At 44.8% G+C, this 72,089-nt stretch overlaps 1 protein-coding gene across 1 annotated transcript; it reads right to left on the bottom strand.

Moving 5' to 3' along the window:
* Nucleotides 1–14,543: 14,543 nt before the first annotated feature.
* LOC137364935 (probable G-protein coupled receptor 139) lies at nucleotides 14,544–43,757 on the bottom strand. The gene is made up of 3 exons (XM_068027813.1): nucleotides 43,547–43,757; nucleotides 19,428–20,100; nucleotides 14,544–14,769 (listed from the first exon to the last, which is right to left on the bottom strand). The coding sequence occupies exons 1-3, from the start codon at nucleotides 43,755–43,757 to the stop codon at nucleotides 14,544–14,546; spliced, it is 1,110 nt and encodes a 369-aa protein (XP_067883914.1).
* Nucleotides 43,758–72,089: the final 28,332 nt, after the last annotated feature.

Genomic DNA, 72,089 nt, shown 5'->3' with positions numbered 1-72,089 from the left:
ACAGAGAGTGATAGCAGGATATTTGTTGCAGGACAGAGAAAGAGGAGGCTATTTTGATCCTCAATCCTGTTCCATCATTCAGTGAAATCATGGCTGATCTGTGATCTAAATCCATATACCCGTCTTTGCCCCATACCACTTAATAACTTTTGATATCAAAATCTATCAAACGCAGATTTAAACATTAACAAGTGGCTCAGCATCAATTGCTGTTTGTGGAAGTGAGTACCAAACTGACACCGCACCTGGTGTATCGAGCTGCTTCATCGTTTCACTCCTGAATGGTTTTAGACTACATTTAGATTTTTAGACTCTGCCCACAATGTCTAGAATCGGCAGCCAAGTGGGAATAGTATCTGTCTTTCTACCCTATCAGTTTCCCTTAAAATTCTGAAAACTTTGATCAAATCGCCGCTTAATCTTCTAAATTCCAGGGGTACAGAGTGAAGCTCCATCTGCACATTGTCTCCTTAAACACTCCCAAGCAAAGCACAGTGTTGGGTTAGACACAGAGTAAAATTTCCCTCTGCACTGTCCCATGAAACATTTGCAGGACAGGGGCAGCATGGGGTTAGATACAGAATAAAGACAGGGCCTACTGTATTATAAACAGCGAAATGGTCGTGTGCAGGACAAACTGAGGCCGGGTGAAACGCAGCAGAAGCAGAGTGAATCTCGCACTGCTCTGTCCGAAATCAATCACAGATTTAATAATTAGCAATTAAGCCATCATAACTTTCCGTTTGAAGAAGAGAGTTCCAAAATTGCAAAGAGATCCAAATGAATGATAGGACAGAATGCTATTGTTTTCTCTGGAACAAAGAATCCTGAGGGGAGATTGAGTTGAGGTGTGTAACATTATGAGCGGCCCAGATAGAGTTGTTGGGAGGAACCTGTTTCCCTTAGCACAGAGGTTCAAAAACGGGAACATAGATTTCAAAATGTCCAAAACCAATATCATGAGGGTGCAATGGCTGCCACATTGGAATAGCTTGCTGGATGGTTAAATTGGAGGACATTCCTTCTGGATCATAAAAAGTGGCCGCTTGGGCCTTAACTTCATCTACATATCTCCCTCTCTCCTGATGTTTCTCTTGCCATACCTATCTCTTATATGTTTGTGCACACAACGATGAAGGATTACATCGAATTAATATATCTTGCATTCTCATTTTTAATCCACCCCAACAATCACTCTCTCTCCAACCTTGTCCCTCTCTACAGCCCCCTTTTCAACTGCATATATAACCCTCTCTCCATCTGCCTCTCTCTCTCCTCGTGTCAGAGATAGCAGGAGGGAGAGACAGAGAGAGGAGGACAGAGAGAGAATGTTGAAGGAACATTACTCTGATCCTAAGCTGTGCTGAACCTGTTGTCGGAGTGTTTGATGGGCTACATTAATCGGCTGTGTACAGTTCTGTATCAGGCTGTGCAGAAGCAGAGCATGTTCAGAACACAACGAGTCAAAGGGAACGAGTCACTTGCATCTGCTACTGGGAAGAGATACTGACCTTTACATCAAGGCAGCATTTGACTGAGTGCAGCATCGAGGAGCCCAGGTAAAATTGAAGTCTGAGAGAATCAGGAGGCACCTCTCCGCTGGTTGGAGTCCTATCCAGCACAAAGGAAGACGTTTATGATTGCTGGAGGTCAGTCATCTCAGCAGCAGGACATCACTGGAGGATTTCCCCTGGGTAGAGTCCTCGGCCCAACCATCTTCAGCCGCTTCCTCAATGGCCTGCCCTACATCGTAATTTCAAAAGTGGGAATGTTTACTGTTGATTACACAGTGTTCAGGGCCATTCGCAATTCCTCAGATAATGAAATCCCAGCAGAACCTGGTGAAAATTCTGAGCAGGTCAGGCTGCATTTATGGAGACAGAATTTTGGAAACAAATTATTGGGAAAATTCTGATAAACAGTCGTAATTGTCATTTATAATGGTGCAGATTAATCAAGAACAGTCAGTATGGATTTGATAAGTGAAGATCATATCAGACTAGCTTGATTAATGTTTTGTGGGGGTAACTAGGAGGGTCGATGAGATAACGATTCATCACCACCTTGTCAAGGGAAATCAGTGATGGACAATAAATGCTGGTCTTGTCAGCAATGTCCAGTTCCTGTGAATGAATTTAATAGTGTAAACTCCCGTGCATGTACAGTGCACAATGGTAACAAGGGAATAATGCACACCTGTCTAGTACTCGGTATCTCAGTGCCTTCCGGTCGGTGTCTCTTTCACTTTTAAAGCACTAAACATAAATTAGTGAGGAGTCGTCAGTCTCTGAAATAAATGTTACCCCCCCCCCTCCAGTGCTGTGGTAACATAAAATGATCACCGTGAACAAACCTAAAATGGGTGACTGTTGTTTGTAAACTCATGTTAAGTGACTGAATGGCTAATGTTTTGCCTGCATTTTGTTACTGAGGTTCTCAGCGAGGATTTAGACAGAAGTTCAGAGAGAGAGAAATGGACGGAGAGAGTGACAAATAGTGGCAGACGGACCAAGCGAAGCAGTGACAGTTAGTGATGATTCAGAACAAATATGCTCAGAATAAAACAGCTGAAGCCCCAGCACTCATCCTTGCGGCATTCCATTAGTCGCAATCTGCCAAATTGAAAATGCCCTGTTTATCCCTACATTTTGCTTCATGTCCATTACCCAATCCTCAACTCTCTGAGTCCTATTCTTTCATTTTAATCTTATGTGTGGCACCTTTTCGAAATCCAAGTGTAAAATATCTACTGGTTCATCTTTAGCTACCCGAATAGTTGCATCCTCAAGAAACATTTCTCTTTCGTGAAATCGTGCTGGCTTTGTTTGATTGACAATGGCACATTTGTCATGAGTGTGCAGGTACAGAGGAAACCGAAGGTTCAAGAGCAGTGATCTTTGAAGTCGGCATGACAGCTTGAGAGAATAATTAGCAAATCATCTGGGATTTTGGGCTTCAGCAGAGAGAGAGGGAGATAGAGGGATGGAGAAACGAGCATGCAGAGGGAGAAGGAGACGGGGAGCAGGAGGGAGGCAGAGACGAACAGAAAGAGGGAGGGATAGGCGGACAGAACGAGGGAGGGAGAGATGGGGAGAAAGAGGGAGGGAGAGATGGGGGAAAGAGGGAGGGAGAGACGGGGAGAGACAGGAAGATTTTCGGAGAAATTTTGCATCGGAACACTTGCAAAGATCAGAATTGAAATTGTAACCGGACTGTGCATGGAAAAATCTGGCCGTGCGTCACAGCTCAAATCACACTCCATCCTGACTTGGAACTATATCGCCGTTCCTTCATTGTCACTAGGTCAAGGTCCTGCAACTCGCTTTAGAGCAGCACTGTGGGCGTATCTACACCACATGGATTGCAGTGGTTCAAGAATTTCTCGTCTTGTCAATGACACACAGGTACATAAATGAATAAAAAGCAATAACAATTTGGCACCGAGTTACATAAGGAGATATTAAGACGATACGACCAAAAACTTGGTCAAAGAGTTTGGATTTAGGGACTGTCTTCAAAGAGGAAGGAGTGTTAATGAGAAGGAGAGGTTTAGGAAAGGAATTTGAGAGTTAGCGCCATTCAGCTTGATGGCACGGCAACCAATGATGGAATGATTCAAATTGAGGATAACCAAGAGGCCAGAATTAGAGAATTACAGATTGTGTATGAATCTGGGGCTGCAGGAGATTGCAGAGATAGGGAGGGGTCATTTGTGGAAGACAATGCCAGAATTCAACCACTCTTTGTGTGCAGAAGTGTGAATACATTTCAACCTTGAAAAGGTTTTTGACTAAAATTAGATTTTTAGACTGCACCCCTCTTTCGAGATTCCCCCAACCAGCGAGAAGTGTTTTTATCTACCTACCCCATCAGTTTCCAGGATTATTTTATAATCTTTGATCAAATCACCCATTTCCCTTCGAAATTCCAGGGAAACAGCATAAAGCTCCGGCTAAACTTTCCCATAAAATGCTGACAAGCCAAGTTAGCTACAGAGCAGGTCGATCAAAGACTCCCAGGGCAGGTACAGTTTGGGGTTGGATACAGAGTAAAATTACCTCTATATATGCCTCTATTTCTCCTTCTTAGAATTTTGGAACATCATGCACAGAGAAGCTAATGCAATGTTTCGGATTAAAAATAATTTCCCACAAAAAAATAATAATGCTGCTGTTGTAAAATATATTTCATGTTGCATTATATTCCACGTGCCTGAAAGGAAACAATGAGAAAAACAACCAATGCTGTAACTCAGATTTATATGTCCTTAATACAAGAACAATGCATTGTGCTTATCGCTAAGCAACGCACTTTAGAAGGGTTACCAAAGCCTTCGAGAGGGTGCAAAGGCGATTTACTGGAATGGACTTGGAATGACGGAACGCAGTTGTGTGTAGAAAGCAGAATATTTGGGCTTGCTTTTCCTAAAGCTGGGAAGGTTTAGAAGAGAGTTGATCAATGTTTCTAAAGTCATGAATTGTATTGGCAAGCTGGATTTTGTGGTCAGCGGCAAGGTGGTGGTGGTGGCTGCTCAAAAAGTGTAGTGCCATACCTGAAACGAGATATTTAACTTCTTCCTGCAGCATGGCCTCCTAATAGGAGGAGCAGTGAGGCACTTCTTTGAAGAAAAACATTCTGGGTCTGCCGTGCCCCTCTGGAAACCTCCTGAGTTGAAAGCAGACCCATTCAGATTAGTATTCAGCTCAGAGGCAGGTAGGTGTTTTATAATAATTTATAAACCTTTTAAATACGCTTCAACTATTGTGAAAAGGTTTACAATTGTTTTCTGATCTTGGCATATCTTAATGTTCTGAAAAGAAATTTAACACTTCTAGAAAACTTACAATAAATGATAAAGTGCACTGGACAGTATATATACAAGTTGAACTGAGTAACATGAACTATTATTTGAAAAGGCAGATTGAAAATAAAGGTGCCATAAGTTTAGTGATGAAGATTATGCGCAGACTCATCTATGAGGTTTATTGGCATCAGTAAGTGTATGGCACCCAACAATGTTCGCAGAGCCTGTAGCTGCACTCAGAACAATTCCACAGACCACAGATCTTTGGGGGGTGCGGGGAGGGGGTGGGGAAATGACTGATTTAATGCAATCTGCAAAGGTTTGTGGTGGTCTTGGATTTTTTTGATTTCAATTGAGATTTAAAATATAAAATGTTATGTAATGAAGGTCTTGTTTGTGGGTAATGTTACGACCGAGGCAGGAGGAGTGCACTGCTCTAGTCCCCCTTCTTCACAGGTCAGAACATATTATTTTACATTTTTGCTCATCATACAGCGGACTTCACAGAGTCTTTTTTAGGAATTGCTGGAAAGCGAGCTGGGTTGTGTCTTTAGTCCTTACTTGACACCTCAGCAGCTGACATGACTATCCCATTCCACCACACTGACACACAGCCAGAAAGTTAGTGGGTTTTGTGCCCATGGCAGCTGCTGGACTTGTCCAATCACTCCACCCCTGGACCCAGGTTTCCATTTCTGTCTTCAACTTGAGTCATGTGACAACCAGTAACATTATTGCCAATCCGGTTCCCTCAATGCCTCAATGTCACTGTCCCTGATGACTCTCTTTAAAAAAAAAATCTGGCCTAATATTAATTCAGTTTAACTTTAAATTCGCTCAAAATATTTTGACAAAAAAAGAGTCACTTTCATAAAAACAGGTTGATGTGAAGTCAAACGGTCGGAGCAGAAAGGGCTGTTTGATGTGGTTGTAATTATCTCTTACCTGCACGCCATAGAGTGGAGGAGTGAAATTGTTTTCAGTGAATGAAAACTGTATCCAAATGTATCATGCACGCTAATGAGGAATGACAAACTAATATTTATTTGACACGTATTTTTATAGTAATTTGGCTCATAATGCCTTGGAACATTTATTGACCAGCGGTGTTGCAGCCTTTCTGAAGGATATTAACGAGTATGAAGAGAGGGCCATGCAGCGGGTGGGAATCAGCAATATTGTCTTTGGGTTGTCACCTGGTGGAGAGAGCGATGTTTTCCGAGTGAATAAATTGCATCAACACTGGAGCGAAATAATTCTACAGGGCTATGAGATTGGAGCAGGAAGATGTTACCGACTAGATTGTTCAATAGAGAGCCAGCATGGATTCGTTGGGTTGAATGGTTTCCTTTTGTGCTCTGATGACACAAAAGGAACAGCTGTATTGCAGGGCACCCCGTTAATTCCAATGGATGTGAAGGACTGATACCCGTAGAGAGAGTAAAATTGATATTCTCCGGGTAGCAGTAGGTAGCGGGAGAAGGCACTGGCATCTGGCTGGAAGAGGGGCCAATTCTAGCGGGTAGGGATTGGTGACTTCCTGTGCAGGAAGATGTTGATCCATGCAGAGTAATGTATCAATTTCTAAGAGGGTGAAGTGCTGATAGCTTCCAGGCAAAGACAGAATTCCTGGGGAGAGAAAGGTGAATTTCCCCGAGGCGCTGGAGGGGTGGAACTAATACTTAAATGGGTTGCAGCTCACATCCACGGTGAGTAAAGGGCACGTTTTGGGTGCGAGCAACACCCCACGGAGAAGGGCAGTGGCCAATTTCCATCTGGAAAGGGGCTAATTTATGCTGAGGGGAAAAATTAATTGTGGCAGGGAACGTGGATTATTCCGTATGGGGAGGCGTGGTGGGCGTGCTCGTGGAAGCAGAAAGTCTGCTGTGAACCCAGGTTGGATGGTGTTGTCGGAGCTTGAAGGGTTCAAGGAATGATACCTTAGAGAGGGGGGACAGCCATTCGCTATCCACGGGGCTGGGAGCTGTCAACTACATAGAAATGCTGTTAACCAAATAAGGATATGCTAACACCAGCAGGGTGGAGGTAAAATTCTGAGTGCCTAGGTTGGGACTGGAGTTAACATGTACTTTGTAGGAAGAGTTGCTGCGCTAATGAGGGCCTGATACCCGCGGGATCATAGGAGCTAATTCCCACAAGGGCCACACGCTAATTGGCGTGGAGGAGGAGCTAATACAGACGGGGAGAAGGGCTCACAAACGCAGTGATAAAGATGAGCAGATGCCCGTGGTTAATACAGGCTAAATACACGTGCTAGCGGCGTTGATACACGGGAGGGGTGGGGACGTGTTCAGGTGGGTGGAGGAACTGATAGGCAAGTGGTGCTGGGGGAGTGCTGTGTTGGAGTGATAAGTGATGATACCTCTGGATTGGGAGAGGAGTTGAAACAAGCGTGTGGAGCGTTGCAGATAGACAAGTCGATCTGATATCCTCGTTTGGTGTGTGCAACTCGAGGGTGTGGAGATTAGCTGGTTGGGACCTGCAGATCTAATCATGTAGCCACAATCCACGCATGGGGAGAGGCACTGATACACGCGGTGCTGGGGGGAGAAACATAAATCTGTGGGTTATGGAAGAGGATTTGATGCCCACGAGTGGGGAGAGGATTTTATGCCCATGGTGGGACGAAGAAGTGATGCCCTTGGGTGGGGCAAGTGCTGATACATGAGAGGGGCTGATGCCCACGTGGAATGAAACGTGATGATACCGAGGTTTTGTTTCATTATCGGCGGGACAAGAGGTTATTTGGTGAAAACCGGGTGGACATTACTAACACAAGGATATATTGGCCTTGGAAGAACAGCGACATCTTTCTACAGATCGATTCCTCATATAAAAATGTTTTTTGTGATATAAAATTAAGTAGTATGGGCCTGTACTCTCTGGAGCAGGGTTGTCGAACCTTTTTTGTATAGGAAGCCACCTTACAATTTATGTCTTACATAGTGGGCAATAATACAATTTCGGAAAGGTAAAAGCATAAAAATGCACCTGACTGTTAATCAAAACAAAGGCAAATGTGCTTTTTTGCGAAGAAGATTTAAATCATAGATTAACTTATTCACTTACTTTTCCTTCACGCTGTTGGCCACTGATTTAGTGCGATGCCTGTTTTTTTTTCTTTTCCTTGCACAACTAGCCAATGTCTGTTTGCACATTTGTTGTAGCAGTTTGGACTATTCTGGAGAGATGCCCATCTGTTACGAGTGGTCTTGATCACTATCTCTCCATCTCTGTCTCCCTCTCTCTCCGTGTCCCTGTGTCTCCCCTTCCAGTGTCCCTCCTCTCCGTGCCCCACTCTGTGTTCACCCCTCTCCGTGTTGTTGCCTGTCGTGTAGTCCTTGCTCTCTGTGACCCTCCTCTCTCTCTCATTCTCTTTCTCTGCATCCCTTCTCTGTCTCTGTCTGTCGCCTCGCCATCCTTCTATGTCCGCCTTTCTCTCCCTCTCTCTTACCCGACTCTCTCTCTGTCCATCTTTCTGTCCCTCTTACCCTCTCTCTGCCCCCCGTTCTCTCTCTCGACCCTCTCTCTGCCCCTCTCTCCTTGCCTCCCTCTCTCCCATCCCCTTTCCCATCCCCTCTCTCTACCCCCCCTCTCTCTCTCTCTCTCTCTCTCTCGCATTCCCCTCTCTCTCTGCCCCCTCTATCTGTGTCCTCCCCTATTCTCCTTCCCTCTCTCTCAGTGCCGCTGGTTCTCGCTCTGACAGATATAGAGAGCAAGAACGCTCAGCAGATGGTTGGTCAGTTTTTAAATTAACTCGCGCTGCCAGTTTTCACGGATGTCGGGTTTGAGAGCGGGAAAAGCCGTTTCTGAAGTTTGGACAATTTCGCGTATTCTCGCGGGCTTTTAAAAAATACCAACCCCGCCGGAATACCCCGAATCTGAAAAATGTTAGGGAAGTGTTGTTCCTGATCGAAACATCTGTCATCTATGAAAATGACTTGCAAACTTTTTATTAAAGCCAGTTTTCAAGAAGAAGCCATTGGGAATTGTTTTTATCCGTGAACTTACCAGTCACGGCGCCCTGGCGAGGATGAGGATTGGCCTTGTGCATTCTACATCTGCGGGCTTCATTCTGGATCACAGGCCTGCGCTAGAGTTTGGAAGAATGAGGGGTGATCACATTGAAAGGTGCAATATTGTTCAATGGCTTGACTCTTTAGATGCTGTAAGTGTGCTTCCACTGGCGAGAGATTCTAAGGCTCGGTGTTATTGTCTCACAATAAAGGATTTAAGCCAAAGGTGAGCAGAACGCTTTTCAGTCAGAGAATTGTGCATCTTTCGAATTTTCTGCCCCAGAAGTTTATGCATGTTCAATTGCTCTGTAAATTTAATACTGAGATTTTCATTATGAAGACTTTCAAGAGACATGGCGGTGAAGCGGGAAAGTGGTTTTGATGTTGAAGCTCAGCCATGATCTTATTAAATGGTGGAGAAGGTTGGAGGGTCTGTATGCCCTACTGTTATTTCTTGCTGTTTTATAAGAAGACACAGCAAAAACTCAACAATATGAATGGTGTGCTGGAACAGTGATACCAGGACAAGTAGAGGACGCTATTAAAGCACATAGGCTATTGTTCTTTGTGCTTTATGTTTAAGAGAGGCATGGAACACAAAAGTAAGGACATTATGAAAGCCTTTAGAATGCATTGCATAGGTCTCAGCTGGAGTACTGGGACCAATATTGGACAGAATAATTTACACACAGTGAAGGAAATGCACATCGTCCAAACAATCAACATAGCCGAGATCAATTTCCTTCTGGAATGACTGTTAGTGCTGGAAGGGAGGGTTTAATCCAACTTGGAACTTGGTGGGCCAATTGAATGCAATAGAAAGAAGAAACAAAAGCAAAGTTCACCAAAGGATTAAGAGAGACAGGTACCTTTGGAATAAGAAATAGTAATGTATCAGATTGGTTCAGAATAAGGTCTGAAATCAATTTACTGTGCATGCATGCTAACACACAGAAGGTGCTGAATAATGCTGGTGAACCTCAGGCGCAGGTAACGAAATGGAAGTGTGATGTCATGAAAATGGAAACCTAACTCGCAAATGGACAGGACTGGTTAGTAAATATTCTTGGACATAAGGTGTTCGTGAAAGATGGGAATGAAAGAGATGAGGAGTGGTTGCAATTTAGATTAAGGAGAATACTACAGAGATGGAGAGAAAGGATGTTTAAGAGGGGTCAAGAACAAAATCCATTGGGTTAGAGGAAATAATAGAGGTACAGTATGGCCAGTATTCCATAGGCCATCAAGTTATGGGAAAAATATTGAGCTCCAAATTTTCAAGGCAGTTGCAGAGATGTGTAAAACAATGTGGTAGCGAAGTTTGATCATTTTAATATGGATGTGGAAATAAATACAGTGAATATGGACAGAGAGGGGAATAGTTTTTGATGTGTGTTCAGCAACAGTTTATTGATCAGCACATTCCTGGTCCAACAGGAAGGAGGCATTGCTGTCCTTGCAATCTTTATTAACCTTACTCCCAACACTCCATATATGAGTTATCCAGAGACAAGATTTGTGTGGACACATTATCCAGTCTCCCTCTCTCCTTTTTTGTCAAGCATTTGGAGCCCAGAGCTGTGCACACACTCATCGGGCCTGAATCCCTCCATCCCTCCCTCTACATATCTAGTCGATGGACACCCCCTGCTCTGTGCATGCCTTATCTAGCCTTCAACCCTCTATATGTCTATTATATTCAGCTTAGCGTTTACACACTACACATACAGTCTCCTTGCTTCTATATGGCCTGTACCTGAAGCTCAGAGCTGTACGCGTTCCTTATTTACCCTCCCTCCATCTCTATGTATATCTAGTATCCTGAGCCAGGAGCTTTCCCACTCCATTTCCAGCATCCCTCCTCTAGTTATCTGGTGTCTGGAACATGGACCTGTGTGGACCCCTTACCCAGTCTCCATTCCTCTCTCCAGCGAGATATCTATTATTTGGAGTCCTGAGCTGTACTGACTCCTTATCCAGCTTTCTTCCACCTGCATAACTAGCATCTGGAGGCCAGTGCTCTGAACATTCCTTTTCCAGCCACCCTCACACTCTCCATAAAAATGGTATATATGCAGACTCCTTATCTGGTCTTTTCCCCATCATCGAAATATCTACCATCTGGAGAACAGGTTATTGTACGCTGCAAATCCAGCCTAGCACACTCACCTATGTCTATAGTATCTGGAGTCCAGAGATGTGCTTATTCCATACACAGCCTCCCTATCTACCTCCCTCAAAATATCTAGCATCGGGAGCTCAGAACTGTACACTTTCCGTACAGGAACGTAGGAACAAAGGAGCAGGAGGAGGCAATTCAGCCCATCGAGCCAGCTCCTCCATTCAGTACGATCATGTATGATCATCGACTACAATCCCTTTTCCCCAGAATATCCTCAAATCCCCTAATGTCACCTGGATTTAGAAATCTGCCGATGTCTGCTTTTAACATATTCAATGACTGAGCTTCTACAGCCCTCTTGGGTAGAGACTTCCAAAAGTTCACAACCCTCTGAGTGACGAACGTTCACCTCAACTCTCTCCTAAGTGGTTGCGTCCTTATTTTGAAACTGTGCCTCCTGGTTCTCGACTTCCCAAGCAGGAGAAGCATATTACCTGTATCTACCCTGTCTACCTGTTTCTGTATTTTGTAGGTATCCATGAGATCTTCGAAACTCCAGAGAATATGGACCCATTTCCCCCGTCCCTCTTCATAGGATAGTCCCGCCATCCCCGGAAGAAGTCTGGTGAACATTCGTTGCACTCCCTCTGTGGCAATAACATCCTTGCTAAAGTAAGGGGAACAAAACTATACACAGTATTCCAGGTGCAGTGTAACCAATGTTCTGCACAATTGAAGCAAGACTTCACGACTCCTGCACTCAATTCCTCTTGCAATAAAGGCTAACATAACATAGCCTTCTTAATTGCTTGCTGCACCTGCAGGTTAGCTTTCATAGAACATAGAACATAGAACATACAGCACAGAACAGGCCCTTCGGCCCACAATGTTGTGCCGATCCTTTGTCCTCTGTCAAGGACAATTTAATCTATACCCCATCATTCTCCTTTATCCATATACCTATCCAAAAGCCTTTTGAAAGTCCCTAAAGTTTCTGACTCAACAACTTCCCCGGGCAAGGCGTTCCATGCCTCGACCACTCTCTGGGTAAAGAACCTTCCCCTGACATCCCCCTTATATCTCCCACCCTTCACCTTAAATTTATGACCCCTTGTAACGCTTTGCTCCACCCGGGGAAAAAGTTTCTGACTGTCTACCCTATCTATTCTTGTTGACAAGAACACCCAGATCCCTTTGTACATCTACACTTTCTAATCTCTTATCATTTAAGGAATACTCTGCACATTCGATCCCCCTACCAAAGTGGGTAACCTCACATCTTTCCACATTATCTTCCATCGGCCATCTTCTTGCCCCCTCAATAAGTCTTTCCACATCACCTTGAAACTACTTTGCATCTTCCTCACAACACATATTCCCACCGAGTTTTCTGTCATCCGCGAACTTGGAAATAATACATTTGTCCCGCACATCCAAATCATTGATATATATCGTGAACAACTGGGACCCAAGCACTGATCCCTGCGGTACCCCCGACAGCCTGACAATGCAAGAATGACCCGTTTGTTCCGACTATCCGTTTTCTGTCTGTTACCCAATCCTTAATCCATACCAGTATATTACCTCCTATCCTATATACTTTAATTGTGGTAACCAACCTCCTATGGGCGACTTCACCAAAGGCCTATTGAAAATCTAATTATACTACTTCCACAAACTCCCTTTTTTCAATTCTATAGTAACAACCTCAGAAAACTCCAACAGGGTCGTCCAACATGATTTACTGTTCATAAATCCATATTGACTATGCCTAATAAGATGGTTATTATCCAGGTGTCCATTTATAACATCCTTCAGAATAGATTCTAGCATTTTCCCAACGACTGATGTAAGGCTAACAGGTCCGTAATTCCCTGTATTCCCTCTCCCTTTCTTCGTAAACAGTCGGGTGACATTTACGACCTTTACCTCTGCAGGAACCGCTCCAGAACGCATAGAATTTTAGAAGTTGATCAGCAATGCATCCGCTATCTCCATAGCTACCTCTTCCAGCGCTGTAGTATGTAAATGATCAGGTCCTGGGGACTTATTAACCTTCAGCCCTTTTAATTTCTCCAATACAACCCTCATACTAATAGTAATTTCCTTCAATTTCTAATTCTGGGAGATTTCTTGTATCTTCCTCAGTGAAGACAAAGACAAACTAAGCATTTAGCTCTCTGCCATTTCTCTATTCCAAATTATAAATTCTCTCGACTCTGCCTGTAATGGACCCACATTTCTCTTAGCCAAACGTTTCCTTTTCCATACCTGAGGACAGTTTTAACGCCCGTTTATATGTTTTTATTTTTGTTCGCTCACATACATATTCTATTCTCCTGTCTTTATCAGTTTCTTAGTCCTCCTTTTCTGTATTCTAAAATCCTCCCAATCCTCAGGTTTGTTGCTGTTTCTGGCAATTTTAAAGGCATTTTTAAAAATCCTATACAATTCTTAACCTCTTTTGTTATCCACGGTTCACTGCCTTTATTTTTGGGGTTCTTGTGCTTTCAAGGAATGTATAGTTGCTGTAAACTATGTAACATTGATTTAAAGACTTTCCATTGCATATGTACTGCCATACCTTTTAATACATTTTCCCAATCCAGTTCAGCCAATTCGCCCTTCATACCTTTATAATTTACTTTGTTTTAACTGAACACCTTGGCTTCAGATTGAACTATCCCACTTTGAAACATAATGTGAAATTCTATTGTATTATGGCCACTCATCCCTAAAACTTATTTTACAACATGATTGTTAATTAGCCCATTCTCATTGCATAATATTAGATCTAAAATAGCATGTTCTCTCATCAGCACCTCAACATAATGCTCTAGAAATCCATCCTGAACACATGCCAGAAACGCGTCCTCCAGCCTCTCTCCCTTCCTCTTTCTATATAGTTTAGATTGAGGCTGAAGCTTCTCACCATTTTCTTTCCTTCTATTATCTAATGTTCTTGTTGTTTTCTTTTGTTTATCCTTGTTGTTGATGGGGCTGCCTGTGTTACTTTTCCCTCCTGCTCTCTCTCAGCTCTCCGTGAATTGAGAGTGGTGAGGAGCATGCAGCCGATAGGCCCCGCCTCCTGTCTATTGTGTCATCACCATGGCGTCCAGGCTGTGCCCTCATCAAATCATGGTATCGTTAATGAGAGCAGGCCCCTTCCAATTAATCTCTTCCTGCCATCACCATGGAGGTCTGGAAGCGGCTCCAAAAATGTATCAAAATTGTGTGAAGCCCTGTTCCCTCAGCTCGCCCACAAACGTGCGTTGTTAGCTACTTGGCCGGGCTTGCATTCCACGTTGTTAACTACAAGACAGGCCCCAATATCACTGTGTTGCCATAGTGACAGACCCTACTGCTCTGCATGGCAGAGATCTAGATTACAGAAGCAAAATACTGGGATGCGGCAAATCTGAAATTACATCAGTGAATACTGGTTATATTACACAGGGACAGTTATTATGAAGTTTGACTCGACACCAGGAAGGATCTATATGATTGACACCTTCGGGAAGAGTTGGTTGAAATGAGGCTGGTTTCAGTTCTGATGCTGGTTAGTCTACAATTTTTCTGATCATTTAATTAATTTAACAATTCGAGTAAAGGGATACTTCACAACATTCTTGAACTGCTCGCGGAACTTCGCCTGTGTCACGCAATAAATACAAGTGTTTGTGCAACAACTCAGAAGCTGCAGCATGAAACCCATTTCTTCCACAAAATCAGGTAGCCATACAGACTGATACCCCAAACCCCACATTCTGGCCCATATATAATAGAGCATTAACATTGCCCATAGAGGGTGATGATGATGTTGGCATCGCGCATGTCCTGGGGTACTGCTCCCTCGTCCCAGCACAGGCATAGCAGTTCATGTAGTGCTGAGAGTATAGCAGGCTTGGCACTCTTGATTATTTCAGGGGTAATGCTGTCCTTCCCAGGGGCTTTTCCGCTGGCTAGGGAATCAATGGCATCACTGAGTTCCGATTTGGTTGGCTGTATGTCCAGCTCATCCATGACTGGTAGAGGCTGGGCTGCATTGAGGGCAGTCTCAGTGACAGCATTCTCCCTGGAGTACAGTTCTAGGTAGTGCTCAACCCAGCGGTCCATCTGTTTGCGTTGGTCAGTGATTATGTCCCCCGATTTAGATTTGAGGGGGGCGATCTTCTTGATGGTTGGCCCAAGAGCTCTCTTCATGCCATCATACATTCCTCTGATGTTTCCGGTGTCTGAGGCCAGCTGAATATGACTGCATAGGTGTTGCCAGTAGTCGTTTGCGCAACGCCTAGCTGTTCTTTGTGCAGTACTTCTGGCTGCTTTAAGTGCTGCGGATGTTAAATCGCTGGGGGCTTTCTTGTAGTTCAAAAGTGCAATGCGCTTAGCGGTTATGACAGGTTCCAGCTCTTCATTATGAGATTGAAACCAGTCTGCATTTCTCTTCGCACTTTTGCCGTAGGTGGTCAAAGCTGACTCATAGATGGCGTCTCTGATGTGGGCCCACTTGGTCTCAGCATCCCCTGTGGGAGTGTTTTGAAGGGCTGTTACAAGTGAATTTAGAAATTTTTGTAACAGCTGTGGGTGAGAAATTCTGCTCGTGTTGATGCGCGGGTGGCCCTTCTGCTTGGAATGATGCAACTTCTTTGGTCTGAGTCTAACCTTGCTGCACACCAGGGAGTGGTCGGTGTCGCAGTCCGCACTGTGGAAGCTGCGTGTGATTTGAACACTGTTTAAGGCGGCTCGCCTTGTGACAATGAGGTCTAGCTGGTGCCAACGACGTGATCTTGGGTGCCTCCATGAAACCTGGTGACAGGGTTTAGTGTGAAAGAACGAGTTGGTGATGCAGAGGTTATGATAGGTACACAACTCAAGCAGTCTCTGCCCGTTCTCATTCATCCTTCCAACGCCATAGCGCCCAAGGCAGGAGGGCCATGAGTCATGGTCGGCCCCAACCCTGGCATTAAAGTCCCCCAGCAGGAATAGGTGTTCGGTGTTGGGGATGCTGCTAATGATGTTATGGAGTTGTTCATAGAACTGGTCTTTAGCTTCAGGTGCGGAACAGAGTGTTGGAGCATAGATGCTGAGTAGGTGTACTGGACCAGAGGTGGTGAGCAGTCGGATGGACAGTATGCGTTCCGAGCCATTTGAGGGAGGCTCTATCATGCTGAGCAAGGAGTTTCTGATGGCGAAGCCCACTCCATGCTGTCTTGGTTCTTCAGGATCCCTGCCCTGCCAGAAGAAGGTGTAGTCTTGCTCTGCTAGAGAGCCACTCGCGGGGAGGCGAGTCTCCTGAAGTGCTGCAATGTCCACATTGAGTCTACTGAGCTCGTTGTTAATGATGGCGGTCTTCCGAGAATCGTTGATTTGTGTAAGGTCTTCCGACAGGCCAGGACACATAGTTCTGACGTTCCAGCTTGCAAAGCGAAGGGCTGGTACCTTCTTTCCTTTTTTCATGTTGTTTGGTGCGGTGTATCAGTCCACCTTTCGGGCAATGACCCTGAGCTCCAAGCACCCATTGAAGCAGGCAGACTGTGGCGGGACAGAACCTTATTGACCGGGGGCTGCCCGGTTTGAGGCGGGCGGTAGCTGTCCAGTGAGGTGCAATGACCTCTCCCACCGACAAAGGCAACCCGTGGCGCCCAGTTTCTACGCCAATTTATCTGGACTTATAACCCGTAACTGCTGCCTTCCGTGTTGTTTCAGTCGCTGTGAGGCAACTATGGAGTGACCTCTCCATGGCGCATGCCTGGGCAAATTTATGGAGGTTGAGAGTTGCCCAGTCGTCAAAACCCCCCTCTCGGCCTTTCTGGTGGGGTCCAAAGGAGTGCAGGACACGACGTTTGGCACCAGTATGGCTGCAGGAACTGCCGGAAACATGCCAAAGGTGACACATGACCGCCTACGGGGTTCCGCTCCGGATTTTCTGTTAGGGTTTACTCCCTTAGCCTTGGTCTCTCCCGAGACGCCCACAAGGCAGTGGGGTTGTTGGGGCCCCTACACAGGTGTAGGATGGTGCCGGTGGGAGGAGGGGATGCAAGGGGGAGGGGTAGAGGGGGGGTGCAGGGGAAGGGGGTGCGGGGTGAAGATGGTGCGAGGGGGGGCGGGCTGGGACGGGTTTGTGAGGGGGTGAGCTGAGAGGGTGGAGCAGGGAAGGGGACGGGGGTAAAGGGGGGGGGAGGGGGTGTGGAATCTGGTGCAGGTAATAAGCCATTTCCTCAGTGCCCACCATCGACGTCCGGAAAGCTCATCCACGTCCTTCGGGAGGTGAAGCATCATTTGGCAGACTTAGAGGTGATTACATTTGCTAAGGGGTTTTTTTTTGCAGTGGTTTAAATAAAGGCATGCAGCATTGCCGACAGTGCGCTGCAGATGCTCTCCGAGCCATCTCCCGCGGGCGCTTTGAAGTTGCGGCCGGGGGGGCCGCTCGTGGATGTTTTGGGTGTTCGGGGCACCTTTTCACAGGACTTCTCTCGGGTCCCGCAGCTCCTTCTTCACCTCAATGGACTTACCGCATGCCGTGGCTGCAGACACTCTGGACTGTGAAGACAGCAGGATCGGAGATTAAAGTATCGGCAGCTGTGCTCGTCAGTTTCATCCGGATCAATTTCATTGAGAAAACAAAGAGCAGGTGTGGCTGGGGGAGGGCAGTGGGCCCAGGAAACATAAACTAAACTAACTGTTAACTTTTAGATAGGGCTAAAATGAACTGATTTAAAGAGCCAGGGGAATTTAAACAGTTTAAGAGGGCAGATTGGGGGAGAAAACGTTAGGGATGGGAGCAGATGGCCATGGATAGAGTTGAACAGCAAGGGAGCTTCCTAGGGAGCTTCCAGCCCAGGAGCCATCTTGAAGTTGAAACAAAGGTGACCGCGGTGACTGCAACAACTACCGTGGAATCTCCCTGCTCAGCATAGTGGGGAAAGTCTTTGCTCGAGTCGCTCTGAACAGGCTCCAGAAGCTGGCCGAGCGCGTCTACCCTGAGGCACAGTGTGGCTTTCGTGCAGAGAGATCGACTATTGACATGCTGTTCTCCCTTCGTCAGATACAGGAGAAATGCCGTGAACAACAGATGCCCCTCTACATTGCTTTCATTGATCTCACCAAAGCCTTTGACCTCGTCAGCAGACGTGGTCTCTTCAGACTACTAGAAAAGATCGGATGTCCACCAAAGCTACTAAGTATCATCACCTCATTCCATGACAATATGAAAGGCACAATTCAACATGGTGGCTCCTCATCAGAGCCCTTTCCTATCCTGAGTGGTGTGAAACAGGGCTGTGTTCTCGCACCCACACTATTTGGGATTTTCTTCTCCCTGCTGCTTTCACATGCGTTCAAATCCTCTGAAGAAGGAATTTTCCTCCACACAAGATCAGGGGGCAGGTTGTTCAACCTTGCCCGTCTAAGAGCGAAGTCCAAAGTACGGAAAGTCCTCATCAGAGAACTCCTCTTTGCTGACGATGCTGCTTTAACATCTCACACTGAAGAATGCCTGCAGAGTCTCATCGACAGGTTTGCGTCTGCCTGCAATGAATTTGGCCTAACCATCAGCCTCAAGAAAACGAACATCATGGGGCAGGATGTCAGAAATGCTCCATCCATCAATATTGGCGACCACGCTCTGGAAGTGGTTCAAGAGTTCACCTACCTAGGCTCAACTATCACCAGTAACCTGTCTCTAGATGCAGAAATCAACAAGCGCATGGGTAAGGCTTCCACTGCTATGTTCAGACTGGCCAAGAGAGTGTGGGAAAATGGCGCACTGACACGGAACACAAAAGTCCGAGTGTATCAGGCCTGTGTCCTCAGTACCTTGCTCTACGGCAGCGAGGCCTGGACAACGTATGCCAGCCAAGAGCGACGTCTCAATTCATTCCATCTTCGCTGCCTTCGGAGAATACTTGGCATCAGGTGGCAGGACTATATCTCCAACACAGAAGTCCTTGAAGCGGCCAACATCCCCAGCTTATACACACTACTGAGTCAGCGGCGCTTGAGATGGCTTGGCCATGTGAGCCGCATGGAAGATGGCAGGATCCCCAAAGACACATTGTACAGCGAGCTCGCCACTGGTATCAGACCCACCGGCCGTCCATGTCTCCGTTATAAAGACGTCTGCAAACGCGACATGAAATCGTGTGACATTGATCACAAGTCGTGGGAGTCAGTTGCCAGCATTCGCCAGAGCTGGCGGGCAGCCATAAAGACAGGGCTAAATTGTGGCGAGTCGAAGAGACTTAGTAGTTGGCAGGAAAAAAGACAGAGGCGCAAGGGGAGAGCCAACTGTGCAACAGCCCCAACAAACAAATTTCTCTGCAGCACCTGTGGAAGAGCCTGTCACTCCAGAATTGGCCTTTATAGCCACTCCAGGTGCTGCTTCACAAACCACTGACCACCTCCAGGCGCGTATCCATTGTCTCTCGAGATAAGGAGGCCCAAAAGAAAGAACATTGCCCATAATAGTATGAAATTCCCCGAGATAACTACGAGTAGAATAATGGATTTCCTTCGGCTCTGCATCTCTGGGTCTCTGGGACTCTCCCCTCTGCTGTGACCTCGGAGTCTCCTGCGTACTTTGCTGCTCACTAAAATGTGGCTAACGGTGAATGCGTTGAACAGCAGAATCAGAAAAAATGGGACACAAGGGTTTAGAATGTGATGAAGGAACTCAATCGTTGTCCAGGCTGGAGAGAACCAAACATCAACTGTTACAAAACAAAACCAGGGCGTGTTCGCTAACCGATAGTGATCTGTTAACATGAAATACCAGAAAATGTTCTTTAAACAACTCAGCACAGTCACTGTTCCCAGGACCACAATCGCCGTTTTCTCGGTGCAATATTCACTTCTCAGCTTCTGGCGACAAATGGCCACAAATCGATCAAAGGTGAAAGTGACAGTGAACCAGACAGAACAATCTGTGGTTGCAAAGAGCAGGACAGCGTGGATATTACACCCACGGATGGACTCCAAGAAAATAAATTGTTCGTTATAGACAATTGGAATGTGCCTCAATATCAGGTCGAAGATAATGACCAGTAGATCTGCCGCTGCCATGGCCATCAGGTAGTGAGTGACACATTTGGAGAGACCACACTTTCCCCGAGACAGAATCACAATCGTTACTAAATTAACTGTAAGGAAGGGTAATACACAAGGAAAATACATATCAACCTGGGAAGACAGTTATCAGTTTCACTTATTACGTATTGAAATTTCCAAACGTGCTACCGTCTCCAGTAATGTATTGAAATGATTGTCCCTGAAAGAAGAAACGGAAGTTCTCTGATATGGTAGAAGGCAGAAGAGATCAATTGATGAAAGAATGAAAGAGAAATTATTGAACTCAATTTTGATCATAATCCCATCCTCCCTTCTTTCCCTGACTGCCTTATAAAACTGTTATATATTTAAATACTCCTAAATCTCATAAATATTACAATCTTGAAACATTAATTCTGTTTTTTCATCCACAGATACTGCCAGAATCAGAGAGTTTTTGCAGAGCTGAAGGAGGCCATTTGCCCCATCGTTTCTGCACTGATTCTCTGAAAGAGAAATTCCCTCAGTCCCATTCCCCTGCCTTCTCCCCATAACCATGCACATTCTCATTTTTTAAATTAACTGTCTTATTCCCTTTTGAATGCTTCAAGTGAACCTGCCTTCACCACGTTCTCAGACAGCACATTCCAGACCTTAACCACTCACTGCATGAAAAATATTTTCCTCATGTCACTTTTGCTTCTCTTTCCAAATAATTTAAATCTGTGCCCTCGTTCTCGATCATTTCATGAGTGGGAACAGTATCTCTCTATATACCTTGTCCAGAACCATCATGATTTTGAATACCTCCATCAAATCACCTCTCAGACTTCTCTTCTCCAAGGAGCATTGTACTAACTTCTCCAATCTATTTTCAGAACTGAAATTCCTCATTCCTGAAACCATTCTCGTGAATCTTTCCAACGTCCTCACGCTTTTCCTCAAGTGTGCCGACCAATGTTTGACACAATACTCCAGCTGAGGCTGAACTAGTGCCTTATACAAGTTTCACATACTGTATGCTTTATTAACTGCTTTCTCAACCACTTCTGCCACCTTCAATGAATTATGGACATATACACCAAGGTCCTTCTGCTCCTGCATCATCTCTAGAATTGTGCCCTTTATTGTATATTGTCTCTCCATGTTCTTCATGACCATAAAAATCACCTCAGATTTCTCTGCATTCAAGTCCATATGCCACCTAAGTGCCCATTCCACCAATTTGTCTATGTCCTATTGAAGCTCTACAATATACTCCTCACAGTTCACAATGCTTCCATGTTTCGTATCATCAGCAATATTTGAAATTGTGCCCTGTTCACCAAGATCTACGTCATTAATAGATATCAAGAAAATCAAGCGTCCCAACACTGATCCCTGGGGTACTTGACTACAAACCTTCCTCCAGCCTGTAAAACATCCATTAACCACTATTCTTTGTTTCCTGTTACGAAGCCAATTTCGTATCCATGTTGATACCGTCCCTTTTATTCGACGAGCTCAACTTTGCTCACAAGTTTGTTGTGTGGCACTGTATCAAACGCCTTTTGAAAGTCCATGTACACCACCTCAACATTATTGCCCTCAACAACCCTCTCTGCTACCCCCTCAAAAACTCCAGCAAGTTAGCTAAGCATGATTTTCCCTTCGGAAATCCATGCAGGCTTCCTTAACTAAGTCGCATTTGTCCACGTGAGTATTGATTTTGTCCCGAATTATTTTTTCTATAAGTTTTCCCACCACCCAAGTTAAACTGTCTGACCTGTAATTGACATGCTTATCTTTACATCCTTCTTTGTACAAGGGTTTAACTTTTTCAATTTTTCAGTCCTTTGGCACAACCCCTGAGTCTAAGGAAGACTGAAACATTATGGCCTGTGCCTCTGTGATTTCTACCCTCACTTCCCTCAGTATCCTTGGATGCATCTCATCCAGCCCTGATTCTTTATCCACAATTAGTTCATGCAGCCTATCTAATAATTCCTCTAATCAAATTTAAATCCCTCTAGTCTGACTTACCTCCTCTTTCAACATTGCTGCATTTTCTTCCTTGGTAAAGACAGGTGCAATGTATTAATTTAATATCTCATCCCTCTTCATCCATGTGTAAATCCCCTTTCTGGTCTGTAATCGGCCCAGTCCTCTTTTTAGCACCCCTTTACTATTTGTATTCTGTAAAATGGTATGGAATTTCTCTCTATGCTAGCTGCCAGTCTCTTTTCATGCTCTCCCTTTGCTTCTTTTATTTGCTTTTTGACTTCCCCTCTGGAACTTTTATATTCAGCCTGGTTTTCAATATTATTTTCTCCATGGCATCTGTCATAAGCACACTTTTTCTTCTTTATCTTAATCTCTACCTCTTTGGTCTTCCAGGGAGCTCTGGATTTGTTTGCTATACTTTTTCCCATTCGAGGGAATATACGTTGACCGTGCCCGAACTAAGTCTTATTTGAAGGTAGCCCATTATACATCTACCAATTTTCCTGCCAGCTTTCGACTCCAATTTTTTCGCCCAGCTACATTCGTACCCCATTAAAGTTGGCCTTCACCCAGTTAATTATTCCTACCCTGTATCTTTCTTTCTCCATTTCCATAGTTACCCGAAACCTTCTGATGCAATGATCACTATCCCCTACATGCTCCCCTACTGATCATTGATGCACTTGGCCCACATCATTCCCAAGAACCAGAACTAGCAGTCCCTCCTTTCTTGTTGGACTAGCAACACACTGGTGCAGAAAACTTTCCCAAACACACTCTCGGAATTCTTGACCTTGACTTCCATTTACAGTACTATTATCCCAGTCTATGTTTGGATATTTAAATACCCCCATTAAAGCTACACTATAATTCATGCCGTCTCTGTAATTTCCTTGAACATGTCTTCCTCCAAGTCCTTTCCACTAGCTGGTGGCCTAAGGACAACACCGAGAAATGTCACTGCACCTTTTTTGTTCCTTAGCCCCAGCCAAATGGATTCTGTCCTCGGCCCCTCTGGGGCGTCCTTTTTCTCCAGCTCCATAATGCTTCCCTTAATCAATACTGCCACCCTATCCCCTTTTTCCTTTTCTATCTTTACTGAACATCTTGTATCCAGGAATATTTAAACATAAGGAAGAATTCCAAGGGTGGGACCCACCATCTGTCATGAACTTAAACAGTTAATGGTGGTATTAACCTTAAAGAAAACGCCGGCAATTGCATAAAGAAGGAGGTTGGTCAGAAGATTGGACAGAATATTAAAAAAGCAAAGGATGACTTGAAAGATTGATAAGGAAGGTAAAATTAGAGTACGAGGGAAAGCTAGCTAGAAATACAAAGACGGAGAGTAAGAGTTTCTATAAATACTTAAAAAAAGAAAGGTGAATCAAGTTGGTTCTATAGAAAGTGAGTCTGAGCAATTAATAATGGATAATAAGGAGATGGCAAATGAATTGAACAGATATTTTACAACAGTCTGCACTATTGAGGATACAGGTAACATCACAAGTAACTGTCAGTCAGGAAATGGAAGGGAGGGAGGAACTCAAGAAAATTATAATCACCAAGGAAGTGGAACTGAACAAATTGTAGGAGCTGCGGGCTGACAAGAACCGGGTCCTGATGGATTTCATCCTAGGATGTTAAAAGAAGTGGCTACTGAGATAGTTGATGCGTTAGTTTCAATTTTCCAACATGCCCTAGATTCGGGAAGGCACCATTAGATTGGAAAATAGCGAATGCAACTCTTTTATTCAAAAAGGGAGAGAAACAGAAAGGAGGAAATTGCAGGCCAGTTAGCTTTCATCTGCCTTTGCGAAAATGTTGGAAGTCATTATTAAAGACGTTATAGCAGGGAATTTGGAAACAATCAAAGTAATAAGACAGTGTCAACATGGTTTTGTGAAAGTAAATCATGTTTAACCAATTTATTGGTGTTCTTTGAGGGAGGCATTGGTGACACCACATCTTTAGTACAGTTCTGGTTTTCTTATTTAAGGAAGGATGTAAATGCGTTAGAGGCAGTACGGAAAAGGTTCACTAGACTAATACCTGGAATGAATGGGCTGCCTGAGAAGGAATGATTGGACAGGCGAGGCATATATCCGTTGAAATTTAGAATAGTAAGAGGCAACTTGATTGACACATATTGGATCCTGAGGGGTCTTGACAGGGTGGATGTGCAAAGGTTGTTTCCCCTTGTGGGAGAATCTCGAACTAGGGGTCACTGTTTAAAAATAAGGGGTCGCAAATACAAGACAGAGATGAGGAGAAACCTTTTCTCTGAGAGAGTCGTGAGTCTTTGGAACTTTTTTCCTCAAAAGGGGGTGTAAACAGAGTCTTTAAATATTTTAAGGCAGCGGTAGTTATATTCTTGATAAATAAGGGGGTGGAGGTTATCGGGGGTAGTTGGGAATGTGGAGTAATCAGTTTAGCCATGAACTTATTGAATGGCGAAGCAGACTCGAGGGGACGATTCGCCTATCCCTGCTCCTAAATCGAATGTTCGTCTGAGTTACCTGTGTGGTTGATGAAGGAGAACCGGTGGATGTATTGTACTTAGTTTTCCAGATGACATTTGATAAGGTGCCGCATCAGAGGTTATTGCCGAAAATAAATCTCATGGAGCAGGGAATAACGTATTGGTATGGATCGAATAATGGCTAGCTAACAAGAAACAGAGAGAAGGCACAAATGGGAATTTTTCGGGTTGGCAAAGGGTAACGAGTGGTGTGTCACAGGGATCAATGCTGGGGTCTCAACTTTTACAGTGTATATAAATGACTTAGATGAAGGGACAAAAGGTATAGTTGCTAAATTTGCTGATGACACAAATATAGGTTAGAAAGTAACTTGTGAAGCGGATAAAAGGGAGTTACACAGGGATATAGAGTGGGTAAGTGAGTGGCAAAGACCTGAAAAATGGAGTATAATGTGGGAAAGTGGGGAATAGCCCTCTTTAGCAGGAAGAATATAAAAAGCATACTATCTAAATGGTGAGAGATTGCAGAGCTCTGAGCTGCAAAGGGATCTGTGCTCCTGGTGGATGAATCACAAAAAAGTCAGTACGAAGGTACAGCAGTAATTAGGAAAGCTATCCTTTGCAAAGTCATTCCCGACAGCTCAGCGGCCCGCTGACGTCATAAGCGCGCCAAGTTTCGCACATGCGCATAGCATCTTGGTAGGACTAAGTGGGCGTGGAAGATGTAACCGCGCAGCGCAAATGTCATCGCTTATCTGCACCTGGACCATCTTCCTGCCTGCACTATGCAGTATCATCGGGCATCCAGCCCCCGACTGGACTGGAACGAGTGGCTCAATGGGAGACTTTGAGGCTGGACCTTTTGCCCCTAGCTCCATGCCTCGATGCTTCGTCACCTCAGCTGCTCGCTCCAGACCTCGCTGCTCCCCTGCCCGATTGTTCTCTCCTCGGCACACGCTCTCCAGCCGCTCGCACCCAGCTGCTCCCCAAGACCCCGGCTAGCCTCTAACTCCAGGTCTCGTCGCTCCCCTCTTCTGAGCCACGCGCTGCTACGTGTCACGTCACCTCTTGTTTCTTCGATCGGCACGTGGAGACAATCAAACTTGGAAGCGATTGGCCAAGAGGAGGGAACCGGTGCAGCCTGGAGTGAGCGGCTACAGGAGGAAGCGGCTGTGGGGGCAGAAAGCGATTTGCCGAGTGGTATTTGCGGCCAGTGGGGCAGGAGCTAGTAGCTGCGTTCGGGTGAAGTCAGTCATTCTCAGTCAGATAATCGAATCACTATAACGAATTGGCAGCACATTTCATACGCTGCCTGATTTCCTTGTCCAACTATCGAGGTGCCAATTCATTGTCTTCCAAGAGAAATGCAATCATAAAATTACTTTTGTATTTAATAGAATTGCTGGAATATTAAATATATCTGAAGATTACAGTTTGTATCCTATAACTACGTAGTAACATGTTACTGGGCGTCCATGCAACTTAATGTAAGGTTAGTTTGCTGGAACGATATAGCAATAAGAATTTCCTGTGACAAATTGAACAGCGCCATCTTCAATAAAAGCAAAATACTGCAGATGCTGGAAATCTAAAATAAAAACAAAAAATGCTGGAAATCCTCCGTAGGTCTGGCAGCATCTGTGGAGAGAGAAGGAGGGAGAGCGTTTCAGGTCAATGACCCTTCATCAGAACTGACAAATATTAGAAATGTAAAAGATTTTAGGCAAGTAAAGCGGGGGGGAGGGGCAAGAGATAACAAAACAGAAGGTGATGACAGGACAAGGTCACAGAATAGCTGACCAGAAGCTCACGGGGCAAAGGCAAACAATATGTTAATAGCGTGCTGAAAGGCAAAGAATCAGTACACATAGTGTGAGAATAGACTATGAAGCACAAAGCACTCCAAGCACAAACATTCATAGAAAACAAAAACGGTGGGTAGGCACAGTGGAAACTAACCAAACACCCTAAAAAAGCTGAAATAAAATCACAAAATAAAAAAAGAAAAAAGGCAAAAATAAAGAAAAATTACTCAACAGTAAAAGGCTCATGCTCTGAAATTATTGAACACAATTTTCAGTCCGGCAGGCTGTCACAGGCCGAATTGGTAAATGAGAAGCTGTTTCCCGAGCTGGCAGTGATGTTCGCTGGAACACTGCAGCAATCCAAGGACAGAGATGTAAGCATGAGAGTGGGGTGGGGGGGGGGGGGGTGGGGTTGGCGGGGGAGGTGGTGTTGAAATGGCCAGCAACCGGAAGCTTGGGGTCTTGCTTACGGACTGAGCAGAAGTGTTCTGCAAAGCGGTCACCCAATCTCCGTTTGGTCTCCTCAATCTACTGGAGACCACATTGTGAGCATCGAATACAGTATACTAAATTTAAAGAAGTACATGTAAATCGCTGTTTCACCTGAAAGGAGCACCGAATTCCTGGAATCGGTGGGCTGTCATGCGAGGAAAGACTTGACAGGCCAGGTTTGTATCTGCTGGAATTTAGAAGTGTAAGACGTGACTTGATTGAAACACATAAGAATCTGATGGGTCTTAACAGGGTGGATGTGGAAAAGATGCTTTCCCCGAGGAGAATCGAGAACTAGGGGTCACTCTTTATAAATAAATTGTTGTCCATTTCAGAAAGAGATGGGGACATATTCTTTCTCTCAGAGGGTCGTGGGTCTTTGGTTTTCTCTTCCTCAAAAGTTGGTGGAAGAAGAGTCATTGAATATGTTTAAGGGAGAGGTAGATAGATTCTTGATAAGCAAAGGGCTGGAAGTTTATTGGAGGGAGGTGGAAATGTGGAGTAATCAGTTCAGCCATGAACTTATTGAATGGAGGAGGAGGCACAATGGGCCGAATGGCCAACACCTACTCCTAATTTGTATGCTCGTATATTTAACACTCAGTCATGCACTTCTTTGAGCCAGGTCTCAGTTTTAGCCACATCATCATATTTGAACAAGGATATCTGCACCTATACCTCACCAGTCTTATTAACCACACTCCATGCATTCACATGCATGCACATAAACCTGATTCAGACTTTATTACATTTTTTCCCTTACTCTGACCCCACCTACTAACGTCCTATTCCTAACTCTCGTGCCATCTGTCTCCCCAAGTATTCTGTTTCCTTTTTGTATTCCTCTCCAGTACTTGCTCATTTTTCCCATACCCCTGGCAAGTTATCCACTTTGCTGCCTTCCAATCTGAGTTCCCTCTCAGGATCCTATCACCTACAAGTCCCACCTGCCCCAGAACTGGTCACAATGTCTTACAAATCTGATGCCCTCTCTCCTGCACCATTGCTCCAGCCGCGTGTTCAATCACTCAATTTTGGTGACTGCAGCCTGACAGTAGCGAAGGTGCGAGAGCGAGCTTACAGCTGGGAAGTCAATTTCAGTTTAAGTTTAAAAGTTAATTCCCTTTTGTTTTCAGAGGACCAGGGACTGCTGGGTAAGTAAAAACTATATATTTGGCTGGTTTATAATTTCTTTCTTTTCATTTTGGTGACTGCAGCTTGACAGCAGCAAAGGTGCGAGAGCGAGCTTACAGCTGGGAAGTCAATTTCAGTGCAAGTTAAAAAGTTAATTCCCTTTTGTTTTCGGAGGACCAGGGACTGCTGGGTAAGTAAAAGCTATATATTTGGGTGGTTTATAATCTCTTTCTTTTAGTTTTGGTGACTGCAGCTTGACAGTAGCGAAGGTGCGAGAGCGAGCTTACAGCTGGGAAGTCAATTTCAGTGCAAGTTTAAAAGTTAATTCCCTTTTGTTTTCGGAGGACCAGGGACTGCTGGGTAAGTAAAAACTATATATTTGGGTGGTTTATAATCTCTTTCTTTTAGTTTTGGTAACTGCAGCTTGACAGTAGCGAAGGTGCGAGAGCGAGCTTACAGCTGGGAAGTCAATTTCAGTGTAAGTTTAAAAGTTAATTCACTTTTGTTTTCGGAGGACCAGGGACTGCTGGGTAAGTAAAAACTAGATATTTGGGTGGTGGCTGTACCCGGGACACTACACGTGTAGTGTCTCCCACCCACCCTCCTCCTCTAACCAAAAAAAAGGACTCTGTTGTGTTGATAAGGTAAGCTTTTTATTTAAGAAGTTCTGTCCGTTGGATTGCTAACCTAACAAGTTCTGACTTTTTTGGGGGGTTTTCACTAGATCTGTTGGGAATTTAGAATAGAGGGAATGGAAGTTAAGGCAGTTGTATGTTCCTCCTGCAGAATGTGGGAGGTAAGGGTCGCCAAGAGTGTCCCTGCTGACTATATCTGCGGGAAGTGCACCCAACTCCAGCTCCTTGAGAACCGCGTTAGGGAACTGGAGCTGGAGCTGGATGAACTTCGGATCATTCGGGAGGCGGAGGGGGTTATTGAGAGGAGTTATGGGGAGGTAGTCACACCTCAGGTAAAATAAGTAGGTAGATGGGTTACCATCAGGGGAAGGAGAGGGAACAAGCAGGCAGTGCAGGGATCCCCTGTGGCCGTTTCCCTCAACAACAGGTATACCGTTTTGGATACTGTTGCGGGGGACGACTTACCAGGGGTAAGCAATGGGGTGCAGGTCTCTGGCACAGAGTCTGTCCCTGTTGCTCAGAAGGGAAGGGGGAAGAGGAGCAGAGCATTAGTCATTGGGGACTGCATAGTTAGGGGAAAAGATAGGAGGTTCTGTGGGAACGAGAGAGACTCACGGTTTGTATGTTGCCTCCCAGGTGCCAGGGTTCGTGATGTCTCGGATCGTGTTTTTGGGATCCTCAAGGGGGAGGGGGAGCAGCCCCAAGTCGTGGTCCACATAGGCACCAACGACATTGGTAGGAAGAGAGATGGGGATTTAAGACAGAAATTCAGGGAGCCAGGGTGGAAGCTTAGAGCGAGAACAAACAGAGTTGTTATCTCTGGGTTGTTGCCCGTGCCAAGTGATAGCGAAGCGAGGAATCGGGAGAGAGAGAGAGAAGTTGAATACGTGGCTCCAGGGATGGTGCAGGAGGGAGGGTTTTGGTTTCCTGGATAATTGGGGCTCTTTCTGTGGCCGGTGGGACCTCTGCAAACAAAATGGTCTTCACCTGAACCAGAGGGGTACCAATATCCTGGGGGGGGGGGGGGGGGGGGAGATTTGCTAATGCTCTGCGGGGGGTTTAAACGAATTCAGCAGGGGAATGGGAACCTAAATTGTCGTGCCAGTGCACAGGATGTTGAGAGTAGTGAGGTCAGGGATAAGGTTACAAGGGCGCAAGAGGGCACTGGCAAGCAAGAACCTGGTTTAAAGCGTGTCTACTTCAACGCCAGGAGCATCCGGAATAAGGTGGGTGAGCTTGCAGCATGGGTTGGTACCTGCGATCTCGATGTTGTGGCCATTTCGGAGACATGGGTAGAGCAGGGGCAGGAATGGATGTTGCAGGTTCCGGGATTTAGATGTTTCAGTAAGAACAGAGAAGATGGTAAAAGACGGGGAGGGGGTGGGGGCGGTGTGGCATTGTTAATCAAGGAGAGTATTACAGCGACAGAAAGGACATTTGAGGACTCGTCTACTGAGGCAGTATGGGCCGAGGCTAGAAACAGTAGAGGTGAGGTCACCCTGTTGGGAGTCTTTTTCGACCTCCAAATAGTTCCAGAGATGTAGAGGAAAGGATAGCGAAGATGATTCTCGACAGGGGCGTGAGTAACAGGGTAGTTGTTATGGGCGACTTTAACTTTCGAAATATCGACTGGAAATACTATAGTTCGAGTACTTTAGATGGGTCAGTTTTTGTCCAGTGTGTGCAGGAGGGTTTTCTCACACAGTATGTAGACAGGCCAACCAGGGGCGATGCCACATTGGATTTGTTACTGGGAAATGAACCCGGCCAGGTGTTAGCTTTAGATGTCGGTGAGCACTTTGGTGATAGTGACCACAATTCGGTTAGGTTTACCTTAGCGATGGGCAGGGACAGGTATATACCGCAGGGCAAAAATTATAGCTGGGGGAAAGGAAATTATGATGCGATTAGGCAAGATTTAGGATGCGTAGGGTGGGGAAGAAAACTTCAGGGGATGGGAACAATCGAAATGTGGAGCTTATTCAAGGAGCAGCTACTGCGTGTCCTTGATAAGTATGTACCTGTGAGGCAGGGAGGAAGTTGTCGAGCGAGGGAGCCGTGGTTTACTGAAGAAGTTGAAGCGCTTGTCAAGAGGAAGAAGAAGGCTTGTGTTAGGATGCGACATGAAGGCTCAGTTAGGGTGCTTGAGAGTTACAAGCTAACTAGGAAGGATCTAAAGGGAGAGCTAAGAAGAGCAGGGAGAGGACACGAGAAGTCATTGGCGGATAGGATCAGGGAAAACCCTACGGCTTTCTATAGGTATATCAGGAATAACAGAATGACACGAGTTAGATTAGGGCCAATCAAGGATAGTAGTGGGAAGTTTTGTGTGGAATCAGAGGAGGTCGGGGAAGTGTTCAATGAATATTTTGCGTCAGTATTTACAGTAGAGAAAGAAAATGTTGTCGAGGAGAATACTGAGATTCAGACTACTAGGCCAAATGGGATTCAGCTTCACAAGGAGGAGGTGTTATCAATTTTGGAAAGTGTGAAAATAGTTAAGTCCCCTGGGCCAAATGGGATTTATCCTCGGATTCTCTGGGATGCTAGGGAGGAGATTGCAGAGCCTTTGTCCTTGATCTTTATGTCGTCATTGTCGACAGGAATAGTGCCGGAAGTCTGGAGGATAGCAAATGTTGTCCCCTTGTTCAAGAAGGGGAGTAGAGACAGCCCTGGTAATTATAGACCTGTGAGCCTTACTTCGGTTGTGGGTAAATGTTGGAAAAGGTTATAAGAGACAGGATTTATAATCATCTTGAAAAGAATAAGTTCATTAGCGATAGTCAGCACGGTTTGTGATGGCTAGGTCGTGCCTCACAAACCGTATTGAGTTTTTCGAGAAGGTGACGAAACAGGTGGATGAGGGTAAAGCAGTGGATGTGGTGTATATGGATTTCAGCATGGCGTTTGATAAGGTTCCCCATGGTAGGCTATTGCAGAAAATACGGAAGTATGGGGTTGAAGGTGATTTGTAGCTTTGGATCAGAAATTGGCTCGCTGAAAGAAGACAGAGGGTGGTGCTTGATGGCAAATGTTCATCCTGGAGTTTAGTTACGAGTGGTGTACCGCAAGGATCTGTTTTGGGGCCACTGCTGTTTGTCATTTTTATAAATGACCTGGAAGAGGGTGTAGAAGGGTGGGTTAGTAAATTTGCGGATGATACTAAGGTCGGTGGTGTTGTGGATAATGCCGAAGGATGTTGCAGGGTACAGTCTTTTTCCTCGGATGGTGATGGCAAACACGAGGGGACATAGCTTTATGTTGAGGGGTGATAGATATAGGACAGATGTCAGAGGTAGTTTCTTTACTCAGAGAGTAGTAGGGGCGTGGAACGCCCTGCCTGCAGCAGTAGTAGACTCGCCAACTTTAAGGGCATTTCCGTGGTCATTGGATATACATATGGATGATAATGGAATAGTGTAGGTCAGATGGTTTCACAGGTCGGCGCAACATCGAGGGCCGAAGGGCCTGTACTGCGCTGTAATGTTCTGATTCTAATTCTAATTCTAATTCTAATTCTCTTATTCCGATGCTCACTCACACGTGGAACTGGGAGTAATCCTCAGATTGCTGATTTTGAAGATCTGCTTTCTACTCTCCTTCCTAGCTCCCTAAAAGCTGCGTTCAGGACCTCATCCCCCTTCTTACCTATGTCATTTGTACCAATATAGACCACGACCTCTGACTGTTTACCCTCCCCCAGAAGAATGTCCTGTAGCCTCTCAGTGACATCATTGACCCTGGCACCAGGGAGGGAACACACCCTCCTGGAGTCACGTTTTATGTCGCAGAAACGCCTGTCCATTTCTCTGACTAATGCATCCCCTGTCATTGCGGCTCTTCCTCTACTTTTCCTCCCCTGCGATGCAGCTGAGGCACCTGTAGCGCCAGAAACCTGGCTTTGACTGCATTTCTCTGAGGAACCATCTCACTCAACAGTATCCGAAATGGAAAACAGATTAGCGAGTGAGATCATATCAGGGGGCTCCTGCACTACCTACCTGGTTCTGTTAGACTGTCTGGTGGTCATCCATTCCCAATCTGCCTGCATTCTCCTAATCTGTGGTGTGATCATCTCCCTAAACGTGCAATCCACCTAATCCTCCACCATGCAGATGCACAGCAGTTATTCCAGTCACTGCTCGAGTTCCGAAACCCAGAGTTCAATCTTCTGCAGCCGTGACCGCTTCCTGCATATGACTTTGTCTGGGACACATGGTGCGTCCATTATTTCCCACATGCCACAGGCGGTACATTCCACTCGGCAGAGCAGACCTGCCATACCTTAACTTTATTATGAGTAGAAAAGCTTGCCGGGTACTCACAAAACAGCTCCATCCACTGCACCGAAGTAAGAAGCAAATACTGAAGGGTTTAAAAGTTGAAATAAAGAAAAATAGAGCACCTGCGCCACCTTCACGGAACACTCACCAAACTCGCATCTTAACACTCAGTTTGCAATCTGCACACTGTGAATCTAATGAACCTAAAATGATAATAAAGCTTTGCCAATATTAATAAGCCTTACGATCAGTAAACCTTAGAAATTCTGATAAACCCTAATACTACTTAATGCAGCTTATGTATTCAGTTGTCCTAATTTGAACTAATGCACTGTCTGCTGCTCTCTCTCTCAGACTGCGTTTTGTAATTGATAAAATTCGCTTTAGTTTTTAGTTTATATCCTAATATATCGATCAGGTCTTACAATATATTTGATCTTAATTATATTAAAATTAAAAGCTTACCTGTGCACTCAACATGTGACTATTCAATACTCTGTGTCCCTGCTCGCTCTGTTGATTGTGATCTCAGTCTGATGTCACTTTTCAATTTTGCCCCTACTCCTCTTCTGGTCTCTCTGTCTCCGGCCTCTGATTCATTCCCTTTTGCTGCCCTTTTTAATCCTCCGCTCCCATTGATCTCTCTCTCTCTCTCTCTCTCTCTCTCTCTCTCTCTCGGTCTGTCTCCAGCCTCCGACTCTGTCCCTTTTGGAGTACTTTTAAAACCACCGCTCCCGCCGTGCTTTTTTCTCTCACTTGGCCTGTCTGAATATTTTCAGCATTTTCATATTTGAAGCTCCCACAGTACTTGGGTCCTGTACAGTAATTTAATGCTTGATGGACTAAACGATTTTCTCAACTGTGACAGGTCGCATGGCATTAAATTATGTTCAAACAATGATTGGAAATTATGACATTAAAAAGTCTGTGGAACAAATAATCACGGCCGTCACTAACATATCTGTAAACACGGGGGATTATCAGTGAAAATATACATCCTATTGGGAGAACAGAACAGCAGTTGAAAGGAGTTCAGGTGGCAGTTGTACATTTGTAACCACATTCAGTGAAAGATCTAATGATCATAACTGTGACAAGGCTTCCAGGTGGAGACAGGGCTTTAATTAAATTATTATGTTTGGACATGGAAACAGAGGAATTATAAAACAAAAAACGGAGATGTCAGCTACATTCCGATGCTGATTGAGAAGCAAATAAAATAAAATAATTAAATTAAACTTGAGTAATAGCAGATTTGTAATAAACCAGAACCCCTGTATATATTGATGGGGCTGGTAACTGACGTCACGGTGCCTTTAATCGCCATTGCGGTGATTCTTTTCGGACTGCAGGGATGTCCTTAGTGTTCTCCAGGATTCCGTACTCGGCTCGCTGCTGTTTCTGATGTACATTAATGAATTAGGCGTAGGGGTAGAGGGCATAATGTGGAAATGTGAGTAAGACATGCAGATTGTAAATATAGTGAAGAGTGTGGAAGATAGTAATGACCTTCAAGAGGACTAATGCAGGCTGTTGGAATCGGCAGGAAGCCAACAACAACCACAACATGTAGTTGAACAGCGGCTTTAAGGTTAAAGAAAAAGTCCCAAGGCGCCCCATGAGAGCTTTATAAAACAAAATATGACAGCAATCCACAGAAGGAGAGATCCGATCAGATGGATAAAAGCTAGGTCAAAGAGTTGTTTTAAGGAGGAAAGCTAGGTATAAAGATGGAGGGAAATCCTGAATTTTGGGCTTAGGCAACCGAAGGCACGGTCACTAATGGTGGAGCAATTGAAATCAGTGATGTTAAAGAGTGCAATTATCTCACAGAGTTACAAGATGGAGGATATTACAGCGAGAGGGATGAGCAAGGTCATGGAGGGGTTTGGAATCAAGGATGTGAATTTTAGTCTCAGGAAGCGGCTTGAATGGGAACCAATGTAGGCCAATGAGCATAGCGGTGATGGGGAACAGAACTTGATGGAGTTCGGACACGAGCAGCAGAGTTCTTAATCATCTCAATTGTACAGAGTGTAGAATGTGTGACTCCAGCCAGGTGTGTGTGGGAATAGTTAAGTTTGCAAGGAACAAAGACACAAATGATGCTTTTGGGAGCAGGTGGGCTTTGACAGGGAGGACGTCAGGTAATATTATGGAATGTTAAATAGGCACTCTTGGTGCTGGCGTGATTATGTGATCAGAAGCTCATCTCGAGGTCACATATAGCACCAGGATTGTGATAAGTATGTATAATATCAGACTGTGCCAGGGAGAGGGATGAAATATGTCGCCAGGGAAGGGATTTTGAATTGGGGACAGAAAACAATGGCTCCAGTCTTCCCAATGTTTAATTGGTATGACTGAAGTAGGGGGAAGTACATTTTGGTATGGATGAAAGAGGAGAGACAAAACAAACCAATTATTCAACTTTAAAGAAGGTTGAAGAACAGAGAGTCCTTGGGGTGTTCGTATGCTACTCGTTGAAGGGCGCAGGACTTGATAAGAAAGCTAGTTAATAAAGCAGATTGTAACGTCGATTTTACAGATAGAGGCAGAGAGTACATAAGCCAGGATGTTATGCTAAACTTAAATACAAGTACACATATTTTCGCCCCGGGCTGCCTGAAGTATTGCTTCCAATGCTGCGGAACAAGAGTTTGACCAGCATAGTTCTTGGGATCATGGTTGCAGTTATGTGATTAGACTGGAGAAGCTGAGATTGTTCTCCTTTGAGTAGAGACGTTTAAGAACAGATTTGGTAGAGGTGCTTCGCATTTGAAGGGGTTTGATTGATCAGAGTAAGAGGAACGGCTTACAATGTCTGAAGAGTCGATCACCAGAGGACATAGATGTAAGGTGAATGGAAAACGAAAAATAAGGACAAAGGAGCAGGAATAGGCCATTCCACTCATCGAGCCTGCTCGACCATTCAATATGATCATGACGGATCATCCACTTCAATGCCTTTTGCGCACACTATCATCATATTCCTTTATGTCATTGCTTTAGATGGCTATGAATCTCTGCCTTGAAGATACTCAATGACTGAGCTTCCACAGCCCTCTGGCGCAGAGAATTCCAAAGATTCACAACCCTGTCAGTGAAGATATTTCTCCTCATCTCAGTCCTAAGTGGCCGCTTATTTTGAAATTATTTCCCCTCTTTCGGCAATCCCCAACCATGGGAAACATCACAGCTGCATCTACCTGTCTATCCCTTCAAGTACTTCGTAAGTTTCAATGAGATTACCTCCCATTCTTCGAAACTCTAGGTAATACATGCCCAGTTTCTCCCACCTCTCTTCACTGGACAGATCCGCCATCCTGGGAACCTTTGTTGCGCTCCCTCTGTAGCAGTAATACCTTTCCGAAGGTAAGGGGACCAAAACTGCACACAGTACTCCAGGTGCGGTCAAACAAAGGTTCTATGCAATTGAAGCAAGACATAGATATTCCTGTACTGAACTCCTCTTGTGATAAAGGCTAAAATACCATTAGACTTCCTAATTTCTTGCTGCACCTGCATATTAGCTTTCAGTGACTCATTGATGAGGACACCCAGGTCACTTTGTACATCTACAGTTTCTAATCTCAGACGGGACATGAGAAAAATCTATTTATGCAACGAGTGGTTAGGATTTAGAATGCGCTGCCTGATATTAATATAGAAACATAGAAAAATAGGAGCAGGAATAGGTCATTCGGCCCTTCGAGCCAGCTCCGCCACTCAATACGATCCTGGCTCGTCATCCAAACTCAGGACCCTGTTCCCGCTTTCTTCCCATAATCCATTGATCCAATTCGCTGAAATGACTAGAACTAACACTTTCTTGAATATATTTAGTGATTTGGCCTCAACTGTTTTCTGTGGTTGAGAATTACACAGGTTCACCACTCTCTGGGTGAAGACATCCCTCCTCATCTCAGTCCTCAATGGCTTACCCCTTATCCTTCGACTGTGAACCCTGGTCTGGCACTCACCTACAATTGAGAACATCCTTCCTGCATCTAGTCTATCCAGTCCTGTCAGAATGTTTAGTGTTTCTATGACATCCCTTCTCATTCTACTAAACTCCAACGAATAGAAGCATAATCGACCCAAACTCTCTTCATATGTCAGTTCTGCCATCCCAGAAATCATCCTGGTGAACCTTCGCTGCACTCCCTCCATAGCACGAACAACCTTCCACCGAAAAGGAAACAATACTCCAGATGTTGTCCCAGCAAGGCTTGTATCATTGCTGCAAAACACCCTTGTTTCTGTACTGGAATCCTCTCGCTATGAAGGCCAGCACACCATTTGCCTTCTCAACTGCCTGTTGCATCTGCATACTTACTTTCAGCGACTGGTGCAGAAGGACACTCAGGTCACGCTGTACCTCCCCCTTTCCTAATCTGTTACAGTTCTGCCTCTGTTTTCATCACCAAAGTAGATGACCTCACATGTATCCACATTATACTGCATCTGCCATGTATTTGCCCACTCACTCAACCTGTCCAAATCACACTTGCACTTCTCTGCATCCTGCTCACAGCTTGCACTCCCACCCAGCTTTGTGTCGTCAGCAAACTTGGATATATTACATTTAATTCCCTCATCTATATCATTAATATATATTGTGAATAACAGGGGTCTTTGCACTGATCCTTACGGTACCCTAGTAGTCACTGCTTGGCACTCGGAAAAAGACTGATTTATTCCTACTCTTTGTTTTCTGAATGCCAACCAGTTCTCTATCCATGTCAGTACTTTACCCCCAATCCCATGTGCTTTCGGTTTCCACATTGTAATGTGAGAACTTATTGAAAGCCTTCTGAAAGTCCAAATACACCACATCCACTGGTGCTCCCTTATCAATTCTAACACGTTGGTGGATACAGATTAACCAGTAGCTTCCAAAGGGGATTTGGATAAATATTTTCAGGAGGCAAATAATCACGGATAGTGGGAGAGAGCCGGACAGTGGGATGCACTGGAATTAAAAGTCGTTTGATGAAGCAACAAACAATAGTCTTGTTGTCAAAATTGAAACATATCGGATTAAAGGGCCAATGGTAGTATGGCTCGGAAAATCGATGAGCGACAGATAGCAGTAGTGAACTGTTGCTTATCAGACCGGCGGGGAGCATTGGTCAGGGACAGTATTGCATCAACTGTTCTTTTAATGCATGTTAATGCCACGGACTTGCACACACAGTGGATAATTCTTAAGTTTTCAGCTGGCATGAAACTTGGAACTGTTAATAAACTATCAGAGGATACCAACCGACTTCAGGAGGATAGAGAGCGACTGGTGATATGGGCAGGCACCTGGCAGAAGCAACTTAATGCAGACATATTTTGGTAGAAATATGAGGGAAGGCAATGTAAAATAAAAGGTACAATTTCAAAGCGGGTACAGGAACAGAGAGACCTGGGTTGTATGCACATGGATCTTTGAAGGTGGTCAGACAAGTTAAGAAGTCTGCTAAAAATGCACATAGTTTCCTAGCTGGACAAAACGAGACAAAAAGCAATGACAGTCAGGAAGAAATGTTTATCTTTTATACATCATTGGTTAGACCAAAACTGGAGAATTGTGTCCAATTCTGAATACTAACATTTTGGAAGGATGTCCAGAATAAAAGCACAATACTGTGGATACTGGAAATCAGAAATAGAAACAGAAAATGTTAGAAATACATAGCAGGTCTGGCAGAATTTGTAGAGGGAGAAACAAAGATAACGTTTCAGGTCGATGCCTTTTCATCAGAAATTGGCAGAACTTCGTGAAGATGCAGACTGGTTTACCAGAATGGTTCCAGCGATCTGGAACTTCAGTTAGTTGGAGAGATTAGAGAAGCTGTGGTTGTTCTATTTCGAGCAGCGAAAGGTAAGGGAAGATTTCATACACACAGAAGTTAAAAGTCATGAAGGGTATTGACAAAGAAGTTAATGCGAAAATGTTACCATTGCCAGAAAGTTTGGTATTAAGAAGGCAAAGAGTGAAAGTAAATGGCAGAGGACCAGAGGTGAAAGGAGGAGATTTCTCTTCCAGAGCGAGTAGCTGGGATCTGGAATTCACTGCCCGAAAATATAGAGTCATAAAGACATCGCAATAAGCCATTCGGCCATCAATCCATTCAGGCTCTCCGCAGAGAAATCTGGTCAGTCCCATTTCTTTGCTTTACTCCCGTTGCGATGTAAATATATTTCCATCAAGCATCCATTAAAATTCCTTTTGAAATCATGTATTGTCCCCACTTCTAGCACCCTCATCAACAGCAAGTTCCAGTTTACTACCACTTGCTGCATTAAAAAAAACATCCTTGCAACTTCGGCTGAAACCTTAAATCGGTCTCCCCTGGCCCTGGTACCATCAGATAATGGGAACAGCTTTGCCGTGTCTGGCTTATCATAATCTTGTGCGCCTCGATCGAATCACCCCTCAACCTTCTTTGTTTCAAGGAGAACAACACCAGCTTTTACACCCTCGCCTTGTAGGTAAAATCACTGAGCCTTGGAACCATTTTGGTAAATCTTCTCTGCACCTTCTCAAAGACCCGCACGTCCATTTCAATGTGTGGCGAACACAACTGGACACAATACTTTAGTGGGGACCTAACCAGTGTTTTATGCAAGGTCAGCATAATTTCTTTCATTTTCTACTCAATGCCACATTTTGATGAAGGCCAAGGTCACATATGCTTTCCTAACTATTGTCACAATATGCAACGTCCTCTTCAAATATAGATGCAAAGGAAACCTCCAGTTGCCTCTATCCCTGTACACTGCTGAGAACTGTGCAATGTCGTCTCTATTCCTTCTTGTTAACCCTTAAGCCAAAATGCATCACCTCACAATTCTGTCTATTAAATTGCATATCTCACTTGCCTGCTTGTTTTGCTAGGTTATCCACGTAATGTTGTCATCTATTGGCACCATCTTCACTTTCTTCCACATTCCAAGATTCATTCTTTCTTTCTTCCGTTCTTTCTTTCTTTCTTTCTTTCTTTCTTTCTTTCTTTCTTTCTTTCTTTCTTTCTTTCTTTCTTTCTTTCTTTCTTTCTTTCTTTCTTTCTTTCTTTCTTTCTTTCTTTCTTTCTTCCTATCTATCTATCTATTATTCATCTGTCTATATATATCTATCTATCCATCCATCTAGCTATCTTTCAATCTATCTATCCATCAGCACATTGTTATGGTCAGGGAAGGAGGCTCAAAGGGCTTCCCTTTTTTCCATCTCCCTGTTTGAACACAACAGGTCTATTACTTTTTATTAAAGTAGATGTACTGGCCAATTCAGTAGTTATTTGATTACTTGCATGCAATCATCATAACATGAACAAATCGGGAAGGTTGTCTTGAATTTAACAAAGACAGCGGTTAACTTTGTTGTACTAAACAGAACTAATGAAAATAATAAATAACGCACCAACTTTCACACACACACACACACACACACACAAAACACACACACACACAAACACACACACAAGAGGATTACAGACAGACCCATAGCATACAGTGTGGCGAAAGGTAGATTGGTTGAGTTAGAGTCCTTAGAAAATAGGTCTGTTGGGTTTGGTGATTTGGCTGTCTTCGAGGTGACTTTGGTGATCTGATGCTTTTAGTTTTGAGAGGTAGATGATTGGGTTGGTTGGTCTCTTGGAGACACCGATGCGGGAGATTTCCTCCAACAGGGTTTCTGACTGCAGCTGGAGGATGCAAAGGTGGTCGGTCAACAGGCAGACTTCGATGCTTGTAAGCCAAAATGAAGAGAGAGAGAGAAAGGCCTTTCAGAGTCTAGAAGCTTCGCATTGCTGCTATAGATATGGTAGTATTGTTTCCAATCTTGCTAAAAACGACACATAGTTCTCTTAAACATCCTCCGGCTTGATCGGATGAGCAGGCATTTCATCTCGACCTCACAGGCCTTGCAATGTAGTATACTATAGGATAGAGTGTTGCATGTTAGGTGGCCATCTTAAGCTGTCAGCAAAATCATCCTTCACCTGTTCTCTTTCAAAATTCTTCACAAAATAACAATTCTAATCTCCAGTCAGAGGATTAAAGAAATTGAGCAAAGCAAGTTGGTGTGACTATCTCTCTCTCTCTCTCTCCTTGAGCTTCAATTCTGACAACCATCTTTTATAAGTGACACTTCGTCAAACTCTTTCTTAAAATCCATATGGTCAGCACCATCGCATTCTCTTCATCAACGGTCACTGTTACACAGACAAAAAAAAATCCATGATATTTGTCAAGCACACTCTGGCTTTTACAAATCCGTGCTCGCTATCTTAAATCAGCTGTGCCAGCTAATTTTATCCTTGGTTACTCTTCGGAACACCTTAACCAACACTGATGTTAAAATGGCTAGGTGCTAGATATGTCCTTGCACCCTCTCTTGAATAAGTGCCACGTTGTCCAATCCCCAGTCCTCTAGCCTCTTCCCCCACATCTAGAGAAGATTGGAAGATTGTGGAGAGCCCTTCCACTATCTCCACCCCGACTTCTTTGGCAACCTGTGGTGCAAGCTACCCGGACCAGTTGTCATATCCACTTTAACCATTGTCAGCCTTTCCATTACAACGTTCCTATCAATTTTCACTCCATCCATTACCTTTCCCGTCTCTGCTTCGACCTATTATCTGTCCGCAACAACTTCTTTCATAATCCCCGATGTAAAAGTACTCAGTTAGTGATCTAGCCTTGCCCTGTTCTCTAAGCCTATATCACCCTATTTTTCCCTACTAAGCTACACAGCGCCTCCTGCGACCCAATTACTATGCATATGCAAAATAAGATTTTTGGCTTCCCTTTCATGTTGACTGCCATTTTATCCTCATTTTCTCTCTTTGCCAGTCTTATTTTCCCCTTCACTTCCTCTCTCAACTTGTTATATTTGACTTGGTTCTGAATTGAAGACTTCACCTGATATGCATCACGCACCCTTTTTTGTTTCATCGTATTCTCCATCTCCCCTGTCAGCCAAGAAGCCCTGGCTTTGATTTCACTCCAGTTCGCCCTTTTTGGAATGTACCTAGCCTTTACCTGCAGCATCTGCTCCGTAAAGTTCACTCATTGTTCCATTACATTTTGTTCCTGTCAGTCTTTGGTCACATTTTATAATTTAAAAATAGATCCTTTCACATCACAATGAATTAGACCTCTTACAACCTGGAATTGCCTAAGATTGTCCCTTGCTCTTCCCTATTACGAGTCTAAAACTCATAATGAGTTAACCACTCTTGGACAAGAGCTCCACATGGAGACCAGCTTCACATAGCCACATCATTCCCCAGCTCCAGATCCTAGTTGGGCCGAGAACATACAGGTCAAGGACGTTTTCCTGAACACATTTCAAAAAATCCTCCCCTTTCTTTCCATTTACTCTAACACGATCCCAAACGATATTGCCGGTACTTTACACCCCCAATATTACTCCATATTCCAATTGCATCTCTGTGACTTCCCTGAAGATTTGCTCCTCACTATTTGAACGCCGATAAAATAGCCCCAGGATTGTGATCATATGCGTTTTCCTTCTTAACGCTAACCAAGTGAATTCTGTACTTGCTCCCTCAAGGGCATCCTGTTTTTTTCCAACAATAAGATGCCTTCCATAGTCACTGCTGCCACCACACCTCCATTTTCTCCTTTCCTATCATTTCTGAACACTTTGTATCCTGAAATAATAAGCACCATGGCCTCATCATTTTATACCACGTTTCTTTTAGTGCTGCTGCACCACATTCCACATGCTCATTTGTGCTTTTCGCTCACTAATCTTATACGCCACACTTAGACTTTTACATACATTCCTTGTGAGCTTCTCTTTTTATTCCTCAGAGTCCTTCTAAGTCCATTCCTAAATAACAGACTACTGCTCTCTTCTCTACTACTATGCAACACTTTCACTTTATGACCTTCATTCACATACTGTTATGCACACTCTGATTGAAGCTTTAAATTTCCCACCTGCTAGTTTATGATAATGTTCCAGTTTCGGAGAAATACTCCCCAACCAATCACTTAGCTGCTTTCCTGTCACGTCACACTGTGTTTATTTTTTTGTCAACAAAGTCAGCTTGCTCTGAACCAGCACCCAGACCTTTCATCTTCCCACCGTTCTCTCTGTGTTCTCACTCTCAATGCTGCTCTGTCACCAGGATGTTGTCATCCCCACCAGGCTTGCTATGATATTGCTCTTGGTGCTGCACTGCCACTACTCTTTTAACCATTCTGCCGGCCTCAAAATGTGTGGTGCAGCATGAGAGGATATCCTTTTTGGAAGGAAATGCCATGAGTTGATGAATTCGCTAATATTGACACACACATGAGCCCATTACACCTCTTATGGCATTGCCTGCAGGTCTTCGGCGCTGGACCTCTTGCATTGACCTCCCTGGACACCTGCTCCCATTGGCATTGGCAGCTGTTCCTTGAGGGTCTCCAACCACTACACCCCCAAAGAAATCATTGCCTCTCACCTCCTTTCAACCTCCATGACTTAGCTCTCCAGTACCAAATCAGTGAACCGCGAACGTCTACCGTATTCCAAATGCCTTGTCTCCATTGCATTGTTCACAGTCAGCAGCAGCAGCCTGCTGTGATTCAGAGGATGTAAAGATTTAATGAGGGGAAATATCAGCAGCAAGGATGAAAAAGTAAATTGCAAGAACAGTAATACAGTTAAACATGGTTTCTAGAGTTAATAACTGGATAGAAAGACTTACCAGGAACGCCAACAATAGCAAGGAACGGATAGTAAATGCAGCAAATAATTTCAAGTGCGAATTTAATCCGATATTCTAATGGTAGCCAATCATAATACGTGGAAATATAGTGAAGATCCGAGGATAAACCCCTGTCCATTCTTGTAATATTCCAATCCATTGTTCTCAGTTTCTGATCTATCCACTTCCTGTTTCTGAAGCCGCTGATCATTGTTCGTGCTGAAGCTGCTGGTCCTACTAATATTATGGGATAACAACATTGAAAGGAGTCCCTTATGAATGGAAGAGGGAAACTCTCCAGTGACACAATTAGGATCCATGGAGACTGATTTTAATCACATTCACTGAACAAATAGGTTCAGTTAACCCATTCCAATGTAATACCATTTGTGAAACAACAAAATTGAACGTTTGTAAGTTCTGGATGGGATGGTGGAGGATTGTTGTAAGAACAAATGGTGGAAATAAGAGAGACACTGGCCTCTTTCAATCCTCCTTGGATCTATCAGTGGTACCAGATCATTGGAGGACTACAAATGTTCGACCCTGTTCATAAAAGGCACGAGAGATGATCCCTGTAACTACCGATCGGTCAGCTTAACATCGTTGAAACAGTGGGAAAAGTTTTAGAGTTTATAATCTGGGACAAAATAATTTGTGCTTTGGAAAAAAAAAACATGAGTTTACAAATGACAAGCAGCACAGAAATGGTAATACAAACTCGTGTGCGGCAAATATGAACGAGTCCTTTAATAATGTAATGGAGAAGGTTGATGAGGGTAGCATGGTTGATGTAATATACATTGGCTTTCTAAATGCGTTTGATCAAGTGCCATTTAATAGACCACTTAGAAAAACTGAAACCCAGAATTAAATGGGCACTCTGGGTATGACACTGACTAAGGGGATAAAGAAGGTTTGAGTGGTTGTTGTCAAGACAGAAGGGGATTATTTTATTTATTTTATTTAGAGATACAGAACTGAAACAGGCCCTTCGGACCATCGAGTCTGTGCTGACCATCAACCACCCAGTTATACTAATTCTACACTAATCCTATAATCCTTCCACATCCCCATCTGTTCCTATATTCCCCAACCGCTTACCTATACTAGGGGCACTTTATAATGGCAATTTACTTATCAACCTGCAAGTCTTTGGTGTTGGGAGGAAACCGGAGTACCCGGCGAAAACCCACGCAGACACAGGGAGAACTTGCAAACTCCACACAGGCAGTACCCAGAATTGAACCTGGGTGGCTGGAGCTGTGAGATTGTTCGCGGGAAGGAATCTAGAAGAATCACTCGACACTCAGATCTGCTCCAATGTCAAACTGTTTATTGAGTTACGCCAGCGGGGAGCAGTTCACTGGGCTGTCCAGATGCATCTCCATTGATCAAAGGAAAATCATCCATACTTATACATTTTTCAAACAGTTACTTAGCCCATCCTGGCTGGACATGATCCAATCATAACCGTTATTGATTACATACATTACACATATTACCAATTAGATTACTCATTAGGCATCATGTGGCTACGTGATCAGCTCATAACAAGCCCACGATCATCTTGTGATGTTTCCCAGACCCCCTTATCAACTATCCTTGAGTCTTCACAATGAATCCTTCTACCTTTATCAAGCTTGCATTCCTGATTGCTTCGTGCAGTCTGCAGTTACACAAAGCAGCTGTCTTATACACTGATGTTAGCGCCCTCCTTGGTCAGGCTAATTGCCTGTGCAAAGCAGTACCATGCTCGAGGCTGCAAGCTAACTAACTTGTCCCACAGTGCCTTGGGTAAATACTCCATTTTGTAACAATATGTGGCTATACGTTCAACTTGTATATGAGTATATATGTGACTCGCCACATTTTAGCCCTATCTTTATGGCTGCCCGCCAGCTCTGGCGAACGCTGGCAACTGACTCCCACGACCTGTGACCAATGTCACAGGATGTCATGCCGCGCTTGCAGACGACTTTAAAGCGGAGACATGGACGGCCGGTGGGTCTGATACCAGTGGTGAGCTCGCTGTACGATGTGTCTTTGGGGATCCTGCCATCTTCCATGCAGCTCACATGGCCAAGCCATCTCAAGCGCCGTTGACTCAGTAGTGTGTACAAGCTGGGGATGTTGGCCACCTCAAGGACTTCTGTGTTGGAGATACGTTCCTGCCACCTGATGCCAAGTATTCTCTGGAGGCAGCGAAGATGGAATGAATTGAGATGTCGCTCTTGCCGTAGAGCAAGGTACTGAGGACACAGGCCTGATACACTCGAACTTTTGTGTTCCGTGTCAGTGCGCCATTTTCCCACACTCTCTTGGTCAGTCTGGACATAGCAGTGGAAGCCTTACCCATGCGCTTGTTGATTTCTGCATCTGGAGTCAGGTTACTGGTGATAGTTGAGCCTAGGTAGGTGAACTCTTGAACCACTTCCAGAGCGTGGTCGCCAATATTGATGGATGGAGCATTTCTGACATCCTGCCCCATGATGTTCGTTTTCTTGAGGCTGATGGTTAGGCCAAATTCATTGCAGGCAGCCGCAAACCTGTCGATGAGACTCTGCAGGCACTCTTCAGTGTGAGATGTTAAAGCAGCATCGTCAGCAAAGAGGAGTTCCCTGATGAGGACTTTCCGTTCTTTGCACTTCGCTCTTCGACGGGCAAGGTTGAACAACCTGCCCCCTGATCTTGTGTGGAGGAAAATTCATTCTTCTGAAGACTTGAACGCATGTGAGAGCAGCAGGGAGAAGAAAATCCCAAAAAGTGTGGGTGCGAGAACACAGCCCTGTTTCACGCCACTCAGTATAGGAAAGGGCTCTGATGAGGAGGCACCATGTTGAATTGTGCCTTTCATATTGTCATGGAATGAGGTGATGATACTTAGTAGCTTTCGATGGCATCCAATCTTTTCTAGTGGTCTGAAGCGACCATGTCTGCTGCCGAGGTCAAAGGCTTTGGTGAGATCAATGAAAGCAATGTAGAGGGGCATCTGTTGTTCACAGCATTTCTCCTCCATCTGATGAAGGGAGAACCGCGTGTCAACGGTCGATCTCTCTCCACGAAAGCCACACCGTGCCTCAGGGGAGACGTGCTCGGCCAGCTTCTGCAGCCTGTTCAGAGGGGCTCGAGCAAAGACTTTCCCCACGATGTTGAGCAGGGAGATTCCACGGTAGTTGTTGCAGTCACCGCGGTCACCTTTGTTTTGACAGAGGGTGATGACATTGGCATCGCGCATGTCCTGGGGTACTGCTCCCTCGTCCCAGCACAGACAAAGCAGATAGATATTCACTAGGATTATACGAATCTACTTACTCAAATAACATTTAAACATTATAATCTTTGCTGCAGATGCCTCTGCGCTTGGGAGTGTCCTTCAACAGGCTGTTAGGTGCGAACCACTGCGCACTGTGCCGAGTATTTGCTGGTGTTCCCCAGGCATCTGAAGTGGGGCAACTGCTCTTTTTGACACATATAAATGGCATGAACGACATAGACATATATGTGTATATATACATACATACATACATATTATATAAAACGCTTAATTTCAACGTTTGAAGATGAAAGGAACTCGGAAGTGCAAACCATGAAGAGGATAGTAGCAGGTTTGAAGAGGCCATAGACATATTAGTAAAAGAGGAATTCGCACGGCAAATGAAATATAATGCAGAAGAGTATCAAGGACATAATCTGGAGTGCGAATGAGAAGAGGCAACATAAACTACATGGTACTATTTTGAAGGGAGTGCCGGTGCAGAGTGGGTACACACACGCACTTCATTCTCACTGGAAGGAAGCATTCATAGTATTGTAAAAACTACATCCAGGATGTTAGGCCTTGTAAGTAAAGACATGGGGGAAAGGTCATGTGGCTTGCAAGGCTGGATTCATGCCGAGCAGGTTGCCTTAATTAGGTGGGAGGTGATATTTTGATCTGCGATGAGGGGTTCAAATGTGGAGATGAAGTCAGTGGCTTGTTTGTGGCGGGTCGTGCCTCACACCATCCTATGGCGTGTGTCAATATTTAATACATTTACATGTCAGGAACACCTTACAATTAACTGAAATTGGTTGCGACCTGCCGGATTCAGTCAGTGCCGCATAGGAATCTCATGGCACTCGGTTCACGTTCATTGAAAGTTGTCTTTTGTTCTGTGGTTCTTTCTTGAACTCTTTGACACAATGAAAGGTAGCATTAAGGCGAATTGTTGTTGGGGTGGGGCGTGGCCGTGTTGCGAAGATGGTGTTTGGGTCCCTGGAGGTGCAGAGGACGGAAGGGCCTAGTATTCTGAGTGTAGTGTTGGTGTTGTTTGGAGTGTGGGGTTACAACAGTTAATGCAGATGAGCTGCATGATAGCCCATGAAGGGAGCGGTCAACATTTTCAAAGTTGGGCTGCTGTGTGGAGAACACAGGGTGCTGGCCGGTGGAGTGAACGGTCACAGTCATCGGGAGTGGTATGATGAGATTGGGGCAGATCCATGTCATAGTCAGGCTGGTGCCTCAAAAATATCTGGGAGCTGTGAGTCTCGTGAAATATATTCATCACAGTTCCCTGGAAAACGAGCACCGAAATGCATGCTTTTTCACCGGTGGTATTTGTTTTTCCGAATGTAAGCAGGCAGGTGAAACATGTGATAAAAAAGACAAATGGTAGGTTGGCCTTCATCGCGAGAGGATTCGAGTACATGAGCAGAGATGTGTTGCTGCAATTATATCGGTCATTGGCGAGGCCACACCTGGAATATTGTGTGCACTTTTGGTCTCCTTATCTGAGGAAGGAAGTTCTTGCAACAGAGGGAATGCAGCGAAGGTTTACCAGACTGATTCCTGGGATAGCGGTACTGACGTAGGAGGAGAGATTGAGTCCGTTAGAATTATATTTACCGGAGTTCAGTAGAGTGAGGGGAGATCTCAGAGAAACCTACAAAATTGTAACAGGACTTGATAGGGTAGATGCAGGAAGGATGTTCCCGATGGTGGGGGAGTCCAGAACATAGTCTAAGAATACGGGGTAAACCTGTTAGGAATGAGATGAGGAGAAATTACTTCAATAAGAGAGTGGTGAGCCTGTAGAAATCTCTTCACCCAGTGAGTGGTGAGCCTGTGGAATTCGTTACCACAGAAAGCAGTTGAGGCCAAAACATTGTATGTTTTCAAGAAAGAGTTAGATATAGCTCTTGGGGCGAAAGGGATCAAAGGAAATGGGGTAATACGGGAACAGGTTACTGAATTGTATGATTAGCCATGATCATAATGAATGGCGAAGCAGGGTCGACAGGCCGAATGACCTACTCCTGCTCTTATTTTCTATGTTTCCATGGTCACAAACCAGTTGAACGTTCAAAGAGTAATAGTGTTTAAGATTCACAAAGGCAGCAAGCTTGTCCCAGGCAGCTCCAATGGCCGCATGAGTGCAGTCAATGACCAACGCCCCCTCCCCCTCCCCCCCAGTACTCTATGGAAACGAGCAAAACGAGCAATGACTCCGAAGGTCGCTACAGCTGGCAGCGGGGTGACAAGTTATACCCCCTGGGATCATGATTGATGACGCCAATGAGGCAACCCAAAGCATAGTTAAAGAGCGGTATAATGCAGTCCACGCCTCAACGAGATCCATCAATGAACGCTTCCACTGCCTTGACCTGTCTGCAGGGATTCTGCATTACGCATCAGCAAGGGCCTCAGGAATAGTCATAGTCTTCTCTGCATTGCCGAATCTGCTAATGCAACACGGACATCTTTTGCAGCAGGACGAGCAGGAGATGACCAATTTGCATCAGATTAGGATGAGCATGAGAAGGAAGCTATGAATGTGAATGACGCTTTAATGGATGCCAGGGCCATGGAAATACGTTTTTCTTATTCATTGATGGGCTGTGGGCGTCGCTGGTCACGCCATCATTAATTGCCCATCCCTAATTGCCCTTGAGAAGTGATGGTGAGCTGCCTTCTTGAACCGCTGCAGTCCATTTGGAGTAGGTATACCCACAGTGCTGTTAGGAAGAGAGTTCCAGGATTTTGACCCAGCGACAGTGAAAGAACGGCGATATAGTTCCAAATCAGGATGGTGTGTGATTTGGATGGGAACTTGCAAGTGGTGATGTTCACATGTATTTTCTGCCCTGCCCTTTTTGTTGGTACAGGTCGCGGGTTTGGAAGATGTGTCTCAGGAGCCTTGGTGCATTGCTGCAGTGCATCTTGTAGATGGTACACACTGCTGCCACTGTGCGGCGGTGGTGGAAGGAGTGAATGTTTGTAGATGGGGTGCCAATCAAGCGGTCTGCTTTGTCCTGGATGGTGTCGAGCTTCTTGAGTGTTGTTGGAGCTGCACCCATCCAGGCAAGTGGAGCGTATTCCAACATACTCCTGACTTGTGCCTTGTAGATGGTGGAAAGGCTTTGGGGAGTCAGGAGGTGAGTTACTCGCCTCAGGATTCCTAGCCTCTGGCCTGCTCTTGTAGTTACAGTCTTTATATGGCTACTCCAGTTCAGTTTCTGGTCAATGGTAGCCCCGAGGATGTTGATAGTGGGGGATTCAGCAATGGTAATGCAGTTGAATGTCAAGGGGAGATGGTTACATTCTCTCTTGTTGGAGATGGTCATTGCCTGGCACTTGTGTGGCGCGAAAGTTACTTGCCACCTCTCTGCCCAAGCCTGGATATTGTCCAGGTCGTGCTGCATTTCTGCACGGACTGCTTCAGTATCTGAGGAGTCACGAATGGTGCTGAACATTGTGCAATCATCAGCGAACATCCTGACTGCTGAACTTATGATTGAAGGAAGGTCATTGATGAAGCAGCTGAAGATGGTTGGGCCTAGGACACCACGCTGAGGAACTCCTGTCCTCGAGCTCAGATGATTGACCTCCAAAACCACAACCATCTTCCTTTGCGCTAGGTATGACTCCAGCCAGCGGAGGGTTTTGCCCCTGATTCCCATTGACCTCAGTGTTGCTAAGGCTCCTTGATGCCATACTCGGTCAAATGCTGCCTTGATGTCAAGGGCAGTCACTCTCACATCACCTCTTGAGATCAGCTCTTTTGTCTGTGTTTGAACCAAGGCTGTAATGGGTTCAGGAGCTGAGTGGTCCTGGCGGAACCCAAACTGAGCATCACTGAGCAGGTTATTGCGAATCAAGTTATGCTTGATGGCACTGTCAATGACCCCTTCCATCACTTTACTGATGATTGAAAGTAGGCTGATGGGGCGGTAATTGGTCGTGTTGGACTTGTCCTGCTTTATTGTCTACAGGACATACCTGGGCAAATTTCAGCATTGCAGGGTAGATGCCAGTGTTATAGCTGTACTGGAACAGCTTGGCTAGGGGCACGCCAAGTTCTGGAACCCAGGTCTTCAGTACTATTGCCAGAATATTTTCAGGCCCCATAGCCTTTGCAGTATCCAGTGCCTTCAGTCGTTTGTTGATATCACAAGGAGTGAATCGAATTGGCTGAAGTCTGGCATCTGTGATGCAGGGGACTTCAGGAGGAGGCCGAGATGGATGATCAACTCGGCACTTCTGGCTGAATATTATTGCAAATGCTTCAGCCTTAACTTTTGCACTGATGTGCTCGGCTCCCCCATCATTGAGGATGGGGATATTTGTGGAGCCACCTCCTCCAGTTAGTTGTTTAATTGTCCACCACCATTCATGGCTGGATGTGGCACGACTGCAGAGCTTCGATCTGATCCATTGGTTACAGGATCGCTGAGCTCTGTCTATCGCATGCTGCTTATGCATTTTGGCACGCAGATAGTCCTGGGTTGTCGCTTCACCAGGTTGACACCTCATTTTGAGGTATGCCTGGTGCTGCCCCTGGAATGCCCTCCTGCACTCTTCATTGAACCATGGTTGGTCTCCTGGCTTGACGGTAATGGTAGAGTGGGGGATTTGCCAGGCCATGAGATAACAGATTGCGGTTGAGTACAGTTCTGCAGCTGCTGGTGGGCAACAGCGCCTCATGGATGCCCAGTTTTGCATTGCGAGATCTGTTCAAATTCTATCCCTTTTATCACGGTGATAGTGCCATACAACACGTTGGACGGTATCCTCAATGTGAAGGCAGGACATCGTCTCCACCAGGACTATGCGTTGGTCACTCCTACAAATAAAGTCATGGACAGAAGCATCTGCAACAGGCAGATTGGTGAGGACGAGGTCAAGTATGTTTTTCCCTCGTGGTGGTTCCCCCACCACCTGCTACTGACCCAGTCTTGCAGCTATGTCCTTTAGGGCTTGGCCAGCTCGGACAGTCGTGTTGCTACCGAGCCACTCTTGGTGATGGACATTGAAGTTCCCCACCCAGATTACATTTTGTGCCCTTGCCACCTTCTGTGTTTTCTCCAAGTGGTGTTCAACATGGAAGAGCACTGAATCATCAGCTGAGGGAGGGCGGTAGGTGTTAATCAGTAGGAGGTTACCTTGCCCATGTTTGACCTGATGCCATGAGACTTCATGTGGGTCCGGAGTCGATGTTGAGGACTCCGAGGGCAACTCCCACCCCACTGTATAACACTGTGCCACCACCTCTGCTGGGTCTGTCCTGCCTGTGGGACAAGACATGCCTGGGGATGGTGATGGCAGCGTCTGGCACATTGTCTGTAAGTTAGGATTCTGTGAGTATGACTCTGTCAGGCTGTTGCTTAACTTGTCTGTGGGACAGTTCGCCCAGCTTTGGCACGAGCCCCCAGATGGTAGGAAGGAAAACTTTGCAGGGTCGACAGGGCTGGGTTTGCCGTTGTAATTTCCGGTGCCTAGGTCGATGCTGGGTGGTCGTCCAGTTTCATTCCTTTTTATTGACTTCGGATCTGTTAGGTACAACTCAGTGGCTTGCTAGGCATTTCAGAAGTCATGTAAGAGTTAACCGCATTCCTGTGGGTCCGATGTGACATGTAGGCCAGACCAGGTAAGGACAGCAGATTTCCTTCCCTAAAGGACATTAGTCGACCAGATGGGTTTATCTAACAATCGGCAATGGTTTCATGGCCATCATTAGACCAGTTTTTTTAAATTCCAGATTTATTAATTAAATTCAAATTCCAACTTCTGCTGTGGTGAGATTGGAACCCATGTCCCCAGAGAAATACTCTGGGTCTCTGGGTTACTAGTCCACTGATAATGCCACCACACCACCGCCTACCCAATGGGATTGCAGGGACAACCTTATATTCGCATGTTCTGGCCAGGATTGGGTCATCTTTATGATTAGTTTTCAATTGCCAGAACTCCATTGACTTCATTGGATGTTGCCCTACCCCTAACAACTTCCTTCGCCGTCCAAACTCAAAATGGACGCCCTGTGCCAATTTAAAGTTGCACGGGAAGTGGAGATTTGATAAGCACATTCGCTAGAGTATACTGAATCTGAGAAAATCTGTTCCGCACTTGAACATATATCTATCATCCAACGATGAAAACTCAATCAAAGCCAGAATCTTACTAACAGTACTTTCTGGACACCTGTTCCATCTAATGTAGAAGCTCGGGACAGCTGAAACTGCATATAGAAACATAGAACAATATAGGATCAGAAGTAGGCCATTCTGCCTTCGAGCCTGCACCGCCATTCAATATGATCATGGCTGATCATACAAACTCAGTACCCTGTTCCCGCTTTCTCCCCGTATCCCTTGGCCCCTTTAGCCCTTAGAACTATCTATAACTCTTTCTTGAATATATTTAGTGACTTAGCCTCAACTGCTTTCTGTAGTTGAGAACTCTACAGGTTCTCCATTCTCTTGGTGAAGAAACCCCTCCTCATCTCAGTCCTAAACGGCTTACCCCTTATCCATAGACTGTGACCCCTGGTCCTGGACGGCGCCGGTATCGAGAACACCCTTCCTGCATCTCGGCTGCCCAATCCTGTTAGAACGTTGTAGGTTTCTATGAGATTCCCACTCATTCTTCTAAATTCTAACAAATACAAGCCTAATCCATCCAATCTCTCTTCATCCATCAGTCCTACCACCCCAGCAATCAATCTGGTAAACCTTCGTTGCACTCCCCCCATAGCAAGAACATCATTCCTCAGATAAGGAGACCAAAACTGCACACAATACTCCAGATGAGGTCTCACCAAGGCCTTGCAAAATTGCATCAAGACATCCTTGCTCCTGTACTTTAATCCTCTTGCTATGAAAGCGAACATACTATTTGCCTTCTTAACTGCCTGCTGCACCTTCATGCTTTCTTTCAGCGAATGGGGCACAAGGTCACCCAGGTCTCGCTGCACCTCCCCCTTTTCCAATCTATTGTCGTTCAGATAATAATCCACCTTTCTGTTTTTGCCACCAAAGTAGAGAACCTCACATTTATCTACATTATACTGCATTGCCATGCATTTGCCCACTCACTCAACTTGCACAAATCACACTGGAGCTTCTCTGCATCCTCCTCACCACGTACATTCCCACCCAGCTTTGTGTCGTCTGCAAACTTGGATATATTACATTTAATTTACTCATCCATATCTTTGATACATATTGTGAATATATGGAGTCCTAGCATTGATCCCTGCGGTACCCAACTAGTCACTGCCTGTCACTCGGAAAAAGACCCATTTATTCCCTCTCTTAGTTTCCTGTCTACCAACCAGTTCTTTATCCATGTCAGCACATTACCCCCAATCCCATGTGCATTAAATTTGTCTGCTAGTCTCTTACATGGGACCTTATCCAAAGCCTTCTGAAAGTCCAAATATGCCGCATCCATTGGTTCTCCCTTATCTATTCTACTAGTTACATCCTCAAAAAAAGTCCAGAAGATTTGTCAAGCATGATATCCCTTCGATAAATCCATGTTTACTTTGTCTGATCCTGTCATATTTTGCCAAGTGCTCTGCTATTACGCCTTTTCTGATGGACCCTAACATTTCCCCACTACTGATGTCAAACTAACCAGTTTATAATTCCCCTTTTTCTGTCTATCTCATTTTTAGATAACGGGGTTACATTAGCTACCCTCCAATCCGTTGAAACTGTTCCAGAGTCTATCGATTTTATTTTAAATGACCAGAAATGCATCTACTATTTCTAGGGCCACTAATAAGCCATGTCCCACAGACTGTCGAGTACACACATTAAAATCATTGAAGAATGAAGGCAAAAGCAAAACATCTTCCACAATATAGGCCATGCCCGTTACTCCTCTCTATACTTGAAAGCGTGCCTGCCATCAGGCATGTCACTACATTCAGCTGTTAACTGGGCAAGTCTCGAGAAATGGAACGTGTAGAAATTAATAAAGCAGAAGAAATAAACTGTGCAGTATTTACATGTGTGAGCTTGAAAACCCGTGCCATCATCGTGCTCAGAATTATTTAAGTTTATGCTTCTTCACTCTACGTCTTGGTGCGACTCCAACATCAGCAGCTGAGGTAGAGGCAGTCTGCTCATTGTGTTGCCACGTTGTTGTGGATGGCCGTTTTGGCCTTCCTCCCGAGCTTTGGGACCTTGGGTGTTCCATCCTACAGCTGGTCTGCTGTACTGGTGAAGGTGAATCCCCTTGACTTCACTGGCAGGAGGTAAGGCGGTCAACGTGAGAAGATGCGACTGACATTAGGGGTGTCCTGAGAGGAAGCCCCTGGACCAGCTAACACGCATCCTTCCTCCATCTGGGGGCTGTCTCCCTGGAGGAACTGTGCACCCAAAGGGAGCTCCAGGCGCCTCGTCTTAGCTGCTGCACTGAGTTCATCGCTACAGTGATGCAATGCAAGCCAGAGTACATATAGATCGAGTGCGAGACCTGGCCATCCATAACATTCGCCATGTCCTCCACGGAGGAAGCCATGCATTCACATGCCTGGGACATGGCAGACGTCAAAGCTTGCGAGGACTTCTCCATCACCCGCACAAAGCTACACATGACCTCTGGCATTTCCAACTCATATTCCCCAATTGTTCACTGCATTTGCTGCACTTTCCTTGTGCCCCCGACTCAGCATGGGACTCAGCTGGGGCCTAGTCCCCAGAAGTTCTCTGAATATCAAGGGGCTTGTCTGCAATATTCCCCCTCGACGGCTGGGTCATAACTGTGCCATCCTCGCGAGGTTTTGACCCTAATTCTACATGCAACCGCAGCTGCCCCCGGATCCTGTGTGTGGGACTGCACTGGCGGAGGATGGTGTAGAGGTAGGTGACACTAATCTCTGGAGCATTGGTATCATATTCCCCAGTAATGGAGTGCACGGAAGTCGGGTTTCTCATCGTTCTTGCAGTGCACTTGTGGGCACCTGCTGTGGAGAACAAACAGAGCAACGTTGATAATAATCACAGCATGATCACATCACCTTTATAGTGTAGTCCCCTTGTGTGCCCATATGCCAGTGACAGTAAGTTTGGCTCTTCATCTTGACCCCTAGATGATCTTTACTCCCCATCTCTAGTGGCATGTCCCCCCCACCTCTCCTGCTGTCCCGACAGCCTGCTCCTCTGCAAACGTCAGAAGACTTCCACCTGGCACTTCTCCTGCGTCTTGGTGCACAGCCGATGACTGTGGTTCTGCTTGTCCTGCACGAAAATGTGCTGAGTTAATTCCATGTCAAGTGACACCTAACATCCCCATCTCTGCATGCATACCCATCACACGTACTAGCCTGTTTGTCGCACGTTACATCCCGTGTTAACTTATGCCAGACTTCCATATACTCTGGCCACAATGTTCATGTGGCGCCAAGGTTAATGACACATGCAACGCCCTGGCATTGATGGCCACTGACAGATACGTTTTGATGAGGTCACGCGAGACCATTTGTTACGATTCTGCCGCATCATTTGCCCATGCAGATCTGAGCAGGATATTGATCCATTTCCAGGACTGCACCCAGGTTATAGGTTGAACCTCGTGACTCCACACCTCTCCTGCCACCTCTGTCAAGGCGGCCTTGGTCAGGTATCATCGGTCTTCTGATGCCATCTGCAGAAAGAGGGCCACTTGCCTTTCTCTAATGTTCCAGAGGAGCACCTGCAGGGAAAAATCATTGAACCATGGGACATGGCTCTGCTTGCTAGCAAACTTGTTGGTGTTGGTGATGAACTGAACCGCATAACTACAGAGCGGGGTGGTGATGTTTTTGAGAGGTGTGAAGACGGGTGTGGGTGGGTCGAAGGTTATATTAAGTTAAGGGAAATAAACTTAGAATATTCGCCTTAAAGCCAAACGGTCGCCTGATTAACTTCCCTAATTATCCTGAAGGACTATTTATAACCACGTAGTAAATGATGTTTCACTGACTGAGGGCAGGTTACAACAACAGAAAGTGGTCCACGCCGCATGATCACGTGGCCACTGGCAACCCTCTGATTTTCAATTTTAAATCACGTGGGAGCCGGCAAAAAGGGAGGGAGCATAAGCACCGCCCACTTCCAGTTCCGTCGCCTGAAAGGGCACAACATGGATACATTCTAGACAGCAGAGTCAAATAGTGACAGGGACAGGAACTGAGGCTGAAACAACTGGCACTCACACGCATCACAGTGTCCCACAGTGGCAGGGACAGTACATGACACAGAATAAATCCCATACTCAAACATTGCACATCGTGAGACAGTGAAAGGGACAGTAAGTAAAACTGAAGAAATCCCACTTTCACACATTTCAGTCTCAGTGTTAGGGTCTGTAACGTAACTTGGAGCCGTTTTGACTCAACGAATACCGAATAAATTACGCACATGTATACAGTACAGTGCCAAGTTGTGAAAGTTACAGTGACTGACATTGAATACATCCCACACTCGAACACTGTATAGAGTCATACGGTGCCATATACAATAACAGAGGCATTGCGAATGACACATTCGCCCTCAGTACAGTGTCAGACAGTGACAGAGATAGTAAATAGCATTGAATAAACTCCACACACTGTACAGAGACAGACACTGTGTAAGTCTCACACTCACGTCGAGTACAGTGTCAGACAATGAGCCTGGCAGTAGTCCTGTTTCCTCGGGTAGCTCCCTAGGCCCAACCATCTTCAGCCATTCATCAATAACCTTCCCTTCATCATAGGATCAGCAGTGGGGATGTTCAGTGATGATTGCACGTTGTTTGGTACAATTCCCAACTCCTCAGATACTGAAGCAGTCCGTGTCCATACCCAGCAATACTAGGGCAACATTCAGGCTTGGGCTGATAAGTAGCAAGTACCATTCATGCGATACAAGTGCAACGCATTACGATTTCCAATAATAGAAAATCTAACCATCTACCCTTGACATTATATGGTATTAACATCGTTGAATGTCACAGCATAAACAACATGGGGGTTACCATTGACCAGACATATTGTGGCTCCAAGTGCATGTCAGAAACAGGAACTTCTGCGGCGACTAGCTCACCTCCTGGCTCCCCAAAGCCTTTCCACCATCTGCAAGGCACAGGTCAGGAGTGTGACGGATAACTGCCGTTCCAACAGCACGCAACAAGCTCAATATCATCCAGGGAAAAGCAGCCCGCTTGATCAGCACCCCATCGCCACGTTAAAAGTTCATTACCTACACCCCTGACACACAGCGGCAGTGGTGTGTATCATGTACAAGAAGCACTGCAGCAATTCACCACACCTACTTAGACAGCAGTTTCCAAACCAGCGATCTCTTCCACCTGGAAAGACAAGGACAGCAGACTCATGGAACAACTATCACCTGCATGTTCCTCTCCAAGTTACACACGGTCCTGACTTGTAAATACATCGTCGTTCCTTCACTGTGACTGGATCAGAATTCAGGAACTACCTCCTTAACAGTACTGTGTGTGCATCCATACGAGAAGGGTAGCAGGGTTTCAAAAATGCAGCTCACCACCACCTTGTCGAGGGCAATTATGGATGTGCACGAAATGCTGGACAAGCCAGCGAAGCCCACATCCTCTCCTATGAAATAATAAAAAGACAAACCACCCACGACAACGAGTTATTAAAATAAATCCCACCATCACAAAACGTAGAGTGAGACAGTGACATGGACTGTAACTAACACTGAACAAATCTCAAACTCACACCGAGTACAGTGTCAGGCAATGACAGGAACTTTAACTGACACTGAATGAATCCCACTCTCACAACATTGCAGTGTCAGACAGTGACAGAGACAGTAACTGACACTCATGTATCCCACACTCGCACACAGACGAAGTAATACATTTTGGTCGCAAGAAAGGGAGGTTATTTTTCACGTAGAGGGTGTGAGTCAATGTGGGGTAGAGGAACAAAGGTATCTCGACGTACAAATAGATCAATCATTAAACGTTGCACTGTCAGGTTAGCAAGGCCATTAAGAAAAGCAAGAACAAAGTTTTATTTTCCAGAGCTATAGAATTGAAAAAAAGGAAGTTATAAAAACTTGCATCATACCGCAATTGGACCACAATTTCAGTATTCTCCTGCGATTGCAGGGGAAGGTGCTGTAGGAAGGGGATCGTGGTGGTGGGGGCAATGGCGGCGTGGACCAGGGTGCCACGGAGGGAACAATACCTTTGGAATGCTGACAGAGGAAGGGAGGGAAGAAGCATTTGGTAGTGGCATCACGCTGGAGGTGGCAGAAATGGTGGAGGATGATCCTTTGGACATGCAAGCTTAAGGGCTGGAAAGTGAGGACAAGGGGATCCCTGTCGTGGTTCTGGGAGGGAGAAGAAGAGGTGAGGGTAGAGGTGTGGGAAATGGGCCGGGCACGGTTGAGGACCCTGTCAACCACAGTGAGGGGGGAGGGGGAGGGGGAATTCCTCGGTTGAGGTTAAAGGAAGACATATCAGAAGCGCTATCATGGCAGGTAGCATCATCAGAGCAGATGCCTCGGAGAAGGAGAAACTGGGAGAATGGAATGGAGTCCTTACAGGAGGCAGGGTGTGAAAAAATGTCGTCGAGGAAACTGTGGGAGTCAGTGGGCTTGTAATGGCTATTAGTAGACAGCCTATCCCCGGAAATTCAGATCCAGAATTCTAGGAAAGGAAGGGAAGTGTCAGAGATGGACCATGTAAAGGTGCGCGAGAGCTGGAAATTGGAAGCAAAGTTGATAAAGTTTTCCAGTTCAGGGCCGGAGTAGGAAACAGCACCTGTGTAGTCATCAATGTACCGGAAAAAGAGTTGGAGGAGGGGGCCTGAGTCGGACTGGAACAAAGAATGTTCAACATACCCCACAAATATAAAGGCATAACTCGCAACCATGTGGGTACCCATTGCAACACCTTTTACTTGAAGTAAATGAGTGGAGTTGAAGGAGAAGTTGTTCAATGTGAGAACAAATTTAGCCACGCGGAGGAGGGTGGTGGTGGATAGGGACTGGCTGGGCCTCTGTTCGCACAGCCCCCAAACAATCCACCTACTTCCGTGACTCTTCTGACGGCCTAGTCATTTTGACAATTTCCAGTTTCCTGGCCCCTATCGCCTCCTCTGCATTATGGAAATCAAATCTCTCCACAGCTCCATTCCCCACCAGGAGGGCTCATTATTGATTAAGATTTCGGTTTTTTTTGAATAAATAGTTGCTTTTTGTTGATTAACAAACCTGGCCGGTGTGCTTTATTCTGGGGGACAAGGAGAGGAGGAAATTGGCTGTTGTTCTGTGGTTGGGAAGATTTATTGATATGCTGTGACCGCTGGAGATGTGGGACTGAAGTTACAGTCCGCTCCTCCTGCCATGGTCATAACAAGGTTCAGCAACTTTGCCGAGCGGAAGACCCATCCATAATGGGCCTGGCATCAGAGCACCAGGTAGATTATTGCCTGAGCACCACTGAATTGCGCTGGGTTGGGGCTTCGAATTGTGTGTGCTTCTCCTCAAGTTTTCAGCCCTCCATCAGGAATTCCACTGGCTCCATTAAATTCAGCTCCCTGCCTCCAGCAGAAATCCCTGTCACTGGTACAATAATTAGATCCATCACGAAATGCATGAAAAACTGTACAAATGATATCCTAAATTCTTTCAATCCGTTGTTTTTATTCGCAGACTGATGTAGCAATGCCTTAGTAATTTCCAATGGTGCTGTTAACATAGTGGCGATTGGTATTATTTGTTTCACTGATTTTTCAGTGGACTAATTTCCACATGTTGCTTTGAAACAATTGAATTCTGTGCAGCCTGTAACAGGTGAGGGAAACTCTCAGTCAGTCCAACATTTAACTTTCCATACAAGAGGAACAGGGAGCAGATGCTGCACATCTGACATAAAAACAGGAAATGCTGGAAATATTCAGCAGGTCTGGCAGCATCTGTAAAGAAAGAGACGGAGTTAATGTTTCAGGTCGGTAATCCTTCATCAGAACTGGGAGTGATTAGAGATGGAACAGTTTATAAACTAGGCAAAGTAAGGGGGTGGGGAGTTATGGTCAACGTTGATTTTAACAATTTCAATATCATATTTTTGTCATTTCATCTCTCCTACCTTTCACTGTATCGCAGACATCCCCATTTGTTCTTTCAGGTCCAATCATTTCAATGCATCACTGGATACAGGTACACATTTAAATTTCTCAATAGGTCCTCAATCAAATTGGCAACTTTGCTCCCAGCCTAATGCATAATTTCCCTCTTTATTTTCCTTCCTCACAGTTAACTTGCTGATGATTCGGATCCTTTTTCGGGGAAAGTGTGGTCTCTCCAAATGTATTACTTGCTACCTGGTGGCCATGTCAACGGCGGATCCTCGACCTGATATTGAGGCACATTCCTATTGTTTATCGGGAAAAGTTTCAATTCCTGGACTGCGTTGCCTTGTGTAACATCCACGCCATCCTACTTTACACAGCCACAGATTCTTCTGTCTGGTTCACCGTCACTTTTACCTTTGATCGATTTGTGGCCATTTGTTACCAGAAGCTGAAAAGTAAATACTGCAGCGAGAAAACGTCGGCGCTGGTTGTGGGAACAGCTACTGTGTTGAGCTGTTTAAAGAATGTCATTTTCTTTTTATGTAAACAGGTCGGTATTGGCTGAAAAACGTCCCGGGGTTTTGTGATGTAACGCCATTTGTCCCACTTGTGCTGATTTTATTGTTCAATGTCCTCACTGTCTGATACATTATAGTGAGCAGCAGAGGACGCAGGAGGCTCCGAGCTCACAGCCGTGGGGAGAGTCACAGAGACCCAGGGATGGAGAGCCAAAGGAAATCCATATTTTACTGTTCGCTATCTCGGCGAATTCCATCCTGTTAAGGGCAGTGTTAATCGTATATACAACATGGCGGCAGGTGTGGAATTTGGGGTATGAGCATGAGTTTGGGTCTGTTTATGTACCTGATTATCTGGTAGAATTGGGCTTCGTGCTGCAGCTCCTGAGTTTCTGCACACACACTGTGATTTATGCTGTGACCCAGACTCAGTTCAGAGAGCAGTTCAAGAATTTGATGAAATATCCCTTTCCTGCAATTGTTAAATTTGTTTAATGTTGTGAGCAGCTGAATCACTGACTATTTCCAGCAGCCTGGGACAGAGCCTGCCACTCTGCCGACAAATCAGGTGCGGGGCCTGTCGCTCTAGTGACAGAGCAGGGCGGGTCGTTTCGCTGTGTTGACAGAGTGGTGACGTGTCTGTAGCTCCAGCCACATAGCGATGGCAGGCCTGTCGCTGTTGTGACTGAGCAAGGGCGAAGCGAGGGCCTGTCGCCATGTTATCAGAGCAGAGACAGAAACGGCAGGTGTAGTGATAGAGGACGGCGGTTCGTTTCACCGTAGTGACAGAGTGGAGGCTGGGCCTGTAGCTACAGTGAGAGTGCGTGCGAGTCATGTCACCATAATGAGAGAGCAGGTATAGTGCCTGTCGCTTTAACGCTTTATAGTGGTTAATGAATGTGTTTCTGGCTGGAGGAAGGTTTGTTGTGGAGTTTCCCAGTGATTGGTGTTGGAGCCCTTGCTTTTCCTGACAATTATCAATAACCTAGACCTTGGTGTGCAGGGCAGAATTTCAAAGTTTTCAGATGATATGAAGGTTGGAAGCATTGTAAAGTGTGAAGTGGATACCTCAGAACTTTACAAGGACATAGACAAGTTGGTGGGATGGGCAGACAGGTGGCAGCTGAAGTTCGATGCAGTCAAATGTGAAGTGATTCATTTTGGTAGGAAGAACATTGAGAAGGAATATAAAATAAAGGGTAAAATTCTAAAGTGGGTACGGGACCAGGCGGACCTGAGTGTATACGTGCATAAGTCATTGCCGGTGGCAGGATAGGTTGAGAGATCGGTTAATAAAGCATACAGTATTGTTGGCTTTATTGAAAGTGGCAAAGAGTACAAGAGCAAGGAAGTTATGTTGAACCTGTTCGGCCTCAGCTGGAGTATTGCTGGGCGCCACACTTGAGAAAAGACGTGTGTGAATTGGAGAGAGTACAGGAAAACAGCTGGAGAATGGTTCCAGGGATGAGAAATTTCAGTTATGTAGATAGATTGGAGATCTAGGACTGTTTGCCTTCGCAAACAGAAGGCTGAGTGGTGATTTGATAGAGGTATTCAAAATCATGAGGGGCGTGGTCAGAGGAGATAGATAGAAACTGTTCCCACTCCTGAATGGATTGAGAACGAGAGAGCACAGACGTAAAGTATTTAGTAAGGGAAGTAAAAGAGATCTGAGGAAAAACTTTTTTTCACGCAGTGAGCAGTTATGGTCTGGAATGTGTTACCTGCAAACGTGGTGCAGGCGGGTTCAATTGAAGCATTCAAAAGGGAATTACCCAGTTATATGAAAAGGAAGAATGTACAGGGTTATGGAGAGAAGGTAGAGGAATGGAACTGCGTGAATTGCTGTTTCAGAGATCCAATGCAGAGACGACGGGCCGAATGGCCTCGTTCTGCGCTACACCAATACTGTGACTCCATGATCTTTTAAAATTAATTCTGATACTTCATAAAACTTTGTAATCCTGTATAATCCTTTATTACCGTTTATATTCCTACATCATGCTTTATATGCCTTTCGCACCCTTTTATAATCATGTGATAACCCTTGATAATAAAGGCCTCCTCGGGTCTGCAAAGGAAAACCCGACCTGAGCCCGACAGAACCACGTCCGTCCATCAGTTAAATTACCTTCCTTTTTCACTTTGTTGCTAATCTGCACAAGGGTAAAATAATTGTCACAAAACCACCTTTCTGGTCCAAAACATAAATTAACAGTGGAGCCACTTACCAGTTATAGAGTGTGTCCGATCCGGCCTGACCCGAGTCCGGATGCCAGACCCGGAAGTGGACCCCGACCCGAACCCGACACATGCTGTCAATCCCGTCAGGTTCGGGTTTGGTAGCAGGCCTTTACTGTATTATGTTTAATAGGCCTGTACATGGCTTTATAATCATATAGAACCCTTGATAATCATTTATAACACTGCATGACCCATTATAATCCTTTAGACTCTTTTATGATCCTTTATAACTCTTTATGATACGTTTGAATTCTTTTTAACCCTTTGTAATCCTTTATAACCCTTTACACCACTGTATAACGTTATCGTACTTGACAATCCTGAAATGCTTTATAATAATTTATAACCGTTTATAATCATTTAAGACTCGTTATAACCTTTTATAATATGTTATACCTTTATAATACTTTATCACACTTTATAATATGTTACAGTACTTAATAATATTTTATAATAATTTATTATCTTTTATAAACCTTTATAATCACCTTAAAACCCTTCATAAGATATTATACCTGTTTATAAAACTTCAGAATCCTACACAAAGATTTTATTCTTTTATACTTCATAATTCTTCATGATTTTTCACAGTTTATAATACTCTGTAAGCCATTATAACGCTTTTAACAATTCTTTATAACACTTCTATATTTCTTTATAATACTTTATAATCCTCTATAATATAAGTTATTTAAAATACAATAAGGATGACATTGGAACAATAGAGAGAGATGGGGATCACGATTTAGAATCAATTTGGTTACAGATAAGAAATAGTAAAGGTAAGCAGTTACTTTCTGGAGTGATTTTTCGGCCTGCTAACAGTAACCAAGCTGCAGGACAGTGGGAAATGCTGCGGGCTTGTAGGAAAGTTATGAAGATGGGTGATTTTAATCTACTCATAGATTGGCCGAATCAGATTAGCAAAGGTAGCATGAATAATGTATTTGTAGTATTTTTTCGGTATTGTTTCTTCCAGCAGCACGTTCTGCAGCCAAACACAGAACAAGCTATACTTGATCTGCTAATAATAATTAATAATAATTAATAACCTCATAGTCAAGGCACCCTGAGATAGCACTGATCATAAGATGATCAAATATCACATTCAGTTTGAGGGAGAGACGAGCGAATCTGAGACCAGTGTTTGTAAACTTAAATAAAGGCAATTATGAAGGCATGAAGGCAGAGCTGGCTGAAGTAAACAGGCTAATTCGGTGAAGAGATGCAACAGAGATGCAGATGCAGACATTTAAGGAATGATTTCAAAGTACTCGGGAAAAAGATAAATTCCAGTTAAAAGGAAAGATTCTAATGGAAGGATGTTCCATCCGTGACTAACAAATGAAGTTAAAGATAGTATAAAATTGAAAGAAGCATCATACATATCCATGTAGATGAGTGGCAGGTCAGAATATAAAGGACAGCAAATAATGACTAAAAGGTTAATAACAAGGAAGAAATTAGAGTCCAAGAGAATTCCAGCTCGGAACATCAAAGCAGTACAAGTTTCTACAGGTATTTAAAGTGGAAAAGAAAATATCAGGAACGTTTGTCCTCTAGAGAGTGAGTCTGGTGAATTAATAATGGAAAATAAGGAAATGGTGGATGAAAGTAACAGATCTTTTGTCTCTGTCTTCACTATAGAGGATACAAGTAACATCCCAGACATAATTGTGAATCAGAAGGTGAAAGGAAGGGAGGAACTTAAAACAATTGCAATCACCAGGAAAAAGGTACTGAAAAAAATAGTAGAAGGTAAAACTGATAAGTGCCCAGGTCCTGGTGGACTTCGTCATAGGATCTTAATAGAAGTGGCCGCTGAGAAAGTAGATGCATTGGTTTTAATTTGGCAAAATTCACTGGATGCTGAAAAGGTCCATCAGATTGAAAAATAGCAAATGTGAGTCCTCTATGCAAGCAAGGAGGGAGACAGAAATCTGGAAACTACGGGCGAGTTAGCGTAGCATTGGTCCTGGGGAAATACCGGAATATATTATTAAGGAGGTGATAGCGGGACACTTAGAAAATGTTAATTTAATCCAGCAGAGTCAACATGGTTTTATGAACAGGAAATCATGCTTGACTAATTTATTGGAGTTAGTTGACGAAGGAACAAATAATGTGTGGGTAAAGGGGAACCTGTGCATGCAGGGTACTTGGATTTCTGGACGGCATTTCACAAGGTGTCACAAAAAAGGTTACTAAGCAAAATAAGAGCTCGTGGTGTGGGAGATGACATATTAGCATGGACAAAGGACAGGTTGGCTAACAGGAAGCAGGAAGTAGGCATAAATTATTTTTTTTTTCAGGTTGGCAAGCTGTAATTAGTGGCGTGCCACAGGGAGCAGTGGTAAGGCCACAACTATTTACAATTTATATTAATGACTTGGATGAAAGGACCTAATGGACGGTTGCTAAATTTGCTGATGATGCAACGATAAGTAAGAAGGTAAATTGTGCAGAGGACATACGCAGTATAGGGGTATAGATAGATTACGTGAGTGGGCAGAAATTTGTCAAAAGGAGTATCATGTGAGAAAATGTGAACTTATCCACTTTGGCAGGAATAATAGTGAAGCAGCATATGATTTATTTGGAGAGAGATTTCTGAACTCTGAGGTTCAGAGACATCTGTGTGTCCTGGTACCTAAATCAAAAAAGGTTGGCCTGCAGATGCAACAAGTAATTAGGAAAACACAGAGAATGTTGTCGCTTATTGCAAGGGGAATAGAATATAAAAGTAGGGATGTTTTGCAACAGTTGTATAGGATATTGTTGAGATCACATCCGGAGAACTTTATACACAGTTTTGGACTTATTTCAGGAAGGATATAAATGCATTAGAGACAGAGTAGAGAAGGTTCACTCGACTGATACCTAGGATGTGGGGGCGTCGGGTTATTTGAAAAGGAAAGTTTGGACAGATTGTGTCTGTATATATTAGAGTTTAGAACAGTGAGACGTGAACTTATTGAAACATATAAGATCCTGGGGGGACTTTACAGGGTAGATGCTGAAAAGATGTTTCATCTGGTGGGAGAGACCTGAACTCGTTTAAAAATAAGGGGTCACCCATTTCAGATGGAGATGAGGAGATTATTTTTTTCATCTTAGAGGATTGTGAGTGTTCAGAACTCTCTTCATCAGAGCGTAGCGGGGGCAGGTTCAATGAATATTTTTAAGCCATAGGTAGATACATTCTGAACGAAGAAGGGAGTCAAAAGGTATCAGGGATAGGCGGAAAAGTGTGTTGAAGCCACAGTCAGATCAGCCACGATCTTAGTAAATGGTGGCACAAGCATGAAGGGGCCGAATGGTTTACACTTGCTCCCAATTCGTCTGTTCACATAACACTTTATAACATTTTATCATACTTTATAATCCGTTAGAACTCTTTATATTCGTTGACAATCCTTTATATTCCTTAAAATCCCTTTATAATCCTTTATAATATTTTATATTCCAACCCGTTATAACACGTTATAATCCTTCATACGTCTTTATAATCCATTATAAACCTGAATAATAGTTTATAATCCTTTATATTCTTAAAATCCATCACAACAGACTATAACCGTTTAAAACTCATCAAAATCCTACATAAATATTTATATCCTTCACAATCCTTCATAATGGTTTATAATACTTAAGAATCCTTTGCAATACTTTATATTCCTATTTAATACTTTATAAAATAACGAAGAAAAAAGCACAAAGCACAGTACAGCACGGGCACAGGCCATTCGGCCCTCCAAGTCTGCACCAATCTTGATGCCTGCTTAAACTAAAACCTTTTGCACTTCCGGGGACCGTATTCCTCTATTCCCTTCCTATTCATGCATTTGTCAAGACGTCTCTTAAACATCGCTATCGTACCTGCTTCCACCACCTCCCCGGAAGCAAGTTCCAGACACTCACCACCCTCTGTGTAAAGAACTTGCCTCGCACATCCCGTCTAAACTTTTCCCCTCTCACCATAAACCTATGTCGCCTAGTAACTGACTATCCACTCTGTCCATGCCGCTCATAACTTTGTAAACCTCCATCATATAGCCCTCTTTAACCCCGTACAGCCATTTGTAACACTTTATGAACTTGGCTAATCCTTCATAACCCTTGAGATCCTTTATAATAATTCATGATTCTTTATAATACTTTGCAATCCTTATATTACATTGTTGCATATTACATTATACTGCATTGCCATGCATTTGCCCACTCACTCAACTTGCACAAATCACACTGGAGCTTCTCTGCATCCTCCTCACCACGTACATTCCCACCCAGCTTTGTGTCGTCTGCAAACTTGGATATATTACATTTAATTTACTCATCCATATCTTTGATACATATTGTGAATATATGGAGTCCTAGCATTGATCCCTGCGGTACCCAACTAGTCACTGCCTGTCACTCGGAAAAAGACCCATTTATTCCCTCTCTTAGTTTCCTGTCTACCAACCAGTTCTTTATCCATGTCAGCACATTACCCCCAATCCCATGTGCATTAAATTTGTCTGCTAGTCTCTTACATGGGACCTTATCCAAAGCCTTCTGAAAGTCCAAATATGCCGCATCCATTGGTTCTCCCTTATCTATTCTACTAGTTACATCCTCAGAAAAAGTCCAGAAGATTTGTCAAGCATGATATCCCTTCGATAAATCCATGTTTACTTTGTCTGATCCTGTCATATTTTGCCAAGTGCTCTGCGATTACGTCTTTTCTGATGGACCCTAGCATTTCCCCACTACTGATGTCAAACTAACCAGTCTATAATTCCCCTTTTTCTGTCTATCTCATTTTTAGATAACGGGGTTACATTAGCTACCCTCCAATCCGTTGAAACTGTTCCAGAGTCTATCGAATTTTTTTTAAATGACCAGAAATGCATCTACTATTTCTAGGGCCACTAATAAGCCATGTCCCACAGACTGTCGAGTAAACACATTAAAAATCATTGAAGAATGAAGGCAAAAGCAAAACATCTTCCACAATATAGGCCATGCCCGTTACTCCTCTCTATACTTGAAAGCGTGCCTGCCATCAGGCATGTCACTACATTCAGCTGTTAACTGGGCAAGTCTCGAGAAATGGAACGTGTAGAAATTAATAAAGCAGAAGAAATAAACTGTGCAGTATTTACATGTGTGAGCTTGAAAACCCGTGCCATCATCGTGCTCAGAATTATTTAAGTTTATGCTTCTTCACTCTACGTCTTGGTGCGACTCCAACATCAGCAGCTGAGGTAGAGGCAGTCTGCTCATTGTGTTGCCACGTTGTTGTGGATGGCCGTCTTGGCCTTCCTCCCGAGCTTTGGGACCTTGGGTGTTCCATCCTACAGCTGGTCTGCTGTACTGGTGCAGGTGAATCCCCTTGACTTCACTGGCAGGAGGTAAGGCGGTCAACGTGAGAAGATGCGACTGACATTAGGGGTGTCCTGAGAGGAAGCCCCTGGACCAGCTAACACGCATCCTTCCTCCATCTGGGGACTGTCTCCCTGGAGGAAATGTGCACCCAAAGGGAGCTCCAGGCGCCTCGTCTTAGCTGCTGCACTGAGTTCATCGCTACAGTGATGCAATGCAAGCCGGAGTACATATAGATCGAGTGCGAGACCTGGCCATCCATAACATTCGCCATGTCCTCCACGGAGGAAGCCATGCATTCACATGCCTGGGACATGGCAGACGTCATAGCTTGCGAGGACTTCTCCATCACCCGCACAAAGCTACACATGACCTCTGGCATTTCCAACTCATATTCCCCAATTGTTCACTGCATCTGCTGCACTTTCCTTGTGCCCCCGACTCAGCATGGGACTCAGCTGGGGCCTAGTCCCCAGAAGTTCTCTGAATATCAAGGGACTTGTCTGCAATATTCCCCCTCGGCGGCTGGGTCATAACTGTGCCATCCTCGCGAGGTTTTGACCCTAATTCTACATGCAACCGCAGCTGCCCCCGGATCCTGTGTGTGGGACTGCACTGGCGGAGGATGGTGTAGAGGTAGGTGACACTAATCTCTGGAGCATTGGTATCATATTCCCCAGTAATGGAGTGCACGGAAGTCGGGTTTCTCATCGTTCTTGCAGTGCACTTGTGGGCACCTGCTGTGGAGAACAAACAGAGCAACGTTGAAAATAATCACAGCATGATCACATCACCTTTATAGTGTAGTCCCCTTGTGTGCCCATATGCCAGTGACAGTAAGTTTGGCTCTTCATCTTGACCCCTAGATGATCTTTACTCCCCATCTCTAGTGGCATGTCCCCCCCACCTCTCCTGCTGTCCCGACAGCCTGCTCCTCTGCAAACGTCAGAAGACTTCCACCTGGCACTTCTCCTGCGTCTTGGTGCACAGCCGATGACTGTGGTTCTGCTTGTCCTGCACGAAAATGTGCTGAGTTAATTCCATGTCAAGTGACACCTAACATCCCCATCTCTGCATGCATACCCATCACACGTACTAGCCTGTTTGTCGCACGTTACATCCCGTGTGAACTTATGCCAGACTTCCATATACTCTGGCCAAAATGTTCATGTGGCGCCAAGGTTAATGACACATGCAACGCCCTGGCATTGATGGCCACTGACAGATACGTTTTGATGAGGTCACGCGAGACCATTTGTTACGATTCTGCCGCATCATTTTCCCATGCCGATCTGAGCAGGATATTGATCCATTTCGTAGACTGCACCCAGGTTATAGGTTGAACCTCGTGACTCCACACCTCTCCTGCCACCTCTGTCAAGGCGGCCTTGGTCAGGTATCATCGGTCTTCTGATGCCATCTGCAGAAAGAGGGCCATTTGCCTTTCTCTAATGTTCCAGAGGAGCACCTGCAGGGAAAAATCATTGAACCATGGGACATGGCTCTGCTTGCTAGCAAACTTGTTGGTGATGGTGATGAACTGAACCGCATAACTACAGAGCGGGGTGGTGATGTTTTTGAGAGGTGTGAAGACGGGTGTGGGTGGGTCGAAGGTTATATTAAGTTAAGGGAAATAAACTTAGAATATTCGCCTTAAAGCCAAACGGTCGCCTGATTAACTTCCCTAATTATCCTGAAGGACTATTTATAACCACGTAGTAAATGATGTTTCACTGACTGAGGGCAGGTTACAACAACAGAAAGTGGTCCACGCCGCATGATCACGTGGCCACTGGCAACCCTCTGATTTTCAATTTTAAATCACGTGGGAGCCGGCAAAAAGGGAGGGAGCATAAGCACCGCCCACTTCCAGTTCCGTCGCCTGAAAGGGCACAACATGGATACATTCTAGACAGCAGAGTCAAATAGTGACAGGGACAGGAACTGAGGCTGAAACAACTGGCACTCACACGCATCACAGTGTCCCACAGTGGCAGGGACAGTACATGACACAGAATAAATCCCATACTCAAACATTGCACATCGTGAGACAGTGAAAGGGACAGTAAGTAAAACTGAAGAAATTCCACTTTCACACATTTCAGTCTCAGTGTTAGGGTCTGTAACGTAACTTGGAGCCGTTTTGACTCAACGAATACCGAATAAATTACGCACATGTATACAGTACAGTGCCAAGTTGTGAAAGTTACAGTGACTGACATTGAATACATCCCACACTCGAACACTGTATAGAGTCATACGGTGCCATATACAATAACAGAGGCATTGCGAATGACACATTCGCCCTCAGTACAGTGTCAGACAGTGACAGAGATAGTAAATAGCATTGAATAAACTCCACACACTGTACAGAGACAGACACTGTGTAAGTCTCACACTCACGTCGAGTACAGTGTCAGACAATGAGCCTGGCAGTAGTCCTGTTTCCTCGGGTAGCTCCCTAGGCCCAACCATCTTCAGCCATTCATCAATAACCTTCCCTTCATCATAGGATCAGCAGTGGGGATGTTCAGTGATGATTGCACGTTGTTTGGTACAATTCCCAACTCCTCAGATACTGAAGCAGTCCGTGTCCATACCCAGCAATACTAGGGCAACATTCAGGCTTGGGCTGATAAGTAGCAAGTACCATTCATGCGATACAAGTGCAACGCATTACGATTTCCAATAATAGAAAATCTAACAATCTACCCTTGACATTATATGGTATTAACATCGTTGAATGTCACAGCATAAACAACATGGGGGTTACCATTGACCAGACATATTGTGGCTCCAAGTGCATGTCAGAAACAGGAACTTCTGCGGCGACTAGCTCACCTCCTGGCTCCCCAAAGCCTTTCCACCATCTGCAAGGCACAGGTCAGGAGTGTGACGGATAACTGCCGTTCCAACAGCACGCAACAAGCTCAATATCATCCAGGGAAAAGCAGCCCGCTTGATCAGCACCCCATCGCCACGTTAAAAGTTCATTACCTACACCCCTGACACACAGCGGCAGTGGTGTGTATCATGTACAAGAAGCACTGC

The sequence above is a fragment of the Heterodontus francisci genome, unplaced genomic scaffold, assembly GCF_036365525.1.
Source record: "Heterodontus francisci isolate sHetFra1 unplaced genomic scaffold, sHetFra1.hap1 HAP1_SCAFFOLD_53, whole genome shotgun sequence".
Taxonomy (NCBI): domain Eukaryota; kingdom Metazoa; phylum Chordata; class Chondrichthyes; order Heterodontiformes; family Heterodontidae; genus Heterodontus; species Heterodontus francisci.
This window is presented reverse-complemented; position numbering and strand designations above follow the sequence as displayed.

Excerpts from the sequence above, each read along its gene's own strand:
- LOC137364935 (XM_068027813.1), bottom strand. The coding sequence starts at position 43,757 with ATGATCAGCGGCTTCAGAAACAGGAAGTGGATAGATCAGAAACTGAGA. Across the intron at positions 20,101-43,546 it reads TGCTATTGTTGGCGTTCCTG|TTAATTTAGTAACGATTGTG; the intron begins GTAAGTCTTTCT and ends CCTTCCTTACAG. Across the intron at positions 14,770-19,427 it reads ATCTCGGGGAATTTCATACT|TCTATGGGCAATGTTAATGC; the intron begins ATTATGGGCAAT and ends TCATCATCACCC.